Source organism: Procambarus clarkii, chromosome 36 (genome assembly GCF_040958095.1).
Source record: "Procambarus clarkii isolate CNS0578487 chromosome 36, FALCON_Pclarkii_2.0, whole genome shotgun sequence".
NCBI classification, from domain to species: domain Eukaryota; kingdom Metazoa; phylum Arthropoda; class Malacostraca; order Decapoda; family Cambaridae; genus Procambarus; species Procambarus clarkii.
Genome location: NC_091185.1, coordinates 28,783,528 through 28,855,616, shown reverse-complemented (window position 1 = coordinate 28,855,616; position 72,089 = coordinate 28,783,528). Strand labels below are relative to the sequence as shown.

General features: G+C 47.3%; 2 protein-coding genes across 2 annotated transcripts; both read right to left on the bottom strand.

Annotated features, from left to right (window-relative positions):
- Positions 1-40,253: 40,253 nt before the first annotated feature.
- On the bottom strand, positions 40,254-52,723 carry LOC123756247 (skin secretory protein xP2-like). Its single transcript, XM_069336724.1, has 5 exons — positions 52,531-52,723; positions 50,271-50,342; positions 42,015-42,374; positions 40,711-41,130; positions 40,254-40,678 (listed from the first exon to the last, which is right to left on the bottom strand). Exons 1-5 carry the CDS (start codon positions 52,721-52,723, stop codon positions 40,254-40,256), a joined length of 1,470 nt encoding a protein of 489 aa, XP_069192825.1.
- Positions 52,724-52,735: 12 nt separating this feature from the next.
- On the bottom strand, positions 52,736-53,275 carry LOC138371707 (probable GH family 25 lysozyme 3). The gene has a single exon (XM_069336723.1). It carries the CDS (start codon positions 53,273-53,275, stop codon positions 52,736-52,738), a length of 540 nt encoding a protein of 179 aa, XP_069192824.1.
- Positions 53,276-72,089: the final 18,814 nt, after the last annotated feature.

Below are 72,089 nucleotides of genomic sequence, written 5' to 3'. Positions count from 1 at the left end.
GTGAGTGGACACACCGCCATAGTGACAGTATTGGGCAGCACCACTCATCTTGTGAGTGGACACACCACCATAGTGACAGTATTGGGCAGCGCCACTCATCCTGTGAGTGGACACACCGCCATAGTGACAGTATTGGGCAGCGCCACTCATTCTGTGAGTGGACACACCACCATAGTGACAGTATTGGGCAGCGCCACTCATCCTGTGAGTGGACACACCGCCATAGTGACAGTATTGGGCAGCGCCACTCATCCTGTGAGTGGACACACCGCCATAGTGACAGTATTGGGCAGCACCACTCATCTTGTGAGTGGACACACCACCATAGTGACAGTATTGGGCAGCGCCACTCATCCTGTGAGTGGACACACCGCCATAGTGACAGTATTGGGCAGCGCCACTCATTCTGTGACTGGACACACCACCATAGTGACAGTATTGGGCAGCGCCACTCATCCTGTGAGTGGACACACCGCCATAGTGACAGTATTGGGCAGCGCCACTCATCCTGTGAGTGGACACACCGCCATAGTGACAGTATTGGGCAGCACCACTCATCTTGTGAGTGGACACACCACCATAGTGACAGTATTGGGCAGCGCCACTCATCCTGTGAGTGGACACACCGCCATAGTGACAGTATTGGGCAGCGCCACTCATTCTGTGAGTGGACACACCACCATAGTGACAGTATTGGGCAGCGCCACTCATCCTGTGAGTGGACACACCGCCATAGTGACAGTATTGGGCAGCGCCACTCATCCTGTGAGTGGACACACCGCCATAGTGACAGTATTGGGCAGCACCACTCATCTTGTGAGTGGACACACCGCCATAGTGACAGTATTGGGCAGCACCACTCATCTTGTGAGTGGACACACCGCCATAGTGACAGTATTGGGCAGCGCCACTCATCCTGTGAGTGGACACACCGCCATAGTGACAATATTTGGCAGCGCCACTCATCCTGTGAGTGGACGTACCGCCATAGTGACAGTATTGGGCAGCGCCACTCATCTTGTGAGTGGACATACCGTGACATGAGAGAAGAGATGAACACTATGAGGCGTTATGAGAGCATGAGGCATGTCATTTATGAGTCACGGCAACATATGGGGACATGCTGGAAATGCTGATCGCATCTGGAATAGGGAACAACTGAATACTTGCAAAAGAGGGAGAGGCGCTGTTGGGGCGCCGGGAGAGGTGGGAGGGATGGAGGTGAAGTGAGAGGGAGATGGACGACAGGATAATAGAGTAAAGGAAAAATGAGACGTCGGGAGACTAGAGAGGCCGGTGATGGGGCTACCGGAAGTGGTTAGGCACTAGCATGACGCAGGAAGAGGTCGGGCGCTGGCATGACGCAGGAAGAGGTCGGGCGCTGGCATGACGCAGGAAGAGATCAGTCGCTGGCATGACGCAGGAAGAGTATCGGGCGCTGGCATGACGCAGGAAGAGGTCAGTCGCTGGCATGACGCAGAAAGAGTTCGGGCGCTGGCATGACGCAGGAAGAGGTCAGTCGCTGGCATGACGCAGGAAGAGGTCGGGCGCTGGCATGACGCAGGAAGAGGTCGGGCGCTGGCATGACGCAGGAAGAGGTCTGTTGCTGGCATGACGCAGGAAGAGGTCAGGCGCTGGCATGACGCAGGAAGAAGTCGGGCGCTGGCATGACGCAGGAAGAAGTCGGGCGTCGGCATGACGCAGGAAGACGTCGGGCGTCGCCATGACGCAGGAAGAACTTGCCGGTAAAGAAAAAAGCGGACGAGATATGACTATTCACTGGAGAGGAGGAAGGCGCGCCACAGACAAGAATAGTGAAAGATAATGGGAGAAATATAATAGATAAATTGGGGGAATAAATGATACAGAAACTACAGGGGCACCAAAGATAATTTAGTAGTTATGACAACGCATAAGGAGCTGGGACGGAGAGATTGTGACAGGTGTGTTAGAGAGAGCTTCCCTGGTGTTAGGGAGGGCTTCCCTGGCGTTAGGGAGGGCTTCCCTGGCGTTAGGGAGGGCTTATCTGGCGTTAGAGAGGGCTTCCCTGGCGTTAGAGAGGGCTTCCCTGGCGTTAGGAAGGGCTTTCCTGGCGTTAGGAAGGGCTTTCCTGGCGTTATTAAATTTCCCATAGCCCAGGAAATTTTTAGGGGGCAAGGAGAACCAGAGAGATTAACAGACAGGCAGAAACGTTGCAGGAGTACGGATGGAGAGGGAGAAATGCTCAAGACTGGACTACGGTTCGTCATCAAGCCCACGCATACTACACCCCCCCCTACACAGAGACTACCACACTCTCCAGTCCCACTTCCAGAACTGGACAAACTATTGCCTAAACAACACACCATAGGTCGGAGGTGGAGAGGAGGGAGAACTACCAAAACCTTCCAGAAGTGACACACAATATGGAAAATCATTCATATTTGCAAACATACAAGGCCTAAAGTCAAATCAAGAAATATAGTTAAAGTCATAAATGGCCTCCTAATAGAGTCAAACAATATTTGGGGCATTCACGAAAACTCATACGAAAGATTATATGGAAAGTGAAATCTGGATTCCAAATTATAATTTATATAGATGTGATAAACTAGGTCAAATAGAGGAGTAGGTCTGTGATGTTATCTTGAGATGATTTCTTGGCTTTTAGTGTCCCCGCGGCCCGGTCCTCGACCAGGCATCCACCCCCAGGAAGCAGCCCGTGACAGCTGACTAACACCCAGGTACCTATTTTACTGCTAGGTAACAGGGGCATAGGGTGAAAGAAATTCTGCCCATTGTTTCTCGCCGGCGCCCGGGATCGAACCCGGGACCACAGGATCACAAGTCCAGCGTGCTATCCGCTCGGCCGACCGGCTCCCATGTCAAGGATTTGGGAATGTCAAGGATTTGGGAATGTCAAGGATTTGGGAATAATGATGTCTGACGACCTAACGTTTAGGGAGCTTAACCAAGCAAATATTGCGGCAGTCAGAAAATGATAAGATGGATTACGAGAACTTTCAAATCCAGGGATCCCATCACAATGGTTGTACTCTTCAAGTCAATTGTGTTGTCCCGTCTTGAGTACTGCTCAGTACTCACTTCCCCCTTCAGAGCAGGAGAGATTGCTGAAATAGAGGGAGTACAGAGAACAAATACGGCACGCATAGACGAGATAAAGAACCAAATAATATTCACGTGGAAAATACTGGAGGGCCAGGTTCCAAATCTACACATTAAAATAGCAACATACTGGAGTGAACGATAATGAAGAAAATGCAGAATGGAACCAGTGAAGAGCAGAGGTGCCATAGGCACAATCAGAGAAAACTATAAACATCAGAGGTCCGCGGTTGTTCAACGTCCTCCCAGCGACTATAAGAAATATAGCCGGAACAACCGTGGACATCTTCAAGAGAAAACTAGACTGTTTTCTAAAAAAAAGAGCCGGACCAACCGGGCTGTGGTGAGAATGTGGGCCTGCGGGCCGCTCCAAGCAACAGCCTAGTGGACCAAACTCTCACAAGTCAAGCCTGGCCTCGGGCCGGGCTTGGGGAGTAGAAGAACTCCCAGAACCCAATCAACCAGGTATCAGTCAGGTTAGGGAGGGCTTCCCTGGCGTTTGGGAGGGCTTTCCTGGCGTGAGGAAGGGCTTCCCTGGCGTTAGGAAGGGCTTTCCTGGCGTGAGGAAGGGCTTCCCTAGCTTTAGGAAGGGCTTCCCTGGAGTTAGAGGAGGGCTTCCCTGGCCTAGACGGTCCCTGCGGGAGGCTGCAAGGGGGTAACGGGGCCATAATTTACAACCATGTCGGTCAATGTCCGACAAGGTCAGAAAGTGGGAAGGGAGGAGGAGGCCGGGCGTGAGAGGAGAGACACGAACAAACATTAGCAGGATTAGCCGTTGCAAATGAGAGAGAGGGAAAAGGAAGGAAGGAGAGAGAGAGAGAGAGAGAGAGAGAGAGAGAGAGAGAGCGAGAGCGAGAGCGAGAGCGAGAGCGAGAGCGAGAGCGAGAGCGAGAGAGAGAGAGAGAGAGAGAGAGAGAGAGAGAGAGAGAGAGAGAGAGAGAGAGAGAGGGAGGGAAGAGGAGATGAAAGACTCTATGACAAGCGGTAGGGAATCAAGGGAACGAAGATGGTAATAAAATGAAACCTCTTGACTTTAACATCTTAACAAAGGGACAGACTAGCAAATTAACATCCATGTTCAGCCCTTTAATGTTCATGCCTTGAACCCCGGGGCCCCGGAACGTGAAGAACACAAGACATCCACTGAAGAACTAACTACCCAACATCCTCGGCTCATCTATTTCCACTTTGACAATTCCCCGGAGTATTTTATACGTTCCTATCAAATCCCCTCTTTCCCATTTTTTTCTAGTGTCATAAGGATCGGCCGAAAGAGCTAAGCTCAACCCTCGCAAACACAACTAGGTGAATACAACTAGGTAAATACACACACACACATACACACACACAGGGTGGACAACGATGGATTATTTAACACGGGGGGCACACGCATAAGGGGACACAGGTGGAAGCTGAGTACCCAAATGGGCCACAGAGACATTAGAAAGAACTTTTCAGTGTTAGAGTAGTTAATAAATGGAATGCATTAGGCAGTGATGTGGTGGAGGCTGACTCCATACACAGTTTCAAATGTAGATATGACAGAGCTCATTAGGTTCAGGAATCTGTACATCAGTAAATTGACGGTTGAGAGGCGGGACCAAAGAGCCAGAGCTCAACCCCCGCAAGCACAATTAGGTGAGTACACACACACACACACACACACACACACACACACACACACACACACACACACACACACAACCCAATCGCTCCTGACATGCATGTGACCAATAAGCAAAACACATTCACACAACCCACACACTCCATTTTAGCACGCAATGCTCTCAAACCACACGCAAATGTGAAGCTTGGCGCACTCATTCTCCCTCTCTCCCAGTTCCTGCCCTCCTCCCTCACCCTTCCTCCTGTCATCAAATCCAGCTCCTCATACTCTCTCATCTCTCTCATTACCCTACACACTCCAGCCACCTGATCAAGTCCAGCTTCCACTCTCCCTAATCTCACACGTTTTCTCCTCATAAAATCTAGCTAACCCGCCTTACATGGATGTCAGTCTGTGGTATAGGGTGAGGGATTAATCTTGCCAGTAAATCTCTACCTTGTTTACATATCCCAGCTGATGCTGTCGAGGGTGAACATTTTTCGCGGCTTCTCGCCCACGCTGTGAGCGGCCAGTATGTGGGCCCACGCTGGCCTGTGGCCCACGCTGGCCTGCGGGCCCACAGAAATGTCATTGTACAAACTCGAAGGAGTGTTGTAGAAGCAAACTGGTATTGTAAAAGAGGCCGCTGGTGCTCTAGAGACCAGTAGAGGGGACCTGAGGGAGTTATCACTACATACACCGCCAGTCGGACCCTATAAGAGATGTGTGACACGGAACAATCCGTGTCACATTCCGTTCCTGTCCGGAACGAAACAATCTCTGTAACTAGCTGACTTATAATTATAAGGTGTGAAGGATTGATGAAATTGTGAATGTATAAATCTCCTTTGTGGTCTGATAAAGACTTTTTGTGCACTTTTACTTTTTGTAAAGACTGCAACCTTTTTTGCGCTACCGCTCACAGGATGAGTAGTGGATTGACAAAAAAAAGAGATTGTACAACAATCAAAATCATCCAAGAACGGTTGTGGGACGGTAGTGGGACGGTAGTGGGACGGCAGTGGGACGGCAGTGGGACGGCAGTGGGACGGTAGTGGGACGGCAGTGGGACGGTAGTGGGACGGAAACCCATCAGTAAATATACTCGTTTTTCAACAGTAATAAAGTCGGGTCTGTGAAGCGAGTACATGTAAGGTGTCATCCAAGCCAAGATCTGGGAGTACAGCTCTCTCTCTCCATGGTTTGGGAGTGCCCCAGACCATCAGCTGCTGGCTTGGGTGTCCTCCGACTAGCAGCTGCTGGCTTGGGTGTCCTCCAGACCAGCAGCGGCTGGCTTGGGAGTGCTCCAGTAGCACCCAAGACCAGCCGACAGTGTTGCTGTGGGCTCCCCGGCACTGTGACGATCCTGTGACGAAATAATCCTGCGGTTTTACGAGTCACTCCTTCACTCTGTCTTTATTTTGTGTTCTCTACTGGAGGTTAGTTTCTCCTGTGGCCTCTGATGACTTAGATAATGGTAGCACGATGACTACCGTGACGGTAGTGAAGTATTGTTTTGTGCTACAGCCAGACGTGTACCCTAGTGCTACACCCAGCTGTGTACCCTAGTGCTACACCCAGCTGTGTACCCTAGTGCTACACCCAGACGTGTACCCTAGTGCTACACCCAGCTGCGTATCGTAGTGCTACACCCAGACGTGTACCCTAGTGCTACACCCAGACGTGTATCCTAGTGCTACACCTAGTCGTGTACCCTAGTGCTACACCCAGCTGTGTACCCTAGTGCTACACCCAGCTGTGTACCCTAGTGCTACACCCAGCTGTGTACCCTAGTGCTACACCCAGCTGTGTACCCTAGTGCTACACCCAGCTGTGTACCCTAGTGCTACACCCAGACGTGTACCCTAGTGCTACACCCAGATGTGTACCCTAGTGCTACACCCAGACGTGTACCCTAGTGCTACGCCCAGCTGTGTACCCTAGTGCTACGCCCAGCTGTGTACCCTAGTGCTACACCCCAGACTCCTACCATACCACTGGTCTCACTCGCGTGGTGCTGCAGGTACTCGGCCACTGGTCTCACTCGCGTGGTGCTGCAGGTACTCGGCCACTGGTCTCACTCACCTGGTGCTCCAGGTACTCGGCCACTGGTCTCACTCGCCTGGTGCTCCAGGTACTCGGTCACTGGTCTCACTCGCCTGGTGCTCCAGGTACTCGGCCACTGGTCTCACTCACCTGGTGCTCCAGGTACTCGGCCACTGGTCTCACTCGCCTGGTGCTCCAGGTACTCGGTCACTCGCGGACTCCAGCTGGGCGAGGCGGAGTCAGTGCAACACTGAAGGAGTTTTTCTCCCTCGATCATATATCTTAAAGCGGGTTTTCCTGGCCGATAATTCGAGCCTAAATGAATTCCTCGAGAGGTCCATTAGTTACCTTGAGATGTACTCACCTAATTGTGCTTGCGGAGGTTGAGCTTCGGCTCTTGGTCCCGAGAGTTGTAGGAGACAACTTACAACTTTGTAGGGAGAAGTCCACACGCTCATTCACACGCGTACGCACGCACGCACACCTGTAACTGGGGTACCACCAATGGTTGTGTAACCTGGGACCCCAAGCTTCGAAGAAGATGATATGCAGCACCCAGGGGAGCCTTGTTGGGCACCCACGTCTAATCGCATATAATGTTCTCTTTACTTTTACTTTTTATTTTATTTAAAACTTGATTGCAACAGGTGGATATTACATTATTAGTTACATTTGATGGAACCGGTCGGCCGAGCGGACAGCACACTGGACTTGTGATCCTGTGGTCCCGGGTTCGATCCAGGACGCCGGCGAAAAACAATGGGCAGAGTTTCTTTCACCCTATGCCCCTGTTACCTAGCAGTAAAATAGGTACCTGGGTGTTAGTCAGCTGTCACGGGCTGCTTCCTGGGGGGTGGAGGCCTGGTCGAGGACCGGGCCGCGGGGACACTAAAGCCCCGAAATCATCTCAAGATAACCTCAAGATAACATCAAAGGGCACGTTGTCACAGACTGTCGTGTTCCTCGAGCTCATTGGATAATGTACGTTAACCAAGAATGCATTGTGAGGTTCCCTTATGTGTGGCCACGCTGAGTTGCTGGAAAAAAAGGTAGCTTTTGAGTCTCTTGTTGTTTCGATAAGCTTAGAGCCCAGACCCTTTAGAACACTAGTGGCACTAATACCTCAGACACCAAATGTCTCTGAAGCAATGGAGACTGAATAGGGTAATGGTAATGGGGAAAGGGTAATGGAATGGGAGGGTAGTGGAAGGGGAAGATTTTTTAGTTTTTATAAATTTGTATTTATGTATTATTTTCTACCAAAGACGTGGCCACACATTTACAATAGTTACCAATATGTGTACCTTTCCTTCTGTCCTCCATGGACTGCGTTAGAGATTTGTTAAACATATAAGTCAGTGTTCATTGAGCAATCACCCACAGAAGGTGACTGTAGTGCTTTTATAGTGCTAATATAACCTACATACATATATACATAGATATACGTCTGTCCTACATAAACAGTGTTCCAGGTATTTTACTTTTACATAACGTGATTAATGTGCATTTACAAAGGTGTTTTTGTGATGGGAGGTTAACAAAGGTGGAGGGAAGGAGGGCAGTGTAGTGGTTAAGGAGGGAAGGTGAAGGGTAGTGCAACGGTGGTGGAGGGTAGTGGAGGAGAGTAGTGGAGGGGGGGAGGGTAGTGGAGGAGAGTAGTGGAGGAGGAGAGTAGTGGAGGGGGAGGGTAGTGGAGGAGAGTAGTGGAGGAGGAGAGTAGTGGAGGAGGAGAGTAGTGGAGGAGGGTAGAGGAGGGGGAGGGTAGTGGAGGGGGAGGGTAGTGGAGGAGAGTAGTGGAGGGGAAGGGTAGTGGAGGAGGGTAGTGGAGGGGGAGGGTAGTGGAGGAGGAGGGTAGTGGAGGAGGAGGGGGAGGCATGTGTGGGAGTCTCACCCCAGGTAGTCAAGAGTAATTGTTTATCATCTTAAGACTGGCTGTTGGATTAATAATTGTTTGGTGTTGCTGGGTTTTAATTGGCCATCTGGGTGGCCAGCCTCCGTGTAGCTGTGGAGGCTCCAGAGTACTTGTGGCCAGCCTCCAGGTGGGAGGATGGGTCGTATGGAGGATGGAGATTATAGTCGTGATTCTGGGTTCCAGGAGCTCCTTCAAGCTGCATGATTCCTCTTCCCATCGTTATTAAGTTCCAATGGTCAGGGGCCAGATTCACGAAACAGTTACGCGAGTACTTACGAACGTGTACAGCTTTCCTCAATCTTTGACGGCTTTGGTTACATTTATTAAACAGTTTACAAGCATGAAAACTTCCCATTCAACTGTTGTTATTGTTATAAACAGCCTCCTGGTGCTTCGGAGCTCAATATCTGTTTAATAATTGGAAACAAAGCCGCCAAAGATTGAGAAAAGATGTACAGATTCGTAAGTGCTTGGGTAACTTCTTCGTGAATCTGGCCCTAGGTGTTTGCCCGCACATGTAGATTTCTTAAGAAGTTTTCGATAACCTTGATTTTACTAACCTTGACCATCTGTCGAAAGCCGTGTGTATTATTTAACGTTCCCTTTAGTGTCATTTACGTAGTGTGGGACCTTGGACTCACCTTTGAGAACCACAGAACATTAAATCTAACGCCATCCACCTTCATTTGTGACGCTGTTTAAGAGTAGATATTCTCTTACCAAGGTAAGTGCTGTATTGGTCATCTCTTGCTGCCCCTCCGGCTTATTTACTAACCACGTGTGAATAGCTGTGCCAACAACGTTTTGGAAGTCTAGGAATTTGCAGCTGATCCATCTTTTCTTGTCTTTCGTCATCCTTCTTATCACAAAATTCCTTTAAGTAAGTCAGGTGTGTGATCTATTTCTCCTGAAGTTCTAATGTTGTCCTGGTCATTGTAAGTGTTCAACTTGTCTGTGGTCATTACTCTCGGCCGGTTTCTCTCGTTTCCAAACCGCGTTCGTAATTTATTAGGCGATATAAATACGATATAAAGAGCTGACTGGCAGCTCTTCTTTCTCAAGTTATGGATGACGGATGTTCGTAAGAAGTTTACTGACGCCTTCGGTAGTTCCCATTATTATTATTATTCGTTTTGAGCTTGTCTGATAGCGTTGCATATGCTATATGCACTTATTTTTTAGTATCGTAGCCTTATCTTCCGTCACAAGCACGATACTCTAGATCTAAGGGTGGGGGGGGGGGGGAGGGGGTAGAAATAGCCTAAGCTATTCTATCCCTTTGAGATGTATTTTCTTGTCTCAAAAAAACAATCTTGAACTTGAACTTCAGATCTAAGAACCTCTTGATACCATTTAGGTTGAGGTCCACCAAAACAAATATATTAAGGGTGTTAATGTAAGTGTTGTTTAATATTGTTCTACCTTTATGTGTGGTTTAAGTACATGTGTGAGAACATTTGTGTGTGTGTAGATGTACGTTCATGTGTGGGAAAAAAGAGCAACCAGATTCGTGTGTTTTTGTTAGAACCGGTTTGCATTAAAATGGAAACTTTCATTCCAATATATGAAAACTCCAGTTTTCCAAGATGTAAAATCTGCTTACTAGTTAATCACGACACAAGTCGAAAACTATTTTTAATATTAACCTAACCTACAGAGGTGGATTTGGGAAACTAAGAGCAGTAATCGAGAAAGTTTTTAGGAAAACCCGAATGAACTTTGAATTGAAATTACCCAGTGTTACAACATATATACACAGACTGATTTGCATATTGGTTATATTAGTTATAATTAGTACGAAATATATATATTTGTTCCCTTTAAGCTGAGAAAAATAGAAATTGATGGAGAGAAGAGAAAGAGACAGAACCAGAGAGAGATAAAGAAGAGAGAAATGGAGAGAGAGATGGAGAGAGGGAAAGAGCAACACCTGTCTTCCATTAGCTTGAGGGCCTGAAACGGGTAAGTTCAGGGCCACACCTCCTGTTGCTGCACCAGCTGATGAGAAAGCCTGCCGTTATATACACAGAAGAATCCAGGAACAGAACGTTCCTGTACTCTTGCTATAAGAGACTTAGAACTTTCCATTCCTACAGCCTTGATCAACCAGTTTTCCTTGAAATACGAGCCGCTAATTGGTTTACAAGCAGGTGCCCAATTACTCTTGAATGGACAGGAACGAGCAGTTGAGGATTGGTGTCCAGGCATCATTCCCTGCACAGGGATCAAACCTTAACTATATAAATTACTGAGCCTTTTGGGGCTTTACAGCAAGCACCTATAGTGAAAGCCCAAACCGAGTTTCCTCAAACTTGGTAGATGTGTGGATAGTGATTTTTATGATATTTTTCTGAGTTGTGTCATTTTTATGAACTTAAATCATAAATTATGAACTTAGTAATCCCTTATCCATTAAGGGATAAGGGATTATTACGAGAATGTCTTTATTTTTATTTTTTATTTTATTGGGAAAACTTGACAATGCAAAACTTAATACTGATTTATCTAAATGCTGATCCACCTTAATGTTAATCTACCTTAATGCTGATCTTTCCTAACTCTGAACTAAGTGCTTTCGGCAATAGAACAGAAGACCATTAGTATAGATCAGCAATAGGATAAATTAGCATTAAAATAGATCAGCATTAGAGCATCTGCCTTAAAGTAGATCAGCATTAAAATATATCAACATTAAGGTAGATAACCATTAAAACAGTCCGGTTTTAAGATGAAATAACATTGATCAGATATACTTCAAGTTCCTTCACTTGTATTATAGATTAACATTAAAACAGAATTTATTTAGTTGCAAGTTTGAACGTTCAGCATTAATGTTAAGCACTAATATTGCTCAACATAATAATAAGCATTAAGAACAGCATTAAAGCAGCTTAGCATTAATGGAGTTGAACACCAAGACAAATCAGAGTGAAGTGCTACGAGAGCAAATAAATACCGATGGTTCCGTCAGACATGAAGGTAATTAAAGATATTACAATTATTAATTATAATACTTAAGATAAGGTAATTAAGATGTGAACACGTTCAAGACTCTGGTCCTGATCTTCCTGTCTCCGTGTTCTCCCGTGTCGCCAGTTTCTCCCACTGGACGGTAGAGCGACGGTCTCGCTTCATGCAGGTCGGCGTTCAATCCCCGACCGTCCAAGTGGTTGAGTCACCATTCCTTCCCTCCGTCCCATCCGAAATCCTTATCCTGATTGATTGATTGATGAAGATTAAGCCACCCAAGAGGTGGCACGGGCACGAATAGCCCGTAAGTGGTGGCCCTTTTGAACCATTACCAGTATCAAGAGCTGATACTGGAGATCTGTGGAGGTGTGACTGCACCCTGCGTGACGGGAGATGTCTCCCGTGCTTATCCTGACCCCTTCCCTGCGCTATATAGTCGCAATGGCTTGGCACTTTCAGCCTGATAATTCCCTTCCCTCCCCTCCCCCCCGTCCCACGTTAAGGGATGGTAGCAACAACCACTCCGGCCAATTGTCTCCTTACGGCAGAGACCGTTGCACAGCTTCACTACCAAGTCACAGCCCCGCTCCTGTGCCAGGTAAGTCCGCTACGGGCTCACCATACCCCGTGCTACTTGGAACTTTTTGTTCCCAGTGGCTGAATCTTAAACAACAACAACTTCACTACCGCCACAAATTGCATTCTTGTGCTGGTGTTGACCGTTAGTTCGTGGCCAGGTGGAGGCTGTGTGGCGGTGCCCAGTCCCCCGCTGGTAACGCAGACGACAGGAGAGATGAATTGGTTTATACAAATTTGGACAAAATTGTGCGTTTGTCCCCGGTCAACAGATGCTCAATTTGGACAAAATTGTGCGTTTGTCCCCGGTCAACAGATGCTCACCTTGTGCTTGCGGGGGTTGAGCTCTGGCTCTATGGTCCCGCCTCTCAACTGTCAATCAACTGATGTACAGGTTCCTGAGCCTATGGTCGTGTGGGTGAGTGGAGATGCATTCTCTTGACCGGTGAGTCAAGAGATGAGTGAATCAGTGAATGAGTATCAGTGATATATCAGATATATCATATATCAAATATATCACCTTCCACTACAGGTTATAATACTCGGTTGTTGTTGTTTAAGATTCGCTACCTGGAACAAAAAGTTCCAAGTAGCACGAGCTATGGTGAGCCCGTAATTCGGGTCATGAGGATGCTTATCGACCCCAATCTTGAGGTTATCTTGAGATGATTTCGGGGCTTTAGTGTCCCCGCGGCCCGGTCCTCGACCAGGCCTCCACCCCCAGGAAGCAGCCCGTGACAGCTGACTAACACCCAGGTACCTATTTTACGGCTAGGTAACAGAGGCATAGGGTGAAAGAAACTTTGCCCATTGTTTCTCGCCGGCGCCTGGGATCGAACCCAGGACCACAGGATCACGAGTGCAGTGTGCTGTCCGCTCGGCCGACCGGCTCATCCCAAGACTATCGTTAGGATACACAAGGGTTAAAATCCTCAACTTATAAGTAGCATTTTCGAAGAAGGGAGAGGATCGGCGGGAAAATCTATGACTGCGGGTTAATGAGCTCAGGTAACGAGAGGTGGAGGCGGAAGTAGTTAGCGAGATGAGGTAACGAGAAGAGCGGAGCGTAGTGAAGGCGGAAGTGAGGTTGCCGACTTGCCTCCGGCACTTCAGGATTCCTGTAATACCGGGTTGGGTGTTGGTCTCACCCGTTGCTTGTGTTGGGACGCAAGAGGCGCGTCACGGCTCATACTGCTTGCGTTGTGACGCAAGAGATGCGTCGAGGCTGATACTGCTTGCGTTGTGACGCAAGAGACTCATCACGACTCATACTGCTTGCGTTGTGACGCAAGAGACGCGTCACGGCTCATACTGCTTGCGTTGTGACGCAAAAGACGCATACGCAACGCACACTTTACTCGAGGTCAAGGCGCTTATATAAGACGCTTGATAAAGAATTTTGACAATTCTTCTGTGTAACAGGAAAAGTTATTTTTTCCTTCCCTGAACATTCACCAGTTCCAGCCTTGATCCTCCGTTGCCTTACGATAAGGGATAAAGGTGAGACGAATATGGTGGTGATAACCGGAGTAAATAAGGATAGGCCGCTCGGAGCCATCCGGCGGGTTCCTCGCCCTAACAACACTGCGATTCATCTCAGTCAACCTAAATGGAAATTGTGTTGCAGGTGAGAGGGTGTTGTGGGGCCCAGGAGTCATTGTCCCTAGCGAAGGTGGCGGGCCGGGAGAGGTAGGGAGATGGGAAGGAGGGAGGAGCTCGGACGGGGCGGTGAGAGGAGAGGGTGAGACGGAACGGGGAAGAAAGAGAGAGAGACAGAGAGAGGGAGAGGGAGGGGGGGGCGAGACGAGGACCAAGGGTTGAGAGAGTGGGGGAGAGGAGTGAGGAGGAGAGAGAGCAGCACAGGTGGGCCAACAGAGGCAGACAATAGATTAATCAACTCAGGTTGATTAACCATAGCAAACAACACGAGATAAAGTCAACAGTAAACAAATTCTCTCATCTAGTTTATATTCCACTCACGTTTATGTAACGTAGTCGCTTGGTGCTTCACACTCACGGTCCTTCTGACGAGTAGGTAGCAGATGCTCTGAAAAACTGGACTGAAAATGCTCACTTCACTGAACACTGAAAAATTAGATTCAGTGTTTTGATTCCGTTGGCAATTAGTATGTATTTAGTAACTTATGTGTCTCCCTCGAGGAGTACGAACTGAACACATCTCGCCTCTGAACAAATGAATAAAAGTTCCGTGTATAGCGTAGGTCGCCGGAGCACTCTGAGGCGCCCAGGAAAATGTGCAGCTCAAAACTTTCTGGAAAATGGTTTCTTGAGCTCCAGTGTTGCTGGAACACTCTCAGCAACATAGGTGTTTCGTCGTGAGTTTCGCCAAGCACACGACGAAACTACGACGTTTCTACAACGTTCGAACAAGGTTCAACACAACACACAGAAATCACAATAGCGTGATGCATCAATGAACAAATCCACAAGGGGCCGTGACGAGGGTTCGAATCCTCGTCACGGCCCTTGTGGATTTGTTCAAAGTTCAACAGCTAACAATAGTAACAACCAATATAGCAAGTTGTAACCTCCTTCTAATACTTCGTAAAAGCGTTATAACAAGATGTAACAACTTTATTACAAGTTGTAACAAGAGAATTATAGGGACCGTTACGGTGTGTGTCTGCTGGGAGTGTCATTACAGGGAATCTTGACGGTTCATTGAAGATGAACAACTTGTCATAAACTTAAGATTATCTCACATTTCTTGCTCAGAGTCTTTTAACCGAATTATTATTTATTAGCAGGCGATGAGTCACAATAACGTGGCTGAATTATGTTGACCAGACCACACACTAGAAGTTGAAGGGACGACGACGTTTCGGTCCGACCTGGACCATTCTCAAGTCGATTGAGAATGGTCCAGGTCTAAATAATATAAAATCTATATTATTTATTAGCCGAGGCTGTAGTTGTAATAAATGTAATTGCTTTATTTACATTTTTATCACAGATAATGGACCCAAAAACATCAATTAACAAAACGATATGGCGAATCGAAGCGAAAACTCACAGTTGGGAGCGATCAGGTTTTGAGTCGTGCATGGAGGAAGCACTTAAGTTCATGCTCAAGTATTCAAGCACTCAAGTTTCTTGCTTTTATGATTATGCATGAGACGGGTGCTGGCTCGAGGCAACACAAGCTTAACCCTCCAAGCCCGTTAAGGAAGAAATACAGATGGGATAGTGGGGATTTTCACACGTACAACAACTCCACGTAAGTCGTGTATCCAGAAAAGCCTCAGTATTTACATACTAACATCAACATGCCTCATCCTCAGACAAAGATGGATTTAAAAGCATTGTTTTAATTGTAACCTGTAGCCATTGTACACAGCTACAGCTGTAGCTCATGTTAGGCACGTACCCGACAGCAATTACTAGGAAAAATATAATAAAACTAGCACCAATCGTCTAACATCCAACCTCGGACAGACAGATATTTCCACTTAAAAATATAGATATATTAATTCATTAATCGAACACTGTCAATAATTATGATTGCTTGGGTGCACATCTATTACTGTAATTATCAAAACAAACCACAAGTATCTCAGCCGCTCCTGACAACGGGTTTTTAACCGCCTCAGAAGAGTCAGTTCTCCAGCTTCAACGTCACGTGGGATTAATTCCTTGATGCGAACCTTGAGAGAAATATTCTTTCGCTCATCATGCTAGAGTTTCTTCAGCCTAGACATGGTAACACTGAGACGTTACCTCGGTGCTGAACACGTTAACCAGACGCCGGACACGTCTGCCAGACGCCGGACACGTCTGCCAGACGCCGGACACGTCTGCCAGACGCCGGACACGTCTGCCAGACGCCGGACACGTCTGCCAGACGCCGGACGCGTCCAACAGGCGCTGAACACATCAACCAGATGCTGAACACAACAACCAGACGCCTCACACGTCAACCAGACGCTGAACACGTCACCCAGACACCTCACTCGTCACCCAGACGCCTCACACGTCACCCAGACGCCGGACACGTCACCCAGACGCCGGACACGTCACCCAGACGCCTCACACGTCACCCAGACGCCGGACACGTCACCCAGACGCCTCATACGTCACCCAGACGCCTCACACGTCACCCAGACGCCGGACACGTCACCCAGACGCCTCACACGTCACCCAGACGCCTCACACGTCACCCAGACGTTGCACACATCAACCAGACGCCGGACACGTCAACCAGACGCTACAATATATAATAACAGCAGCTTTTCTCGTACCATGGAGAGCTAAGGTGGGCGGGGCCCCCGGACGCCGCCTTTCTAAAGTGGTTGTAAACTAGAGTGCAGGTCCTGCAGGCCCCGACGCTAGCAACAGACACACGGGATTCCATTAATGGCCGCTTCTGTCTTATCATTCTTAATAATGAGGTTCGCTGCTGTAAGTGCAGGTTAGCGCTAAATTTCATTCTCACTTCTGAATTATTATTTTTTTAAATAAAGTTGGATTTCTTGAGACTATTTACAAGCGTATCTGAACACGATTTGGCGCCTTTATAGAGTTGTTTCCTTAAGAGACGCTCATATAACATGCCTCCCTTAGACATTATCAGACGGTCAATAACACATGTGCTTTCGTACACAATTTAACAGACTCAGGATGAGAGACGTCTCTCTGCCCTCAGACATTAACAGACGCACAATAATACGTGGTCCTCAGTCTTCCGCAAGTCATCGCCAAGACCCCGAGACCATCCCGAGCAATTTTCAGAATTATTCCTCAATTATAACTCCCAATAATAAAACTGAAATTACTTATATGAGGCAGGTTTTGTGGTTGGTTGCTTCGTGTTGTCCAGGGTGGCTCTTACAGGTGGTGGCTGGTCTTATAGCTGGTGGCTCTTACAGGTGGTGGCTCTTACAGGTGGTGGCTCTTACAGGTGGCGGCTCTTACAGGTGGCGTCTCTTACCCGACCCCAAGTTAGTAGTGGCTTTCAAGGAGTGAGCTTGGTAATGCAAGTAAAACACAATGGGGGAGTTGAAAGGAATACGACACTTCATCCTTTATCAATATATTCACATATCACTTTCCCGTCACCTTAAATAGAATCATAAACGAAGTATTACTACACTGATATATACACAAGTGTCACTCTCATAGGACACTAAGCGCTCCTCGATGCTCATGTAATGCAGCCTCGTCAGCTTCCGTGTTTCTTCAACACACAGTACCGTCCTCAACCAGTACTGGGAAACACCAACGAGTCTACCCTAGCCACGGGCCAGTCTACCCCTAGCCACGGGCCAGCCTATCTAACAGTCTCACTAGGTGCTCCTTGTGAACGTCCACAATCACTCTCCAGCCTGGTGCTGGCAGAGAACATCAGCCTCGCGCTACTGGGCCTCTACACGAACAAATACAAGGGTAGCGAACCCCTGGCAGGAGCTTCTTGCAACTAGCTAGTTACACTCCACCATAGCACCTCACTGTCGGTCGTCTCTTCCTGTAGCCAGTCCCGGGATACGCAGAATTCTGTCACTGCCATTTCACCGGCAGACAGTAGAACACTACACAGTTCCTTTCCGGCGGCGACTCACTGCTCACGTAAAGCAGAATGAAGTAGAGAGATAATAAGCTGCCCTGGGTAGACTGACTGTCCTCGTACAACAGCAGCCCTACGTCGCCTCTGTGGATACAGACACGTTATCAGTAAACTGGTCAGTACTGGGGACACTAGGAAATACTACTTACGGGCCCTGGCATTGACATACAACTCCTCCCACAATAGATGGCGCTGATTTTCTAGGCGCCACCTCACCAGAGGTCAGCACCAGCGACCCATCGAGCTGACCAAGACAGGAATCTAGCGTCTCTTGCTGGTATCATCCTGCCACCACCAGATGGCGTCGTCCATCCTGTGGGAGTTTCGGGAGCGGACTCACAGATGGCATTGACGTCGCTGCTCCAAGCTCCGACGATGGAGTCGGGTTCGTAACAATCACTAACGTCTTGTTCACATCTTGAAGCAACGTACTTTATGTAAATTCACGTTTAGATGCGGCTATAAACTAACTCATTGTTTCAATGTTGTTTGTAAGACAAGAGCAGTACACTGTTGTCCTGATAACTTTATTGGTACCATTGTCCACAAAATGTTGATGTCAGTCTCGATACATTAGGAAATGAGGTTCTGAGAGAATGTCAAAGAGAGAGGGACAAAATTAATGTCATTGAAAGTAGTTCTCTACCAACACAGAAAATAAATGTGCCAATACCAGAATTTAAAACCGAGTATTGAACTCTGCTCTTGAGAACGCTCTAAAGTCTACATATAAAGTAGTGATCCCTGAAGTGTTTAGAAGTCTGCTCTTAAAATGGCTCATTCTTCTGAGATTACTACTGGACTCCGTAATATATATTAGTCGTACTTGTTTGCCAAAGAGTCATTTTACTTTCCTGGTTTAATGTCTGATAGAGCCAAGGACGCAACGTTCCGTGCGCACCGTCAGCGGTGGAAAGGGAATACCCATGTCCAAGCTCTTCTGATATTCATGAATTTCCATAATAGTCATAAAATAATGTTTTGGTGCTGGTTGATCACTTGTCGAGATTCACTTCACCCAGAAACAGCAGCCGAGGCGTTTGACTGTCCATGGTCGCTTTTGAGGTTCTTCTAACATAACGTGGAACGAAAATTGTAAACAATTTAGTATCAAAAGTGTGCCAACGTAAGTCAGACTATTTCGGCTTTAACTACCAGTCATCACATTCGGATAACAATGTTCTGTAAAAAAATCAATCATGGATACCTTAGCTATCCTCGGCAAAGGGAGTCTCGTTGGGATTGGGTATACGACTGTCCAATCATCCCTCGACACTACCGTTCATAGAGGCGTCAATACCCAACGAATGTTCTTGCTTACGGAACATGTTTGCATAATTTTTGGGGGGAACTTTGAATATTTGTATTTGGAAAACTAAAGATGTTTTGGAAACTCCATAAGTTACGAACCTTTATTATATGCTAATGTGTCAGAAAAGTGTCATAGAATGATTATATCTGAAAGGTGTGTTTTTTTATTCACACTTGAAAATGTGTAAAAAAATTGAAAAAAAAACAAAAAAAATATATCTCCCATTCTATTTACGCTGCAGTACTGAAACTTGGAACAATTGCAGCCCTTTTCATATACAACTAGTCAAAAAATATTGGTTGACATTGAACAACTTTTCCGAAACCGAGGTCATGCCTCCTTACGGAACATATTTGCACTCTCACTTCTGGGTTAACATTCAAACATTAAGTTCCTTATGGGCGAATATTTTCCAACTGAGATAGTTAAAAATCAACGTGACCTTCTACCGCTGGTGCATGTAAATAAGTTAGACAATAATGCGGTCACTATTATAGTAAGAAAGCAAGACCATTGAAGATACAATAAGCTTCCTTGATTCTGTTGTCGGAAGATAATATGTTGTGCCAAGTAGGGTCGCATGTGAAAGGTGGAAAGGTCCTTTTAGAGCGGAAAGAAAAATGGGTCCCTTGATTTTCCTAATCACCCGCGTTTATCATGGAGGAAAAGTTGTATATACTGATAACCTTAAACTATTCCTAAGTTTATTTTTTTAAACTTAGGAATAGTTTTATTCGTGAGGAATAAATATTTTATTCCTAAAAGGAATAAAATATTAGTAGGGCGCCTGACAGCTGAGTGGACAGCGCTTCGGATTCGTAGTCCTGAGCTTTCGGGTTCGGTCCCCGTTAGAGGCGGGGGACAAATAGGCAAAAAAGTTTCTCTCACCCCGATGCCCCTGTTACCCAGCAGTAAATAGGTACCTGGGAGTTAGGCAGCTGCTACGCACTGCTTCCTGGGGGATGTGTAACAAAAAAGGAGGCCTGGTCGAGGACCGGGCCTCGGGGACACTTAGCCCCGAAATCATCTCAAGATAACCTCAAGATAAGATTTTTATTACTATTTGATTTCTACGATATAAATATTACACCCCGAGGAAATAGGCACCTAGTCAGTCATGGATTATGTTATATAAATAAGTTTGGAAATGAAAACAATAAATTTTCGTATAGAATTGTTTTTTAGTTTAATCATATAAGTTATATCTGCCTCCTCTGGAAAATACCTTTAACAGTTCACAATCGACTTGATAATGCTCCAGGACGGACCGAAACGTCGTTGTCTCTTCATTTTCTAGTGTGTGGTCTGGTCAACAGTCCACTACCATGTGTTCGAGCACATGCTTGCTAAAGCACTTGTGACACACTCCAACTTAGGCACTTGTGACACACTCGCCAAATATGACACTTGGGAGAAGTAGCCAATATATCAGTCTCCGTGGTGTAGTGGTAAGACACTCGCCTGGCGTTCCGCGAGCGCTATGTCATGGGTTCGTATCCTGGCCGGGGAGGATTTACTGGGCGCAATTCCTTAACTGTAGCCTCTGTTTAACGCAACAGTAAAATGTGTACTTGGATGAAAAAACGATTATTCGCGGCAGGGGATCGTATTCCAGGGACCATAGGATTAAGGACTTGCCCGAAACGCTACGCGTACTAGTGGCTGTACAAGAATGTAACAACTCTTGTATATATCTCAAAAAAAAAAAAAAAAAAAAAAAAATATCATTCTGATCAGCATTATTTCACCCTGACTATGAATGTTAGTGTTAGAATTATATCCTCTCCCAGATCACTTTCTCTCTCGGGCTCCTGTAGTGGCCTTCCGTTTATGGGGTAGACACAATCGGGTTTTTCTTTCTCCCTTCTCCATCCTCCTTACCTTACACGTATTGGGATTGAACTCCAGCAACCATTTGTTTGCCCACTCCTGGATTTTGTCAAGGGATTCCTGTAATTTTCTGCAGTCGTGTGTGGGTGGAGGGTGGGAGAGGGAGGGTGGGGAGAGGGGGTGGGAGAGGGGGTGGGAGAGGGAGGGTGAGAGAGGGAGGGTGGGAGAGGGAGGGTGGGAGAGGGGGTGGGAGCAGGGTGTCTGTTGCATGCAACAGACTGAGGTGGGTGTGTAATCCTCCTGCCGACTCTCGTCTTATACCACATATTATGTGGGAGAAATCCTGCACTCTCCTATGTCATCCTGGTGGAAAGTGGACTGGTCGCGGAGCCTTGTTGGAACACCAGCTGAGCTACGAGTCCTACAGGTATTTAAGTATCGAACTCTTCTTGAACAGTGCTTCGGTCACTTCCTGTGTTCGAATCTCGTCTCTCTTACCTCTGACTATACCCAAAACAAAAGGACGTACGATTCACGACGCATAATTAAAATATTAGCTCATTAAAGTCTACACAACTTATGTTTGAAGGTATTGACTTTTAATAGGCCTCGGACGCTTTCAGACTCTATTGTAAAACTCAGTATATTACCACAATATAAATATCTTCCTTTTCTTATCTAGTTCAAACTATACATTAGCTAAAAATATATAAGATGATTAAAAAAATTAGTTGCTTGTTGGGTGTAAAAGTCAAACACTGATTTACTTAAATCTACGTAAGTCAACCAATCCTCGGGCAATGCTCATTCAAGGTGGGACCGGCCGCACAAAGACGCACTCGTCAAGGTTAACTCAGTATAACCTAAAACGGTATTTTCTAAAGTATTAATTAATGTGCTTGTATATAATTTTGCCTATAGTTAGGACTAGGTTAGGTTAGGTTGGGACAGATGTTTTGCTTTTCTTGGCTATTGTGGGTGTCTGTGAGAACTGTTTTACGAGTACTGCTTTATGGCTGTTTTGTGATCTTGAGGTTATCTTGAGATGATTTCGGGGCTTTAGTATCCCCGCGGCCCGGTCCTCGACCAGGCCTCCACCCCCAGGAAGCAGCCCGTGACAGCTGACTAACACCCAGGTACCTATTTTACTGCTAGGTAACAGGGGCATAGGGTGAAAGAAACTCTGCCCATTGTTTCTCGCCGGCGCCTGTGATCGAACCCGGGACCACAGGATCACAAATCTAGCATGCTGTCCGCTCGGCCGACCGGCTCCCAAGAAGAAAGAATAAAGATGATAAATATCTGAATAAAAATCTCATAAAGACAACAAATACCTGTGTTCGGAAAAAAGTTATTTAATAAGAATATCTGACCGAATACCAGTAAACTTCTTCAGTCAAAAATCTATGATAATCTTGTGCACTCTAAATATTATTTACTCCGTTCAATATCGCAGTGATATATGTAGGATTATTTTTCAGACGATGGGGCATAATATTATGAAATATTATCCAATTACTTTGAATATGTGAGGGTAATATAATTCCCATTATCAGGAATTACCGCTTGTCCAACTATTGATCTTCCCTAGGATGCAACCAACAAAACTCGGTGAACAGAAACATCAGGTAAAGGGAAACACGAAAATCCGTTTCTGTGTTAGCTTTGACTTAAACCTGAGTCCCTTGATTGTGAGTGGAGAACGTAGACCACTGTGCCAGGCACCTGTCGACCAGCACCCCGTTCACTTCCTTACGCAAGTGAGGGCTGTATCTCCGCGACACGTGTGCGCATGCGCCGCCTCCGACGTGATTGACTCCCATCCAACTCCTCGGGTTTCTAAACAGCGACACAAGACGTGCCGGCGACCACACCCATGAACTCAGATTTCCTGCCACCCTCACACACGTGGCTACCTGCTACACTGACACCCCAGGTGCCACCCTCACACACGTGGCTACCTGCTACACTGACACCCCAGGTGCCTGTAGTCACACACGTGGCTACCTGCTACACTAACACCCCAGGTGCCACCCTCACACACGTGGCTACCTGCTACACTGACACCCCAGGTGCCTGTAGTCACACACACCTGGCTGACAACCTGCTGTCATCTGTGTCTCCAGGTCAACACACACACACACACACACACACACACACACACACACACACACACACACACACACACACACACACACACACACACACACACACACACACACACACACACACACACAATAGGCTCAGGAACCTGTACACCAGTTGATTGATAGTTGAGAGGCGGGACCAAAGAGCCAGAGCTCAACCCCCGCAAGCACAACTAGGTTGTGCTTGCAACACACACAAAGGTTCATAAAATCATTATCTCCCTTAGAAACTGGAAGCACATTTGCAACTAATGTCCGCTGCTCGATCATAATTATTAACAAAAAACAGCACTAATTACCATAAAAGCATTTGCATGTCCCAATACAGCCACAAGAGAAGACAAAACAATCCCCTCCATGTCCACATGTCCACAGAGCCTGGCACTAACAACCATCTGGGTGTCCCCCGATGTCCACACACACAACAATAACAACCACCACATGTCCACCATAACAGCTGCACCAGCCATCACAATAACAGGGAAGGTGGACATGGCAGTTGGACACGCCATGGCAATAAAACGTGTGAATGTGCTCGTAATACCTGTGTGTCCATCTCGGCCGGTGAGGCCAGCCGACCGGCCCCAGGGGACAATAAATGCTATCATATACTCAACCATTTTTTTTACACCAAAAGAATAAATCTGGTTAACGATACACGCGAGCACCTCAAATATTGCCAATAAATCTGCGTGAAATCACTTGGTTGATCAACGGTTCGCATTACACGGTGGACTGAGTAAGTGAGTCATGTTTGCATATTGTTTTATGCACTGTTTACATATAAATAAACGTCAAATTAGAACGTTTACACAAATTACTTGGTAAGAACGTGTTCTCAAATATATTTTTTTCAAATATATATTTGTATTGTGGTCATTCTGCACATTGAAAAAAGTATTTTCGATGACTGTTGCATATATATATGTGTGTGTAATACATATATATATGCATATATATATATATATATATATATATATATATATATATATATATATATATATATATATATATATATATATATATATATATATATATGTATATATAACATGTGTGTACCCTTAGTGTGTCTCCCTGTGTTATTAGTTTTCCATTCAACACTACCATTTGGGACTAATCAAAACTCCAGTATTATAGACCTGCCTTGTCAGTCACAGCGCTGCCCCCTCGCGGGAGGGAGGCACTGTCGGCCACGTCAGCGGACCACCATCAACCACAGCACCCTGGAGGAGGGAGAGGAGGGGGGGGAGGGTACTGATACGACTGATGAAGATTAAGCCCCCCACAAGAGGTGGCACAGGCATGAGTAGCCCCGTAGATGGTGTAGATGTTTAGAGTGAATGTGATCTTGATGTGTGTCTGGGCCTGGCCACTGATATCACAGGAAGCAGGGTAATCAGAGGAAGGATGGAGGCAAGAGAGCCACAGATGAGAGAGGAAGATGTGGAGCTTACCTTACATTGAGGTTACCTTGAGGTACTTCTGGAGATCAGTGTCCTAGCTCATGGGTCTCTGACCCATCATCTTGGTTTGGAGTCTGATGAACTAGGCTGTTAGACCCCGATGCTCGATGAATCACAGCCCGGTTGAGCTGGTATTGTTTGAATGTGCTTATCAAGTTACCTTTTTAACTCCGATAGGTCGGCTAGTGCGTCCCTTATGTTCAGGGGAAGAGTGTTGAAAAGTCTCAGGCACTTAATGTGGACTGAAGTGTCACTCTGCTGAATTGTATTAAAGCAGATTCATTATTGTTTCCATTGAAAATTAATTTCTTTACTCCCGGCCGCGACTCCTCGTCTCTGCAGAGTTACTTCTTTGGTAGAGTTGGAACCAGTCCATCCATTATTTTCCTAATGCATATTATTGGGTGTCGCACACCCAATAATATACTTCTAAGTATATTATTGAGTGTGAGTTATTATTAGGAGTTATTATTAGGAATTATTATTCCTAAGTCTCTCTTATTCCTAAGAAAGAGTTAGGAAAATTTATACACCTTTTGCTAGGCGAGACTCTTATTTTTGTTGCTATAAAGTTTATATAAATTGATTGCTTTATATTAGTTTTAAAAGGTATAATATATAATGGGAAGGTCCTGTTAGGTCCAGCATCGCATGGCTGACCTCCAGCAAGCAGCCCTTAACACGTGACCCTTGACATCACCAACCAGTCAAGAAACAAGACCGTAACGAGCATGAGTAATGTAGTTGGGCAGTTGAGTCGTTAAGCTTCAAAGCCAGAGAGGGCGAGAGGCCATTTGCATCTATATTATCTGTTAGGCTTTTCACCGGGATGAATAGGTAATTAAGTAGGGAGAGAGAGGGGGGGGGGAAAGAGGGAAAAGGAGAGGAAAGGAGAAGGAGGGAGGGGACAGACAGACACAGACAGACAGACACAAGAGACATAAATCTGACAGATTAACAGACAGGTGAATGAACAAACAGGAATAAAATAAAGATAAATTCCCAGACAGACAGACGTGGAGCGTGAGATGAGACAGCCAGGATAGACTAAGTAAGATGAAGGATAGTCTTGGGATGCTGAGTTGGTAGGGTTCTTGGAAGTCGAAATGTGTGAGGAGACGGCCTGGGGGAGCCTCGAACCATATAAGCACCGGGAGACAAGGGAAGAGGTCCGTCGTCTCACTCTTAAGTGTGAGAGATGTCAGCGCACGACCTCTCATTCTTCAACCAGCGTGTCTGTATGTATTGTACTGAAGGTTAGGAGACTGTGTGAATATGGATGTGAGGAGACTAGACGGAGGAATGAGGCTGTGAGGAGATTGGATGTATTGAAAAAGTGAGGCTCCTGGTTGTAATTAGGAAGTGAGGAGATTGGCTACAGTAAGAATGAGGATGTGAGAGTAGTAGAGACAGGAGAGAAAGTGGCAGCGAGACATGAACCTGGATGGTGTATTTGCGTGATATGGAGCCATTAATGAAGCCAACAACAAAGGTTTTGACGTGGAAATATTAAACAAATACAACGAATGAAATGAGTAGGTGTAAGACATGGAAGCGATGGAGGAGCGGAGGAGGCTGATAATGACTAGAACCGGGAAAGTGAAGGAAATATGAATGATTTGAGGAAGTGAAGGAAGGAAGGAAGGAAGGAAGGCGTTGAGTGTCACTGAGGGTGGTGACCAGGACAAGTCACGGTGGGGGAAGTTAGGTCACTAAGACAAACATCTGAGACGAGAGATACTGTCCACAGGAAGCATGGTGGAGGAGACAGGAGGGCCACTTGGTGGAAGAGACAGGAGGGCCACTTGGTGGAGAAGACAGGAGGGCTACTTGGTGGAGGAGACAGGAGGGCCACTTGGTGGAGGAGACAGTAGGGCCACTTGGTGGAGGAGACAGTAGGGCCACTTGGTGGAGGAGACAGGAGGGCCACTTGCTGGAGGAGACAGGAGGGCCACTTGCTGGAGGAGACAGGAGGGCCACTTGGTGGAGGAGACAGGAGGGCCACTTGGTGGAGGAGACAGGAGGGCCACAGGAGGGCCACTTGCTGGAGGAGACAGGAGGGCCACTTGCTGGAGGAGACAGGAGGGCCACTTGCTGGATGAGACAGGAGGGCCACTTGGTGGAGGAGACAGGAGGGCCACTTGGTGGAGAAGACAGGAGGGCCACTTGGTGGAGGAGACAGGAGGGCCACTTGGTGGAGAAGACAGGAGGGCCACTTGGTGGAGAAGACAGGAGGGCCACTTGGTGGAGAAGACAGGAGGGCCACTTGGTGGAGGAGACAGGAGGGCCACAGGAGGGCCACTTGCTGGAGGAGACAGGAGGGCCACTTGCTGGAGGAGACAGGAGGGCCACTTGCTGGAGGAGACAGGAGGGCCACTTGCTGGAGGAGACAGGAAGGCCACTTGCTGGAGGAGACAGGAAGGCCACTTGCTGGAGGAGACAGGGGGGCCACTTGCTGGAGGAGACAGGGGGGCCACTTGCTGGAGGAGACAGGAAGGCCACTTGCTGGAGGAGACAGGAGGGCCACTTGCTGGAGGAGACAGGGGGGCCACTTGCTGGAGGAGACAGGAAGGCCACTTGCTGGAGGAGACAGGAGGGCCACTTACAGCTCGTCACTGCCGGTGTCCAATGCATCAAGATTCCACAAAGGCAAAGAAATGACCAAAGCTTCAAGAGAACTGTATTAATCTTACAAACAGTGATTATTGAACACACTGCTCTAAAGTTGGTCTCCTGCTCTCATCTTATATCCATTGTACCTCTTTCCGCCGCCTCCATATCCTCTAGAGGTCTCTCCTCTATTATCACTACCATTAGGTCGTCTTTGGTACGTTCTGAACCTGCAGACCCACCAGACGTTCTCGCACGTTCAACAATACAATCTAGAATTTCTTATAAGTTTACAGGTATTTGAACTTGTAAACTTACATTCGGAAATATAAAATAAGTTTACAAGTATTTAATATTTCCGAGTACAATCCATCACTATCATTTTCAGCCTCATTACTGCTCATTTTCAGACGTTTTCCTCCTTTTGTATTGGTTTTTGTCCCTTTGCTTTCCAAGTTATTTCATTTTCTGTTCTGTTCACGTTTTTGTTTTTAATTTTATATACAAGAGTTCTTACAATCTTGTACAGCCACCAGTACGTGTAGCGTTACAGGCAGGTCCTTAATACTATGTTCCCTGGAATACGACCTGCCAAATCGTTTAACAACCAGGTACCCATTTTACTGGTGGGTAAACATAGGCTACGGTTAAGGATTGGCGCCCAGTCAATCCTCCACGGCCAGGATACGAACCCAGGCCAAAGCGCTCGTGGAACGCCAGGCGAGTGTCTTACCACTACACCACGGGGGACATTAATGTCCTTAACTCTTTCGTAGTTACTGTGGCATTAATTTGTCCTCTTTTATTTCTATTTCTAAAAAATTCTCCTGAACATTCCTTTTGGTTCTGTCTAATGTTTTCGTGAACTGTTTATTGGAAATTTAAGGAACTCAAAATCACTATTTTTAACTCTCCAATCACTATTTTCTCCAATTATTAACCTTGTCATTTGCGAAGTATTATTTATCTAATACCCCTGGAAAAAATTTTTTTTTATGAAGATAATTCATGTATTTATTATCTAAATTCTGAATTTCTTCTTTTGCGTCAATCATTTTTGTAAGCGGTATCGAGCCCTCTGGAGAGATCCTGTTGTAGTCACGTTGACCTCGGTTATGTTGCTCAGTCTTTTCCTCGAAGCAGGGAAGTTAATTTCTGAGCCTTCACTGCAGGCTGTTAATGAGGCGTGATGTGAGACGACCGGACCGGTCCATGGTGAGTTTTGTTCCTCGCGGTCATACCGCCAGTGTGAAGTGGAGCTATGTCTGGAAACCTTTATGTGCCTCATGGGGGGGGTTTCATCATGGTACACTGAGCGCTTGTACTAGTGGTGTAGTACACTGAGCGCTTGTACTAGTGGTGTAGTACACTGAGCGCTTGTACTAGTGGTGTAGTACACTGAGCGCTTGTACTAGTGGTGTAGTACACTGAGCGCTTGTACTAGTGGTGTAGTACACTGAGCGCTTGTACTAGTGGTGTAGTACACTGAGCGCCTGTTCCATACGTTAACTGACTAATAGTGGTGTAGTACATTGAGCATCTGTATTAGAGGTGCTGCACATTTGACGTCTGAGCAAGAAGTATTTAACATGGAAAAGTAGAGCAAGAGGACACAAGTGGAAGCTGGAAGCGCCAATGAGTCGTAGAAACATATATAAATACTCGTACCATGTACGGGCGGTCAACAACTGGAATGTATTGACAGAAGTTGTAGAAGCCCCACCATCCATAACTTTAGGCTAGATTTCAATAAGAATTCAAACGTTGGAATAGTTAAATTATAACTGTAGCGAGTAGATTATCCCAATAATATACTCGCTCCAAACTCATTAGCCTAATGAGAGCTTTGCTTCTCGCATTAGGATAATGACTTTGGAGCGAGTATATTATTGGGATAATCTACTCGCTACATATATGTAGTCTCTCACTCTCTCTCTTTCTCTCTCTCTCCCCCCCCCCTTCTCTCTGGTTGGTTGGTTGATCTCTCTGTCTGTCTCTCTGTCTCTCTCTCTCTCTCTCTCTCTCTCTCTCTCTCTCTCTCTCTCTCTCTCTCTCTCTCCTCTCTCTCTCTCTGTCTCTCTGTCTCTCTGTCTCTCTGTCTCTCTGTCTCTCTTTCTCTCTGTCTCTCTGTCTCTCTGTCTCTCTCTCTCTCTCTCTCTCTCTCTCTCTCTCTCTCTCTCTCTCTCTCTCTCTCTCTCTCTCTCTCTCTCTCTCTCTCTCTCTCTCTCTCTCTCTCTCTCTCTCTCTCTCTCTCTCTCTCTCTCTGTCCTCTGTCTCTGTCTCTGTCTGTCTCTCTCTCTCTATCTCTATCTCTATCTCTATCTCTCTCTCTCTCTCTCTCTCTCTCTCTCTCTCTCTCTCTCTCTCTCTCTCTCTCTCTCTCTCTCTCTCTCTCTCTCTCTCTCTCTCTCTCTCTCTCTCTCTCTCTCTCTCTCTCTCTGTCTCTCTGTCTCTCTGTCTCTCTGTCTCTCTGTCTCTCTGTCTCTCTGTCTCTCTGTCTCTCTGTCTCTCTTTCTCTCTCTCTCTCTCTCTCTCTCTCTCTCTCTCTCTCTCTCTCTCTCTCTCTCTCTCTCTCTCTCTCTCTCTCTCTCTCTCTCTCTCTCTCTCTCTCTCTCTCTCTCTCTCTCTCTCTCTCTCTCTCTCTCTCTCTCTCTCTCTCTCTCTGTCTCTGTCTCTGTCTCTGTCTGTCTCTCTCTCTCTATCTCTATCTCTATCTCTCTCTCTCTCTCTCTCTCTCTCTCTCTCTCTCTCTCTCTCTCTCTCTCTCTCTCTCTCTCTCTCTCTCTCTCTCTCTCTCTCTCTCTCTCTCTCTCTCTCTCTATCTCTATCTCTATCTCAATCTCAATCTCTCTCTCTCTCTCTCTCTCTCTCTCTCTCTCTCTCTCTCTCTCTCTCTCTCTCTCTCTCTCTCTCTCTTCTCTCTCTCCTCTCTCTCTCTCTCTCTCTCTCTCTCTCTCTCTCTCTCTCTCTCTCTCTCTCTCTCTCTCTATCTCTCTCTCTCTCTCTCTCTCTCTCTCTCTCTCTCTCTCTCTCTCTCTCTCTCTCTCTCTCTCTCTCTCTCTCTCTCTCTCTCTCTCTCTCTCTCTCTCTCTCTCTCTCTCTCTCTCTCTCTCTCTCTCTCTCTCTCTCTCTCTCAGAATGGCTTGAGCTGTGAGGAAAGATTAAGAGAACTGGCCCATCCCACACTGGAGGAAAAAGAGATAGAAGGGAGACACGATAACAACATACAAGATCCCAAGGGTAATTAACAAAATAGAAAGAGCAGCATTGTTTAAAGCTAGGAACACCAGAACGAGGGGTAGTTGATGGACAGTAACGACAAAAATGATTCACAGAGAAGCCAGAAAGATCTTTTCAATGTTACAGTTGTTAATAAATGGAACAGGTTAGACGTTAGAAATAGTTGAAGCTAATTCGTGAGAAAATATCCATGGCATTAATCTAAGGACATTCGGAAGGCGGGGGCCAGCAGCCTAGCTCAACCCTGCAAGCACATCTAGGTGAGGATGTAGGTGAGTATTCAAACCATTTATTTTCTTGCGTGATGAGACGTTCTTGGAGCTTCGGCAGCGATCACGCCCAACCTGTGTAGGATACAACATGTTCCCTCTCCACCTTCAGTGATCAGCTTCACCGAGAAAGAAAGCTGGGACACTACAACGACATTTACTACAATGTGTTTAATATAGTGAAGCCAATAACTGCTTTGCAGTACAAGTCCCATGATATTGTTTCTCTTCAGCTGTTGTTGTTGGCATTTGTTGTTGTTGGTGTCTCTTGTTGTTGTTGGTGTCTCTTGTTGTTGTTGGTGTCTCCTGTTGTTGTTGGTGTCTCCTGTTGTTGTTGTTTCTTACTGTTGTTGGTGAGTGATTAAGGAGGGTGCTGGAGCAGTTACACCATCACCGCCACTATCCTTCAACAGCTCAGTTTCTGGCCTGCCTGAAAGCAGTGATCGGAACATAGGCCTGAGAACACGAGCACCGTCGACGGCCAGTGAACCAAAATGACCGGAATACGAGAGTAGGCCTATAATAGGCCTATAATACGAGAGTAGGCCCCAGATTATAGATCTGGTGTAGGCCTGATCTACAGGCCTTCATTGTAGGCCTGTAGATTGTAGATCATAGTAGACCTAGTGTGGGTCTGGAGTTGGCCACAGTGGGCCTAGTGTGGGTCTGGAGTTGACCACAGTGGGCATAGTGTGGGTCTGGAGTTGACCACAGTGGGCATAGTGTGGGTCTGGAGTTGACCACAGTGGGCATAGTGTGGGTCTGGAGTTGACCACAGTGGGCATAGTGTGGGTCTGGAGTTGGCCACAGTGGGCGTAGTGTGGGTCTGGAGTTGACCACAGTGGGCATAGTGTGGGTCTGGAGTTGGCCACAGTGGGCATAGTGTGGGTCTGGAGTTGACCACAGTGGGCATAGTGTGGGTCTGGAGTTGACCACAGTGGGCATAGTGTGGGTCTGGAGTTGGCCACAGTGGGCATAGTGTGGGTCTGGAGTTGGCCACAGTGGGCATAGTGTGGGTCTGGAGTTGGCCACAGTGGGCATAGTGTGGGTCTGGAGTTGACCACAGTGGGCCTAGTGTGGGTCTGGAGTTGGCCACAGTGGGCATAGTGTGGGTCTGGAGTTGACCACAGTGGGCATAGTGTGGGTCTGGAGTTGACCACAGTGGGCATAGTGTGGGTCTGGAGTTGACCACAGTGGGCATAGTGTGGGTCTGGAGTTGACCACAGTGGGCCTAGTGTGGGGCACCGACACAGCAATAGCGAGGAACGATTGACTCAAACCAGAGCCAAATCTAAGTAAGGAGATGCTGTGTGCGTGTGTGTGTACGCGAGAGTGTGTTCGCGCGAGTGTGTGTGTGCGTGCGAGTGCGTGTGCTAGGGAGAAAGTGAGAGGGTGCGCGCGGCAGGGGCGGCAAGAGTGTGCAACACTGGAAAAGGGTCCTAGTGGGATTAAAACGCTCTCTGACGCAAGGCGACCCACTTTCTCGCGCCCCGCTGTTTTATTCCAGGGCTCCTACGATGGTTCCAGCCCTCTGGTCCCCGGGACTCGCCACCAGCCCCAGTTTATGCGCGATGCTAGGTGCAGTACCCGGCATTGTCCGGGTCTCTCTCTCTCCTGCCTCTTCCTCTTTTTCCCTTCTCTCTATTTTTATCATTTCCTCTCAGTTTCCTTTTTTTCTCCCTCTCTGTTATCTTTACTCTTTCTCTTTGGTTATTCGCCTTCCTCTCCTTTTCCCTCGTCTCTCTTTCTGCACCCTCTCTCTCTCCCTTCCTTATTCTCTCTCTCCGTCTGTCTGTCTGTCTGTCTGACTGTCTGTCTGTCTGTCTGTCTGTCTGTCTGTCTGTCTGTCTGTCTGTCTGTCTGTCTGTCTGTCTGTCTGTCTGTCTGTCTGTCTGTCTGTCTGTCTGTCTGTCTGTCTGTCTGTCTTCTCTCTCTCTCTCTCTCTCTCCTCTCTCTCTCTCTCTCTCTCTCTCTCTCTCTCTCTCTCTCTCTCTCTCTCTCTCTCTCTCTCTCTCTCTCTCTCTCTCTCTCTCTCTCTCTCTCTCTCTCTCTCTCTCTCTCTCTCTCTCTCTCTCTCGTCTCTCTCTCTCTCTCTCTCTCTCTCTCTCTCTCTTTCTCCCTCTTTTTCCCTCTTTCTCCCCCTCCCTCTCACACTCAATGCTTCCAGTTCATAATTAACCTTAACTTATAGAATCAAAGTGGAAATCATCTTACTACTCGAATCTCTTCCTCAAGAATGTTCACACGTAATAAGCGCAACAAAGGGACAAAGGCACTTACTGTAATATTAAAAATACTCGAGTATTCTGTGTGTGTATAAATGTGCAACGATCAACTCGCTTATTCTACTGAGACAATACACGTCCTTGACTGAACGTCACCATTATGAGTCCTGTCTCGCTTGCTTTACTGAATGTATCATCACGTCTTATTAACTCTAAACCTCCCAAAACTCCCAAATTGAATTTGGATGTTGCTTTACTGAAATTGTCCTTGGGTTTTCTTTAAGGGTTTCTGAAATGTTCCCTCTTCTGGTGTTTTTAAAGAAAGCGTTTCACGTTTGGGGTTTCCGTATAATTTTATTGAAACTGAATCTGACGTGACGTGGATATGTGGGTTCAGTGTAACTAAACCCACCTTGGGTTTAATGGGTATACTGAAGCTATTTCGATTTTGTTTCACTCTTGTGTCTGTAGAACACTGGTTTTTGTTCTACTTTTACTGAATTTTTCCCAACTTGGGTTTGGCTCTACCTTTACTGAAATTTTCCCCGTTCAGATGAAGCTCTGACTTTACTGCATCTGTCTTTAATTAAAATCCGGCTTTGATATTATGGAAATTGTCATTGTGTTTGAGCAAAAACTGCTCCAGCTTGAGTTTGGTTTTAATTTTATTGAAGCTATTCTCATATGTATTTGACCAAAGCTTGACAGATAAAGTTGAATTAGATCTTGGTATCCCCATCTCTACTGTCAAAATTATTTTGTTCCAAACACTCAGGTCTGATAGGAAAGAAATTACTGACTCCCAACGACCTGAAAGCAACAGTAGAAATTTTTTTGATTTGTTCAGATCTGAAACCTATGTTCATGGGCAGCACAAAACGTCCACCCAGACTGCGACACAGTGGCTGCCAGGATCAGGTTAGGTTACCGTTACCTGTGGCAGGTGGCTACAGGTGACGGATCTCCCAATCCTGAGCACTCCAGGTGCAAACTCTGTGAGCAGGAACTGCGGCATGATCTCCCACACTACATCACCGAATGCCCAGTTATTAGACCACTCAGGCCAGTTGGCATGAGGTACCTGGAGCTTTGCAATTACTTTATTCACTCTCGTATTCTTGAAGATATCCTCATATTGCACCCAAAATTTCCCAGTACAGGCTACTAAACACATGGCTCTGTATGACTAACCATCCTGCGAGATGGGGACTTTTAGTATCACTGCTACCTTATTCAATCGTGTGTTGATGATATCCTCATAATGCACCCAGAGTCTGTCAATGCAGACTGCTCATCATATGACTGTATGACTAACCATCCTGTGTGATGAGGATTTTTTAGCATCACGTAGTTAGCTTTTTGACACACTGTACTCCCCTTCATATAGTGTAGTGCAGCTGCACAAATGCAGATGAACCTAATGTATTAATACAAAAATTAAGTTAAGCTTAATGGAAACTCCCCTAAACCGTTTTTAACGGTTTAGGGGATCTGTCCTTGTCTGAGTTTGAGTTTTTTATAATAATAAAAAAAATAATGTTATTATTATTATTATTATTGTTAATTAATAACAACAATGATCATATATTCATATAATATTCCTAGGTAATGTTACAGTGATTACTTATTAGGTACTGTAATTGTACATTATATACAAGCACTAATTATACACAACGTTCGGTTATATTACTGAAACTGTTCATGTCTGAGTTTGTCTTTGGCTTTAGTGAAAGTTTCCTTGTCTCACATCTTACTTAAGCTCTTCAAGTTTGAATTTAACTCGCGTCAGACTTTGTTTTCTTTACAATTTTCTCACCATGAGTTTTGGTGGTGCTTCAGCTCTGTCTACATCTGTCTTGAAACTGTCTCCACACTGAGTTTGGTTTTCTGCGAAGGGAAGGGAAGGGAACTATGAGGAGAAAGCGCCAAGCCATTACGACTATATAGCACTTGGAATGGGTCAGGATAAAGAGTTTGGGATGGGACGGGAGGAAAGAATGATGCCCAACCACTTGGACGGTCGGGGGATTGAACGCCAACGTGTACGAAGCGAGACCGTCGCTCTACCGTCCAGACCAAGAGGTTGGGACAACGAAGCTGTCTCCTGTTTTTGGTTCCAGCCGTGTTAAGAATTCCTCCACTTGTGTCCTGTTCTAAGGCTGTTGAAACTGTTCCCCGCCTGTGCTGGGTTTATGCATTGTTAAAGGTGTCATAGGTTTGTTAAATGAAGGTTTGGCACTAACTGTAACTGTTCTCATTTGGCTGGTTCATTTGCTTTCCCGAAGCTGTCCTTGCTTGTGCTTGATACAAGCTTCAAACTCTCCTCGCTTCGATTTGTTTCAAGGTTTTACCTGATCTGTCTCCACTTTGGTTATGCTGTAGCGGTATTGACAATATCCACATTTTACTTTGGTTCTAGATATATTAAAACAGCTCTAATCGCTTCCTGGCTGTAGCTGGACTTGTGATCCTGTGGCCCTGGGTTCGATCCCAGGCGCCGGCGAGAAACAATGGGCAGAGTTTCTTTCACAATATGCCCCTGTTACCTAGCAGTAAAATAGGTACCTGGGTGTTAGTCAGCTGTCACGGGCTGCTTCCTAGGGGTGGAGGCCTGGTCGAGGACCGGGCCGCGGGGACACTAAAGCCCCGAAATCATCTCAAGATAACCTCAAGAAGATCCCTGCCAGCCTTGTTGTGAGTCTTACCTCAAGGGAACCATCCCAGCTGACTACTACTCCTAGCGATCCCGCTACGTCGATACTTGACAGGGTCCAAAATTAGGCTGACCAATTCTCGGACACATGGATGAACTATCACTTCCCTATCTCCTATGTGCTGCTGTAAACCTTCTCGAAATCACTACTCTTGCCTCTTCCCACTAGCCTATTCAGACAAAGAGTATTCCATACCTTGGGATAATTCCTCTGGTCCAATTTGTCCAAAGAGCCTTTGGTCCAGACCAGATATCAGAGAGCCTATTCCCCTCCGGTTTGGTCTCTTCCTTTTGAGAAGTCTGGTAGGAATTATACACCAAACACAAAAGTTAGATGAACGCATTTGCTAATACAATGCAAGCGTCTTCATTGTCTCTAGCAGTAACTTCAGCGCCTCCTCCTAAGGTTTCTAAACGTCAAGAAACTGTCGCAATAAAGTCCCCTGTCCTAACCTACCAGAGGACCCACAACAGAAAACGGGACAGCCAGTGTTGAGAAGACAGGGACGTTACGGAACACAGGAGACAGACGTGCTCGCGTGAGGCTGCTTCCTTGTACATCCAATAATTCTTACCGAGGTGTCTGTCTGTCAGTCCAATTAACACAACTCACCTGATATATGTTCTTCTCTGAGGCTCGTTTGGTGGTTGGTCCGCTGGTGGCCTGCGACTCTTGCTTAATGTGTGTTTACACATCTTTTTTTTATATTTAGATTATAAATCTAAATTTGCTGTTTAAGGAGGGAGGGAGGGAATTATCAGGAGAAAGCAGAAAGCCATTACGACTATATAGCACTGGGAAGGGGTCAGGATAAGGATTGGGATGGGACGGAGGGGAAAGGAATGGTGCCCAACTACTTGGACGGTCGGGGATTGAACGCCGACCTGCATGAAGCGAGACCGTCGTTCTACCGTCCAGCCCAAGTGGTTGGACTGCTGTTTAGGGAATGAATCTTGATTTGTTAGTTTTAATCCATAGTTTAGACCTTCTTTGTTATGGTTTTCGCCTGTTTGTATACATTAATACTGTACCATCCTCTGCCCACGTGACCTATCGTCATCACCACGTGGTCGCCAAACTAATTAATCTTTAGCTTGTTTAGCAAAATGAATTGTTAGCATCAGTTCGTGAACCCATTGTGGTAACCCTTTCCACCACCGTTCATGGATAGGTATCGGGTGCATAATAAATGGCTAAACTTACTAACCATGTGTTCCACAGCCAACATGTCAACCATTCATTTCTGTCTAAGACTCCTAATATAATTCTCATTTCCTTACTAGTAATCTCTCCCAATTAGCTCATCTAAAAAGTAGTATTTTTTAAACTAAGACTAGCTAATTCACTCCAAGTTTTAGACAGAATAGGCAACATCCCCTACATTGTATTTCGTCTTAACTATCGAGTACTCACTTTCAACTCCAGCTACCATCCAAACATCATTCTACTTAGCCACTCTCTACCTAACCCCCCCCCCCCCCCACTTCCCCACTACAATATCTATCCCTCACCTCTACTTAGGCAAGTCTAACCTATATCTTGCCTATTCCTGCCAGTCCTAACCCAAATTACCCCCCATCATTTTTTAACTTTCACTTAGTTAAATCTCCAACTATCTTCATCTAGCCATTACCGGCCAGCCATCAAACTCTGCCTAGCTCGATCCAACTACCAAATCCGCTAACCAGTTACCACCTGCACACTGCCAATTCCCAAGCAACAAAACCCTGTTAAACCGGTTTCCACTCCCATTCGCGTAACCACTCTCCGTTCTACCTAATTCCATCTAGCCAATCTCTATATCTAGATCTAGCCAACCCACACCTGATTACTACCGCTCCTCAGCCGCACTTGGCCAGTCGCCTTTAAGTTCACGATACTAACTACCACCTAACCTATCCCACAGCTCAAGGAGCCTCGGCTCTCATGCAACCAGCAACCGACTCTGTACCTTATACCCACCAACCAACTCTATACCCAGCAACTAACTCTATACCCAGCAACCAACTCTATACCCAGCAACTAACTCTATACCCAGCAACCAACTCTATACCCAGCAACCAACTCTATACCCAGCAACCAACTCTATACCCAGCAACCAACTCTATACCCAGCAACCAACCTTATACCCAGCAACCAACTCTATACCCAGCAACCAACCTTATACCCAGCAACCAACTCTATACCCAGCCCCCAACCCAGTACCCAGAACCCCCTCCCACTTACCTAACCTGAACTCTATCCAACCACCTACCTAACATACCCAACTCCCGACCCTAAAACAACTATAGCCCCTAGCCCCTCCCCCCATCTTCACCTAGCCCCCACACACCTACACCTATCCCCCACACCTACACCTAGCCCCCACACCTACACCTAGCCCCCCCTCACCTGCTCTCTATAAGCTAACCATCACAGTTCATCCACCCGCTGACCCAAGGATCCCAAGACACCTTCAACTTTCCCCTTAACCGCACCCCTTCCACCCCTCCCGCCCCTCCCGTCCAAATGTTGCTGACTTCACCCCTTCCTCCTCCTGCGGGTTTCCCACGTCCATCGACATTTCCCTGTGAGTGAATGGCGAGACCGCTCTGAGTTTTTCTGTCTCGTTATAGTTTTACTGGCGTCGGGGTTGTTCTTTTAAGCTTAAGGACATGAGTATGCCACTCTTTAGGACGTCATGCCACTGTGCTCTGTTGGCTTAGTGGGGACCGAGGAACTTATGCTTGAAGTGCACACACGCCACACTCACTCAGGCACACACACACACACACACACACACGCACACACACACACACACACACACACACACACACACACACACACACACACACACACACACACACACACACACACACACACACACACACACACACACACACACACACACACACACACACACACACACACACACACACACACACACACACACACACACACACACACACACACACAGGAAGTGATGTGGTGGAGGCTGACTCCATACACAGTTTCAAGTGTAGATATGATAGAGCCCAGTAGGCTCAGGAATCTGTACATCAGTTGAGTGACGGTTGAGAGGCGGGACCAAAGAGCCAGAGCTGAACCCTCGCAAGCACAATTAGGTGAGTACAATTAGGTAGGTGAGTACACACACACAGAGTGAGTGTGTGTGTGTGTGTGTGTGTGTGTGTGTGTGTGTGTGTGTGTGTGTGTGTGTGTGTGTGTGTGTGTGTGTGTGTGTGTGTGTGTGTGTGTGTGTGTGTGTGTGTGTGTGTGTGTATGTGTATGGTGTGTGTGAATAATTGATTAATTTATTGATTGATTACAGTCCCTGTTGGGACAATGGTAACACACCGGCTCAGGTTCGTATCCTGGCCGGGGAGGATTGATTAGGCGCTACTCCCTAACCGTACGCCTCTGTTCACCAGCAGTGATTGGATGCCAGGTTGTTAAACGATTGGCGGGTCGTATTCCAGTGGAACTAGTGGGTAAGGCTTACCACGAGCTGAGGGAGGGGACTGCTCTAAGTCTGCTAGTAATGTTATCAGTAGTGAGGACAAGATGGTGACGTAATCTGAGAGGACAAGATGGTGACACTATTAGGAAGGACAAGGTACTCACCTCAGTAGAGTGGATAGAATGTTGATATTAATAAGTAAGACAAGGTGTTGACATCAGGACAGGATCCTGACATCAGTTGAGAGGACAGGGAGGTATGACATTGATATCCTCAGTTCCTGTTATCTCTAGTACAGGCTACTGCAATGTTGATATCCCCAGTGCAGAATAGTGTCTTTTTCATATACCCAGTTCAGTGTAGTGTGTTGTGACATCCCCCCGGTAACAGGTACTGTAGACATCCCAGTACCAGTGGTGAGGTTTGGGCATCCCCCAGTACCTGTGGTGAGGTCTGGGCATTCCCCAGTACCGGTGGTGACGTCTGGGCATCCCCCAGTACCGGTGGTGAGGTCTGGGCATCCCCCATTACCGGTGGTGAGGTCTGGGCATCCCCCAGTACAGGTAGTGAGGTCTGGGCATCCCCCAGTACCGGTAGTGAGGTCTGGGCATCCCCCAGTACCGGTGGTGACGTCTGGGCATCCCCCAATACCGGTGGTGAGGTCTGGGCATCCCCCAGTACCGGTGGTGACGTCTGGGCATCCCCCAGTACCGGTAGTGAGGTCTGGGCATCCCCCAGTACCGGTGGTGACGTCTGGGCATCCCCCAATACCGGTGGTGAGGTCTGGGCATCCCCCAGTACCGGTGGTGAGGTCTGGGCATCCCCCAGTACCGGTAGTGAGGTCTGGGCATCCCCCAGTACCGGTGGTGAGGTCTGGGCATCCCCCAGTACCGGTGGTGACGTCTGGGCATCCCCCAATACCGGTGGTGAGGTCTGGGCATCCCCCAGTACCGGTGGTGAGGTCTGGGCATCCCCCAGTACCGGTAGTGAGGTCTGGGCATCCCCCAGTAGCGGTGGTGACGTCTGGGCATCCCCCAATACCGGTGGTGAGGTCTGGGCATCCCCCAGTACCAAATGAAAACCACATTTACCAGCAAAAAAATATTGCAAAATAACTAGCAGAGTGATAAATTAGGTGGTAAATTACTTAGTTTTTTTGGTAAACAGAATAACAATGAAAGTGGAAGAATTGGAGTGTTGGAAACTCATTATTGGAGACCTAGAACGGTCAATGATCCTTCACTTGGTGGGAGAGGCTTCCAAGTAGCCGTCACTTCGTGGGGAGGCTTCCAAGTGGCCGTCACTTCGTGGGGAGGCTTCCAAGTGGCCGTCACTTCGTGGGGAGGCTTCCAAGTGGCCGTCACTTGGTGGGAGGCTTCCAAGTGGGCGTCAGTTGGTGGGGAGGCTTCCAAGTGGCCGTCACTTGGTGGGGAGGCTTCCAAGTGGCCGTCACTTGGTGGGGAGGCTTCCAAGTGGGCGTCACTTGGTGGGGAGGCTTCCAAGTGGCCGTCACTTGGTGGGGAGGCTTCCAAGTGGCCGTCACTTGGTGGGGAAGCTTCCAAGTGGGCGTCACTTGGTGGGGAGGCTTCCAAGTTGCCGTCACTTGGTGTGGGAGGCTTCCAAGTGGCCGTCACTTGGTGGGGGAGGCTTCCAAGTGGCCGTCACTTGGTGGGGAGGCTTCCAAGTGGGCGTCACTTGGTGGGGAGGCTTCCAAGTGGCCGTCACTTGGTGGGGAGGCTTCCAAGTGGCCGTCACTTGGTCGGGAGGCTTCCAAGTGGCCGTCACTTGGTGGGGAGGCTTCCAAGTGGACGTCACTTGGTGGGGAGGCTTCCAAGTGGCCGTCACTTGGTCGGGAGGCTTCCAAGTGGCCGCCACTTGGTGGGGAGGCTTCCAAGTGGCCGTAACTTGGTGGGGAGGCTTCCAAGTGGCCGTCACTTGGTGGGGAGGCTTCCAAGTGGCCGTCACTTGGTGGGGAGGCTTCCAAGTGGACGTCACTTGGTGGGGAGGCTTCCAAGTGGCCGTCACTTGGTCGGGAGGCTTCCAAGTGGGCGTCACTTGGTGGGGGAGGCTTCCAAGTGGGCGTCACTTGGTGTGGGAGGTTTCCAAGTGGCCGTCACTTGGTGGGGGAGGTTTCCAAGTGGTCGTCACTTGGTGGGGAGGCTTCCAAGCGGACATCACTTGGTGGGGGAGGCTTCCAAGTGAGCGTCACTTGGTGGGGAGGCTTCCAAGTGGGCGTCACTTCGTGGGGAGGCTTCCAAGTGGCCGTCACTTGGTGGGGGAGGCTTCCAAGTGGGCGTCACTTGGTGGGGAGGCTTCCAAGTGGGCGTCACTTAGTGGGGAGGCTTCCAAGTGGCCGTCACTTGGTGGGGAGGCTTCCAAGTGGGCGTCACTTGGTGGGGAGGCTTCCAAGTGGCCGTCACTTGGTGGGGGAGGTTTCCAAGTGGCCGTCACTTGGTGGGGGAGGCTTCCAAGTGGGCGTCACTTGGTGGGGAGGCTTCCAAGTGGGCGGCCCTTAGTGGGGAGGCTTCCAAGTGGCCATCACTTGGTGGGGAGGCTTCCAAGTGGCCGTCACTTGGTGGGGAGGCTTCCAAGTGGCCATCACTTGGTGTAGGAGGTTTCCAAGTGGCCGTCACTTGGTGGGGAAGGCTTCCAAGTGGCCGTCACTTGGTGGGGGAGGCTTCCAAGTGGCCGTCACTTGGTGGGGAGGCTTCCAAGTGGGCGTCACTTGGTGGGGGAGGCTTCCAAGTGGGCGTCACTTGGTGGGGAGGCTTCCAAGTGGGCGTCACTTGGTGGGGGAGGCTTCCAAGTGGCCGTCACTTGGTGGGGAAGCTTCCAAGTGGGCGTCAATTGGTGGGGAGGCTTCCAAGTGGGCGTCACTTGGTGGGGGAGGCTTCCAAGTGGGCGTCACTTGGTGGGGAGGCTTCCAAGTGGGTGTCACCTGGTGGGGGAGGCTTCCAAGTGGCCGTCACTTGGTGGGGAAGCTTCCAAGTGGGCGTCACTTGGTGGGGAGGCTTCCAAGTGGCCGTCACTTGGTGGGGAGGCTTCCAAGTGGCTATCACTTGGTGGGGAAGCTTCCAAGTGGCCGTCACTTGGTGGGGAGGCTTCCAAGTGGCCGTCACTTGGTGGGGAGGCTTCCAAGTGGCCGTCACTTGGTGGGGGAGGCTTCCAAGTGGCCGTCACTTCGTGGGGAGGCTTCCAAGTGGCCGTCACTTGGTGGGGAGGTTTCCAAGTGGCCGTCACTTGGTGGGGAGGCTTCCAAGTGGCCGTCACTTGGTGGGGAGGTTTCCAAGTGGCCGTCACTTGGTGGGGAGGCTTCCAAGTGGCCGTCACTTAGTAAAGATACATACACATACATGCATGTATGCGTGCCAACATGTATACACTTAGCTACTGTTGTAGCAGTGACGGTATGTTTAAAAAAATCCCTGGCTAGGGTGCTGGCAAATGTGGGTTCTAGTTTTTATTGTAATAATTACCTGGAGCGCTTGAGGTGTTCCGCTCCACTGTTGTGTCGAGCCTGGAGCAGCTCCTGAGGCTACGGCTACCCTCCGCGACCCTTGATGCCCTCATATCTCAGCTGGAATAAATTGCTCCGGTACCCCTACTATACACACCCCCACAATGCCCCAATACCCCCCCACCCCACCATGCCCAAACAGACCCTCTTCCCCCCCATCCCCGGTCGCATCATGGCTCGACCTTCCCCCCCATACCCCATCTAGGGCACAACAACCCTGCCTCAGGACTCACGCTGCAAGAACCATTACTCGAATTTGCAACACACATGCAGTGCACCGCGTGGTATCCTCACACACAAATATAAGAACTTAGCACAAAAGCATCTGAATTAAGAGCGCTGAACTCTGAGCACAATGTTATGATATCTCAGGGGTACAATCTTAGATAGGGAAAGGACTACCACCTCTGGCTGGAAGAAGGGGGACCCATAGCCTCGGAGGAAACCACACATAACGCATTGGAGGGAATGTAGGTCCCCTCCAATACAGTTTCTGTGTGTTACGTATCTTAGATAGGTAACAGATAGGAGATGATCACTACATGCAAAATACTGACGAGGACAGAGATTGGTGGAAGCTGGAATCACAAATGGGTTGACGAAACGTATTGAAATACCCTGTAAGGTGGTCAACAAGTTCAAGGCATGGAAAGAAGTTGTGAAAGCCTCCTCCATCTACAGCATCAAGACCAGATATCATAAAGATCTCGGAGATCAAGGTGAAGAAACCACTCATTAGGATCTTTGGGCTAGAAGGCCTAATTAACAGGACCTGACTCCTCTTTAAACATTTGCAGGCAACCAATGTTTGAGAAGTTCGGCTTCCCGGACACACTCGCCTTGCCTGGTAACCCATCACCCTGCTTCGAATCTCATCTACAGCACCCTTTCTGGTGGCTCCTATACATCACCCTGAACGGTACCCCCCCCCCCCCCTTTACATCGTTCTGCCCGGTAACTCCTTCCCCACACACTACATCACTGGTCGGCACCACCCTCAACATCACCCTGCCCGGTCTCCTCCCCCAACATCAACCTGACAACAGCCCTTCTGAACATAACCTTGTCTGGAACCTACCCCCCCTAAAGTCACCCTGCTCGACCGTCTTGCTCTCCATCACCCTCTAAAGATACTCTCAGCGTTCCCCTCGACCTCATCATTACCAACAGGTTGCCTTGCATTGTTTAACAGGTCTTCTGCAGATTACTTTATTGATATATTATTATGTTCTTATATTTCCTCCATACTTAGCACCCTGACCCTGGGCCGACATAACGTCTTGCCTCGGACACAACCTTCAATAGCCATCCCAGTCTTGCTCCAGAACTTTCAGCATATCTTGATATTTCGTAGCACTTTCCACCCATATAATCCAGACACCGTGACACCGTGGGCTTCACCCGAGCCAATCAAGCTATCCAAATAAGTAAGTCTGACAGACCACCATCTTGTCTGGACACCACTTCCTACCCCAGCCAACCTGTTTGACCAAATACGCAGCATATTACTGCTGTTTATTGCCTATCACGCAGACAAATATTTTGTCCGCCTCCTGGCATTGGAACGACCTCGCTGAGCTAAAAGTATGACAGTGAGATTTTACCATTTGCAGAAGTGAATTTCTCCAAGTGTAAACTACGTCAGAAAAACTATTCGTAAAACCTAGGTGACAGAAGGTAGGAAAAAATATACAAATTTAGAGGAAACAATAAAAATTATTCAAGATACGTTCATAAACTCAAGGCAGCTATATTTGCATATAGCGCCAAACATGTCAGTTGGCGTACAGTAGGTAGTGTTCCCTGGCGGCTGTAACCTTCCCACCGCCGCTATGGGTATAGGGGTACATGACAGGCAAATTACAGCTGTGTGTGACCAGTTCACCACAGATGTTTAGCTTGAAGTACAATGACCACAAGTCCCATAAAGCATTATATGACTCTGACCTCTCCCTCGGGGTAGCTACAACTCCATAATAAACTAGCTGCCCGCAGGTTCGCTATGCTCGCTGTGTCTGCAGGCAACAGGTGTTCCCTGCTACCTACTATTTCCTTGTTCTCGGCGTGTCCCCAGCCAGCCAGTCAGTGTCCTGGCGTGACCTCAGCCCATGCCTGGTGGGGGCATGCCAGAGAGAGCACAGTTAGCTGTGACTGGCGGCTCTGCCTGAGATCACGAAATTATCCCCTGAGGAGGCGGTCGCGGTTCGCTCCTGCCCGCCGATGTCACGTCGTCTTCCGGGACGTCGGCTCTGAGCTCCGGGAAAGAGCGTCTACTGCAGGGGCTCTTAACACTTAGCTCCGGGAGGGAGCGTCTACTGAGCCCTCCTGGACGTCTACTGCAGGGGCCCTGAGCTCCGGGAGGCTGCGTCTACTGCAGGGGCTCTTTACAAAGGTTTCTAAGACTGGGCACCTTATATCGGGTTCTTATAAGATCTCCCGGGCCCTGAATTGGCTTGTATTCCCTACCTCAATACTCATCTCGATCTATTCCGTTCGCACAACTTACTGCTCAAGGCTCGTTGATACATGTGTCCTAAGTTCATGTCCTCATTATTTAGTAGAAATAATTGTGTATCATTATCATTGCGAATTCAGAAAATGGTGATGTCTTGTAATATACTCCTCGCAGCCTCTCTCTCTCTCTCTCTCTCTCTCTCTCTCTCTCTCTCTCTCTCTCTCTCTCTCTCTCTCTCTCTCTCTCTCTCTCTCTCTCTCTCTCTCTCTCTCTCTCTCTCTCTCTCTCTCTCTCTCTCTCTCTCTCTCTCTCTCTCTCTCTCTCTCTCTCTCTCTCTCTCTCTCTCTCTCTCTCTCTCTCTCTCTCTCTCTCTCTCTCTGTCTCTCTGTCTCTCTCTCTCTCTCTCTCTCTCTCTCTCTCTCTCTCTCTCTCTCTCTCTCTCTGTCTCTCTCTGTCTCTCTCTGTCTCTCTCTGTCTCTCTCTGTCTCTCTCTCTCTCTCTCTCTCTCTCTCTCTCTCTCTCTGTCTCTCTCTGTCTCTCTCTGTCTCTCTCTGTCTCTCTCTGTCTCTCTCTGTCTCTCTCTGTCTCTCTCTGTCTCTCTCTCTCTCTCTCTCTCTCTCTCTCTCTCTCTCTCTCTCTCTCTCTCTCTCTCTCTCTCTCTCTCTCTCTCTCTCTCTCTCTCTCTCTCTCTCTCTCTCTCTCTCTCTCTCTCTCTCTCTCTCTCTCTCTCTCTCTCTCTCTCTCTCTCTCTCTCTCTCTCTCTCTCTCTCTCTCTCTCCCTCTCTCTCTCTCCCTCTCTCTCTCTCCCTCTCTAGAGGCTTCCAGTCGATCTACTGTGTGTGCGTCTCCCTGATCATACTACTGCTGCTGCTGCCTCTACTGCTGCTGCCCCTGCTGCCTCTACTGCCGCTGTTGCTGCTAACTCTGTTGCTACCACTGCTAGTACAACTGCTACTGCCCCTGCTACTGTTGCTGTTGATCCTGAAGCTATTTCTGCTGTTCCTGTCGTTACTGCCTCGAGTCTTTGTCTCCACTATGACGGGGTTCTCAGGGCTCCGGGAAGAGCCGCCTGTAAGGGAACATGCTTCCCTGATTCTCCTCTCTTGATGTCACCTTTCGAGTTCAATCACCTAGACTGAACAATTGTGGCCTAGTTCAACCGAAGCACTTTCAGGCGCGTAAGACCTTCCTCTGGCTACATGATTCAGGCTTCCTCTTTACTAATTCACTGATAATTGCTTTTCATTCCAATCCAATTTAAAATGATGATCTAATCAATTATTTCTGCTTCAAGCACGATATTATTTTTTTTTAGTTGTTAATAGTTTTACAATGATATATAATGGAAAAGGAACCCTTCATATCTTGTTAACGATACTCTGATCAAAACTTTTTTTCTCGTCAAGCCTGGAGGCGCCAGGCACTGAAGTAGAGATCCTGGACATCCTACAAGGATGCCGCCTTGGCAAATGTAGACCGCAGGGCCGTCAGCCTGCAGTGACCTGGCCCCGGCAAGTAGTGGGTCCGGCCCTCGCTGATTGCAGGTTGCAGGATGGAGAATCCCTGGCCCCCAGGTGGTTGCCGCGGTGGGTACACTAACCTGCCAACATCCTGGTACCGGTGGCAGGGACCTGCCACAACCGTCCCCGTAGACGGCCTCTGTTCTCACCATGTTCCACATTCTTCCTCTCGCATTTTACACATAATTTTTTTCAATTATAATTTTTTTTTTGGATACGGAGTTTACAACTTATTTTACCGAATTTACTTTGCCTAACCTGAATGATGCGTGTTTTCTAAGATTTTAAAACCTGAAACTGGCTGTTTAGAGTTGTAAATCATTACGCTTCTCGTGCTTTGTTTTGCTTGTTTTTGGAATGACTAGGGAAATAACTTTTATGACTCTCCCCGCTAAGACAAAGACCGAGAATAAGACTTTTGCCTCAGAGAGATGTAAAGACTATTTCTAGTGGTCACTTTCGAAGACATATTAAGGGATGAATGACGTGTGTGACGTGTTGCTTGAAGTCGTGTTTTAGTGGTAGTTAATGTTGGTGGTCGTGTTCTTGTAACCTCAGCCGCCATGACCACTTTTGGGACGGTCTTCAGGAGTCAACCTCGAGGAAAAATCCGGAGTTGGAATCCCAAAGACAGTTTGTTGTTGACCTCAACCTCGTTCTGGCAGCTCCTACGACGGCGCAGGAACCAATCGTATTGGCGTTTGCCTTTCCATTAGAAAATTTCAACAACTTGGAGAGGGAAGGGCGGGGGGGATCTGCTGCATGGGTAACAGCTTCTCCAGATCTATTTACTTTGGGTTTGCGCCCTGGAGAGGAGACTCCAGCCTCGACAGCCAGAGCACAACTCCACAGGCTCCCGAGACTGCTGGATGCCTACTACTAATCGTGTTCGAGGGGGGGGGGGGGGTAGTTATTGCTGATCGTGTAGTCGTGTTCAGGTAGTAGTCAAAGCTGAGGGTTGTGTTCTACTGGTTGTTATAACTTGTGATCACGTTGTGGCAATAGAGCTGGAAGGCGTGTTCTGCTGGTAGTTAGTGGTGATGGTCGTGTTCTGCTGGTAGTTAGTGGTGATGGTCGTGTTCTGCTGGTAGTTAGGGCTGATGGTCGTGTTCTGATGGTAGTTAGTGGTGATGGTCGTGTTCTGATGGTAGTTAGTGGTGATGGTCGTGTTCTGATGGTAGTTAGTGGTGAGGGTCGTGTTCTGATGGTAGTTAGTGGTGATGGTCGTGTTCTGCTGGTAGTTAGTGGTGAGGGTCGTGTTCTGCTGGTAGTTAGTGGTGATGGTCGTGTTCTGATGGTAGTTAGTGGTGATGGTCGTGTTCTGATGGTAGTTAGTGGTGAGGGTCGTGTTCTGATGGTAGTTAGTGGTGATGGTCGTGTTCTGATGGTAGTTAGTGGTGATGGTCGTGTTCTGCTGGTAGTTAGGGCTGATGGTCGTGTTCTGATGGTAGTTAGTGGTGATGGTCGTGTTCTGCTGGTAGTTAGTGGTGATGGTCGTGTTCTGATGGTAGTTAGTGGTGATGGTCGTGTTCTGATGGTAGTTAGTGGTGATGGTCGTGTTCTGATGGTTGTTAGGGCTGGTGGTCGTGTTCTGCTGGTAGTTAGTGGTGATGGTCGTGTTCTGATGGTAGTTAGGGCTGGTGGTCGTGTTCTGATGGTAGTTAGGGCTGGTGGTCGTGTTCTGCTGGTTGTTAGGGCTGGTGGTCGTGTTCTGCTGGTTGTTAGGGCTGGTGGTCGTGTTCTGATGGTAGTTAGTGGTGATGGTCGTGTTCTGCTGGTAGTTAGTGGTGATGGTCGTGTTCTGATGGTAGTTAGTGGTGATGGTCGTGTTCTGCTGGTAGTTAGTGGTGATGGTCGTGTTCTGATGGTAGTTAGTGGTGATGGTCGTGTTCTGATGGTAGTTAGTGGTGATGGTCGTGTTCTGATGGTAGTTAGTGGTGATGGTCGTGTTCTGATGGTAGTTAGTGGTGATGGTCGTGTTCTGCTGGTAGTTAGTGGTGATGGTCGTGTTCTGATGGTAGTTAGTGGTGATGGTCGTGTTCTGATGGTAGTTAGGGCTGGTGGTCGTGTTCTGATGGTAGTCACGGCTGGTGGTCGTGTTCTGATGGTAGTTAGGGCTGGTGGTCGTGTTCTGCTGGTTGTTAGGGCTGGTGGTCGTGTTCTGCTGGTAGTTAGTGGTGATGGTCGTGTTCTGCTGGTTGTTAGGGCTGGTGGTTCCGGACGACCCCAAATAGCTTGTGATCATATAAACAAGTCAATTAGTCAATTAAAGGTTGTTATTGTTGTTGTTGTTTTAGATTTAGCTACTCAGAACGTGGAAGTAGCCCGTGCTACATGGAAGTGTCCATGTAGCACGGGCTATGGTGAGCCCGTGATAAAGGTTGTGTAGGGGAACTGAATTACTGTCCATCCGCTCAGGCACAGTTCATTGAGTGCACAGTCAGCACGCATCACTCTTCTTACGGTAATAGTGAGAGAAGATTATTACTGGTTCTAATCCCTGATAACAGGCACTTCCAGCACGACTATAATCCCCCCCCCCACCCAACACCTGAACTCTGAGACACGTATTAACCAAACACCTGCAATATCTGAATATTTTCTTCGGCGGAGTTTTAAAGAAATTTGTCGAGTTGTCACCTTTTATGTTATAGAAATTATTCTGTCCACGTTATCTTGAGGTGATTTCGGGGCTTTTTAGTGTCCCCGCGGCCCGGTCCTCGACCAGGCCTCCACCCCCAGGAAGCAGCCCGTGACAGCTGACTAACACCCAGGTACCTATTTTACTGCTAGGTAACAAGGGCATAGGGTGAAAGAAACTCTGCCCATTGTTTCTCGCCGGCGCCTGGGATCGAACCCAGGACCACAGGATCACATGTCCAGCGTGCTGTCCGCTCGGCCGACCGGCTCCCATGTGAAAAAGAAAAGCATGTGCCTACGTTTTGGCTGGTCGTGAACCCTTATCAAATGTCCATGGGCCAGATTCACGAAAGCACTTACGCAAGCATTTACGAACGTGTACATCTTTCCTCAATCATTGGCGGCTTTGGTTACATTTATTAAACAGTTTACAAGTATGAAAACTTGCCAATCAACTGTTGTTATTGTTATAAACAGCCTCCTGGTGCTTCGGAGCTCATTAACTGTTTAATAATTGGAAACAAAGCCGCCAAAGATTGAGAAAAGATGTACAGGTTCGTAAGTCCTTGCGTAAGTGTTTTTGTGAATCTGGCCCCAGAACTGGGCGAAACATCGTCGCATTCCACCATTTACAATTATGTGGGTTAGGTGTTTATTTTTAACCCACAAACCCAGCCACGAACATCATCATTCCTCGGCTCTCTAGCTCATGACACCCAAAATAAAAGAATGTGAGGAATAAAATTATATCTAAAAGAACCCCGTGAACCACTCTGAAGTAACACACACAAATCCCTCTCACCTCTTACACATGTGTGACACATTTGACTTAGTCTTGCAAAAACTAGAACCAACAGGAAAGGAAAACACACTGGACGTAATTTCATAATCACTGATGTTACGTCGAAAAAGTTACAACCCCGCTCCTGTGCCAGGTAAGTCCATAACGGGCTCACCATAGCCTGTGCTACTTGAAACTTTTTGTTCCAAGTAGCGAATCTTAAGCAACATAATCTCTGATGTTGTTCAGATGACAACCAACTCGAAGATCACACTTAGTATGAGCACTTGTTCATTAGCATTGCACACTTACCTTTCTTACCGTCCACGACTGACTGCACACTTTGCACACTTCCATACAACACTTCTCCAGAACACTTGCAGTCTGTGATTAATTTGCACACACATATTGTGCACTTGTCCTGCACATGTGCCCTGGACGCTGACCTGACTTCTCTTGTGTACATGTGCTCACTCACAGGTGGCATCCAGGTGATGGGTCAATATATCACCAACATCCAGGTGACGGGTCAGTATATCACCAACATCCAGGTGATAGGTCAATATATCCCCAACATCCAGGTGATCGGTCAATATAACACGAACATTTAGTAAGTCACTGATTCAGTCAAGGAAGACTTCCTCCCCATGACAAGGCAGAGAGCCAAGCTGGTGCAAGTTATAGCCAAGTATTGCAACTCACTTCCCAGTAGAAAACATTACTTTATTACTTAAACATTACTTTAGTACTCATCACAAACATGGATTTTTGAAGGTATTAGACCAAAGATCTTCACTGTTTTAGATACACTATGATCATAACAGACTTACGTGTGAAGTGCTATGTTGTTTTGGAATCGAAGGACATGCTGAGTAGTGCTTCTCCTGACACCTGACGCAACTTACCTTTTTGAAGGAATGTTGACATCAGCATTGTTCCTCAACCCGCCACCAGGGGCACAAGCAGCTGATGCCTCAACAGCTGACCGGCGTCCGATTCATCCCGCTGGTAATGGAGGAAAATGTGTCCTCCTCGGCCATTTTGGAGCACACATTAAGACACGAGTGTTGCGTGGAGGCAGTGTTGACAAGATGGTGACCGTTCTTCACCGAATGTCAACACTGGGGGGAAGTTGGACGCACTCAGCCACCTGGGCTACACTCAGCCACCTGGGCCACACTCAGCCACCTGGGCCACACTCAGCCACCTGGGCCACACTCAGCCACCTGGGCCACACTCAGCCACCTGGGCCACACTCAGCCACCTGGGCCACACTCAGCCACCTGGGCCACACTCAGCCACCTGAGCCACACTCAGTCACCTGGGCCACACTCAGCCACCTGGGCCACACTCAGCCACCTGAGGCACACTCAGCCACCTGGGCCACACTCAGCCACCTGGGCCACACTCAGCCACCTGAGGCACACTCAGCCAGCTGGGATACACTCAGCCACCTAAGCCACACTCAGCCACCTGGGCCACACTCAGCCACCTGAGCCACACTCAGCCACCTGAGCCACACTCAGTCACCTGGGCCACACTCAGCCACCTGGGCCACACTCAGCCACCTGGGCCACACTCAGCCACCTGGGCCACACTCAGCCACCTGGGCCACACTCAGTCACCTGGGCCACACTCAGCCACCTGGGCCACACTCAGCCACCTGGGCCACACTCAGCCACCTGGGCCACACTCAGCCACCTGGGCCACACTCAGCTACCTGGGCCACACTCAGCCACCTGGGCCACACTCAGCCACCTGGGCCACACTCAGCCACCTGGGCCACACTCAGCCACCTGAGCCACACTCAGTCACCTGGGCCACACTCAGCCACCTGGGCCACACTCAGCCACCTGGGCCACACTCAGCCACCTGAGCCACACTCAGTCACCTGGGCCACACTCAACCACCTGGGCCACACTTAGCCACCTGGGCCACACTCAGCCACCTGGGCCACACTCAGTCAACTGGGCCACACTCAGCCACCTGGGCCACACTCAGCCACCTGAGCCACACTCAGCCACCTGGGCCACACTCAGCCACACACATTACTTGCGGGGCATCAACAAGTACGGGGAAAAATTTCAGCATGAAAATAATGACAAATATAAATGAAACTTTGCTAATTATTACGAACGCTGTGTGCTTAAAGGTATGTTTGTGTTTATCTAGATATACTGACTTACTAGTCTGTCTGTCTTATAAAATGTCGAGCGTAAGCTCACAAGCCCGCCTCTTGAAGTCGTTCAGTGGTGAGATTATTCTAAAGAAATGATTGGAGCAAATTAACATTTGATATTATGTATAATTTTCAGGCTCTTCTTCAACTAAGTCGTTCTCTATCTCATCATTTGTCAACTTAGAACAATTCCACTACGATCTTATATGTCGTGATCATATTTCCCTTGAGCGTGCGGGTCACAGGAATGTCCAACACTTTTAGGCACTCGCTGGCTGCGGTGTTGTAGTACTGAGTGGCCAGCTGTACAGTACCATGGCAGCCTGGGTTCGAATCCTTGAGAGATCATAGAGTTTTATAACTCTTACATCGGTGTTTAAGCACCGCTGTTACCATGACCCGCTGCTGCTGCTGCTGCTGCTGCTGCTGCTGCTGCTGCTGCTGCCTGAAGCACTATGACTGCCACAGCTTGGGTGAGACGAGGTAAAGCTGCTGCTGCTGCTGCTGCTGCTGCTGCTGCTGCTGCTGCTGCATGAAGCACCAGTATTACCATGACCCGCTGCTGCTGCTGCTGCTGCTGCTGCATGAAGCACCAGTATTACCATGACCCGCTGCTGCTGCTGCCTGAAGCACCATGACTGCCGCAGCTTGGGTGAGACGAGGTAAAGCTGCTGCTGCTGCTGCTGCTGCTGCTGCTGCCTGAAGCACTATGACTGCCGCAGCTTGGGTGAGACGAGGTAAAGCTGCTGCTGCTGCTGCTGCTGCTGCTGCTGCCTGAAGCACTATGACTGCCGCAGCTTGGGTGAGACGAGGTAAAGCTGCTGCTGCTGCTGCTGCCTGAAGCACCATGACTGCCGCAGCTTGGGTGAGACGAGGTAAAGCTGCTGCTGCTGCTGCTGCTGCTGCTGCTGCTGCTGCTGCTGCTGCTGCTGCTGCTGCTGCTGCTGCTGCTGCTGCTGCTGCTGGTACCTGAAGCACCATGACTGCCGCAGCTTGGGTGAGACGAGGTAAAGCTGCTGCTGCTGCTGCTGCTGCTGCTGCTGCTGCCTGAAGCACTATGACTGCCGCAGCTTGGGTGAGACGAGGTAAAGCTGCTGCTGTTGTTGTCAGCGCCTGAGGTCAACGGCCGCCTCAGCATCCTCCCAGAACACACCAGTAACCGACGCTTCAACTCCTTTATGGCGTCCTAAACCAAATTCTAAGTACCGACTTGACCGGCTCCCCGGCCACGTCTCCCAAGATATCGTAAGCCAAGAAGTCCATGATAGCCAGACCACATTGTTGTGTCGACCACGAACTGCTATTTTGTATTTCTTTTAGCGAGTAGCTAAAGGCTATGGCGGTAAATTAAGAGTAATAATGGAAGTACGATAAAAAGATAGTTAATGTCGCAATTGATTCCTTAAAATATTGAGCAAATTAGCCAGAGGGATGACAAGCGATTATGGTCCATTTTTAGTGTTTGATTTAACCTGAGGTGGGGTGTGGAGGGTGTGTTTTATAGTGGAAGTTGAGCCCACACCTGCAGCTAGGGTAGTACTGGGAGCCCACACCTGCAGCTAGGGTGGTACTGGGAGCACACACCTACAGCTAGGGTGGTACTGGGAGCCCACACCTGCAGCTAGGGTGGTTCTGGCAGCCCACACCTGCAGCCTGGGTGGTACTGGGGGCCCACACCTGCAGCCAGGGTGGCTCTGGCAGCCCACACCTGCAGCCACGGTGTTACTGGCAGCCCACACCTGTAGCCAGGGTGGTACTGGGAGCCACCTCAGCTACAGTCATCTTGAAAAGTTTGGTTCAGCATCGGGCCTCCAGTTTTGGACATTATCTTCTGTAGATATGGATTATTACAAGTGATTAGTTTTGTGTAAATTAGGGCTAGCTTAAGTTAGGTTTGGGTTTTGGGTTGAGTTGGCAAGTATATGTATTTATTGACCGTAGGTGAAGCAGTTAGAGAAAGTCGCGATTCGAAAATAGGAAATGAGCGAAGCATTGTCGGGTCAAAGTTCGAATGTAATCAGTCATCTAAATAAGACAATGTCCAAATTTTGGATAATACAGCCGCTATATTTCTTATTTTCTAACTTAAAACACTTTACACACGACTTTCAACCTATAATGTTCGACTGTTCCCGAAATGTGCTTCGTTGGCGTCTTGTGTTCAAATCGTAACTCTGTAAATGTTTCACCCACGTAAAGCAAAAACAAATAATTTCCTAGATAACCAAAACACCTAACCTGGCCTAACCTAACCTAACCTAACCTAACCTAACCTAACCTAACCTAACCTAACCTAGCCTAACCTAACCTAACCTAACCTAACCTAACCTAACCTAACCTAACCTAACCTAACCTAGCCTAACCTAACCTAACCTAACCTAACCTAACCTAGCCTAACCTAACCTAACATAGGCCCGATTAAACATCAAACTCTATAATATGGTGCATTTAATTCATTAATGATAAGTGGAAATACGAAATACGTGTCAACTGATGAATGCTTTTTGGCCGACCGTAGCATGTCCAGTGTGGCCCAGTGTGGCCCAGTGTGGCCCAGTGTGGCCCAGTATGGCCCAGTGTGGCCCAGTATGGCCCAGTGTGGCCCAGTATGGCCCAGTATGGTCCGAGGACTGGAGGGTGTAAACATATTTTTATTGATAAACAGTTCTGGCATCATTAACGAGGCCAGTTGACTGAAGGATGGTATGTTTGATAGGTTGAAGACTTGGTTTGAGGATGGGAAGGAGGATGGACAGGAGTACTGGTTCAAGGAAGGCCTGAAGGATGGAATGGAGGATGAACTTGAGGATAGAGTGGGGGGGGGGACGCGACCTCTACTGGGGCGCTGAGCGAAGCATTTGGGTATGGGCACGGGGCACTTTGCTGAGCCCTCGCCACACTCAGCGGTATACACCTGTCAGGACCATGCCTCCTATACCTGCCTCCTACACCTGCCTCCTATACCTGCCTCCTACACCTGCCTCCTATACCTGCCTCCTACACCTGCCTCCTACACGTGCCTCCTACACGTGCCTCCTATACCTGCCTCCCACACCTGCCTCCTATACCTGTCTCCTACACCTGATTCCTACACCTGCCTCCTACACCTGCCTCCTATACCTGTCTCCTATACCTGCCTCCTATACCTGATTCCTACACCTGCCTCCTACACCTGCCTCCTACACCTGATTCCTACACCTGCCTCCTATACCTGCCTCCTACACTTGCCTCCTACACCTGCTTCCTATACCTGCCTCTTACACCTGCCTCGTATACCTGCCTCCTATACCTGTCTCCTATACCTGCCTCCAGCACCTGCCTCCTACACCTGTGGAGGGTGACACGACCACAGCAGACAGTCGTGGAGGGTGCCACGACCACAGCAGACAGTCGTGGAGGGTGCCACGACCACAGCAGACAGCCGTGGAGGGTGCCACGACCACAGCAGACAGTCGTGGAGGGTATCACGACCACAGCAGACTGTCGTGGAGGGTGCCACGACCACAGCAGACACTCGTGGAGGGTGCCTCGACCACAGCAGACACTCGTGGAGGGTGTCACGACCACAGCAGACAGTCGTGGAGGGTGTCACGACCACAGCAGACACTCGTGGAGGGTGCCTCGACCACAGCAGACACTCGTGGAGGGTGCCACGACCACAGCAGACAGCCGTGGAGGGTGCCACGACCACAGCAGACAGCCGTGGAGGGTGCCACGACCACAGTAGACAGCCGTGGAGGGTGCCACGACCACAGCAGACACTCGTGGAGGGTGCCACGAGCACAGCAGACACTCGTGGAGGGAGCCACGACCACAGCAGACAGCCGTGGAGGGTGCCACGAGCACAGCAGACACTCGTGGAGGGTGCCACGACCACAGCAGACACTCGTGGAGGGTGCCACGAGCACAGCAGACACTCGTGGAGGGTGCCACGAGCACAGCAGACACTCGTGGAGGGTGCCACGACCACAGCAGACAGTGGGAACACAAGAGGCGGACACTACGCTTTAACTTTCTACCGGAAAGTACAGAAAACGTGGCCGGAACAAAGGCTGAAATTTTGAGGGAATTAGACATGTTGGTACAGGAAGCGGCGGATCAACCAGGTTGTGAGGGTCTGCTTCACCGGTCAGGTCACACGCAATAAAACCCTGGCCTTGGGCTAGGCTGCGGGAGTAGAACTCACGAAACCTGCCACAGGTAATCCCAGCTCCCGTATTCGAAAATTCGTGGAAATGGAAAATGAAGCGAGTTATGATCTGTCTGCCCTCTAGGCAGACAACCCGACTGCCCCTTCCATATAGACCCACCACACTGCCCTCCCCGCCCCACCACACACCACCAGACCCACCACACTGTTATTTAGCAGTAAAATAGGTACCTAGGAGCTAGTCAGCTGTCACGGGCTGCTTCCTGGGGGTGGAGGCCTGGCCGAGGATCGGGCCGCGGTGACACTAAAAAGCCCCGAAATGATCTCAAGATAACCTCAACATAGGAGATGGACCCTCCCCAGCTGCGCCTGATAGCTGGGTGGACAGCGCTTCGGATACGTAGTCCTGATGTTCCGGGCTAGAAGTCGGTACATTGAGCAACATGGGGAATGAGAATCATTGCATTAAGTGGCTGAGTAGGTTAAGGCTCGATAGAGTAAATAAATCTATATAAGTACATATTCAGGCACATATATATAAACAAACTCACTGAGATTGATCAGAATTGTAAGAAACAATCTGTCGTAATTATCGATGCAATATTTCTGAACTTTTAGTAAATTCGCAAAATCAACGTCAAGTTGAGAAAGGGTTCAACAAAATGAATCCCAGAATTCTGGATTTAATACTGTAAAAAGTCCATTAAAACGTTGAAATTCTAACTATTCATTGCACCGAAGGAGGGGAATTATCAGGGGAAATCGCCAAGCCATTACGACTATATAGCACTGGGAAGGGGTCAGGATAAGGATTAGGGATGGGACGGGGGATAAGGAATGGTGCACAAGCACTTGGTGGACACTTGGTCGGGGATTGAACGCCAACCTGCATGAAGCGAGACTTGCTCTACCGTCCACGGAATCATGGTGGGACTCTTACAAGACGTAGTATGATGCCGGAATCGTCATAGGCAACCAGCAAGTGCATATAAGGGCTCCTGAAAACTTTCATCCTACACCAGAATAATTGGTTAAATTTTTTAAATTTTGCCCCGAGGGGCGAGTTTATTGGGCAGCGCCACTCATCCTGTGAGTGGACACACCGCCATAGTGACAGTATTGGGCAGCGCCACTCATCTTGTGAGTGGACACACCGCCATAGTGACAGTATTGGGCAGCGCCACTCATCCTGTGAGTGGACACACCGCCATAGCAGCATGTACAACACTCCCCAATAGGAAGAAAACCCGCTGGGTTGTTCATGCTGTGAGAGAATATTTGCTGTTGTTGTATAGGGAGCGCCGCTGAGCTGACTGGTGTAGAGGAGTAACGGCGAAGACGCCCGTCACGTCGCGGCGGTCATGTCCACCAAGACATTCTATGAAACGAATCACGATTCTAATTTTCTTTAAAGTCAGGTGAAGGCGGTGTATCTTCTTCCGGGCGGTCATCATCTGGGCCAATATGGCCGCCGGCTTGATACTAAACATGTCTTCCTGAATTCTTTAATCAATGTTACGGAGCTGTTGAGAACGTTAACAGTTTACCATAACAAGTCGTGTTAGCCTCAGTCGTCTTACAAGTCGTACTGAGAACCTTTAATGACGAAATACTTACCATACTTATAAGTATAAGACATACTTACCACATACAAAATTCTCAGGGGAATTAACGGGGTAGATAAGAACATTGTTTAGCACTGGAGGGACGCGAACAAGGGGACACAGGTGGAGACTGAGTACCCACATGAGCCACAGAGACGTTAGAAAGAACATTTTAAGTGTCAGAGTAGTTAACGGGTGGAATGCATTAGGCAGTGATGTGGTGGAGGCTGACTCTATATACAGTTTCAAGTGTAGATATGATAGAGCCCAATAGGCTCAGGAATCTGTATACCAGTTGATTAACAGTTGAGAGGCGGGACCAAAGAGCCAAAGCTCAACCCCCGCAAGCATAACTAGGTGAGTACACACACACACACACACACACACACACACACACACAGTATGCGGAGTATGCGGCTCCAGCATGGAGTCCATATCTAGTCAAGCATAAGAGTAAACTGGAAAAGGTTCAAAGGTTTGCCACCAGACTAGTACCCGAGCTGAGAGGTATGAGCTACGAGGAGAGACTACGGGAATTGAACCTCACTTCGTTGGAAGACAGAAGAGTCAGGGGGGACATGATCACCACATTCAAGATTCTCAAGGGAATCGACAGGGTTGATAAAAATAGGCTATTTAACACAAGGGGCACACGCACTAGGGGACACAGGTGGAAACTGAGTGCCCAAATGAGCCACAGAGATATTAGGAAGAACTTTTTTAGTGTCAGAGTGGTTGACAAATGGAATGCATTAGGAAGCAATGTGGTGGAGGCTGACTCCATACACAGTTTCAAGTGTAGATATGATAGAGCCCAATAGGCTCAGGAACCTGTACACCTGTTGATTGACGGTTGAGAGGCGGGACCAAAGAGCCAGAGCTCAACCCCCGCAAGCACAACTAGGTGAGTACAACTAGGTGAGTACACACACACACACACACACACACACACACACACACACACACACACACACACACACACACACACACACACACACACACACACACACACACACACACACACACACGCAGGCAGGGAGGGGCTCCGTAATGTAATGACTCAGCAATCTTGTGTTAGAGGTGAGCGTCATCCCAGGAGCCGCAACACCTCGCACCAACACTCACTGCTCTCCGCAACACTCACAATTCCTAACCAAGGGTGTCCCAGTGCTAGCAACACAAAGTATTATCAACACCATCTCACCCAATTAGCTAAATAACCTCTGTTAACTAAAGGTTCACCTAGCAACACTTTCTCCTCTTAGCAACATACCTCCATTCTAGCATTTCTTTATCAAGGAACACACCCAGGGCTTGCAACACCCCCTCCCCCCCATTCTTGCAACTCATCCCCTTCCGAGACAAATTTATACCTGCTAGAAACACTTCAAGCAACGCTCCACCCGTCTAGAAGTACGTCACTCTTCAAGCAACACTCCTCCCGTCTAGAAACACAAGCGCTTGTTGTTAGTGGGTGGTGTGTTGCTTGAAGGGTCAAGCAACTTCAAGCAACACTCCACCCACTAGCACCAAGCGCTTGCAAGCAACACCTGAGAGTGGGGCGCGGCCATTATTTCCTTCGTCTAAGAGCAAATGGTGTTATGTATCATATGTTGCAAGCGTGTCGGAACATTGCAGTGTTGTTGGAGCGGTCATCCTGCACCTTGCCTCACACTAGCTCCCCGCCCCCCTCAGTGTTGCATCTGGTCTGAGTCAACACCTGTTACCCCCCGATCTCACCCCCTTGTGTGCTGCTCCCGTACTCCTGCACACGCGCACACAATTACAGACAGCCACAGATAGACAGACAGACAGACACAGACAGACAGACTCCCTCATATAACTACATGGACTGGACGGTAGAGCAACGGTCTCGCATCATGCAGGTTGGCGCTCAATCCCCGACCGTCCACAAGTGGTTGGGCACCATTCCTTTCCCCCCGTCCCATCCCATTTCCTTATCCTGACCCCTTCCCAGTGCTGTACGGTCGTAATGACTTGGCGCTCTCTCCTGATAGTTCCCCCCCCCCCCTTCCCTCTCCTGCAACTTTCACTGTCAGACAGCCACACGAGGCGGGGAATAATAAGATATGAAGATGGCAACAGGTAGCAAGAACTAGATTATTACTCCATTATTAGTGGGGGGGGGGGGGAGGTGGAGGGCTGGTTGTGGTGGAGGGATGGTTGTGGGAGGGGATTGGTTGTGGTGGAGGAATTGGTTGTTTGGTCCAAGCAACAGCCTGTTGGACCAAGTTATCACAAATCAAGCCAGGCCTCAGGGCGGGTTCACGGTACTTAACCTAACTTAACAGTGTCGACGGAGGGTTAAGGCCCCGCCTACCAGCCTTAACTGTTGTACCAGTTTACAATATAACTATTCTGACGATCAAGGTCTTCGTCAAAGCTGCCTCTAATGTTGTAGATGAAGGCGGCCTCAAAACTTCTTTTTTTCAGTACATTCATTTGCGTTTCCAGCTTCCACCTGTGTCCTCTTATCCTCCTTATTCCCAATGTGAAGAAGCTGTCCTTTCCCACCTTATCTATTCCCCACAGTATCGTGTATGTTGTGATCATAACACCTCTGTTCCTTCTATCTCTAGGGTTACAAAATTTACTTCCATTAGCCTATTTTCGTAGCTTATCACTCTCAGCTCTGACATCAATCTTGTTGCAAACATTTATACTTTTTCATTCTTGGTTTTGGACTTCACAAGGTTCGGATTCCATGCCGGTGCTGCATATTCCAGTTTTGTTCTAACAAATGTTTTGTAGGACTCCTTAAAGGAGTCCTGATGTAGGTTTCTAATCGATGTTGTTATATTTGCCAGCGTCCCATATTCCGCCGATGTTATCATGTTTGTGTGAACCTCCGCTCTTAGTGTTGGAACTATACCCACTCCTAAATTATTATATCTTTCTGATTCCTGTAGTTATCTTCGCACCTTCATTACTTTGCACTTGTTGGTATTGAGGTCCAGCAACCATTTGTTAGACTACTCCTCGAGCTGTTAGGCCACTCCATCGCTCAGGTCAGACCAAGCTTTGCCAGGTCAGTTTATTTAACTACCAATGACCTTTATAACTTAACAGCCAAAGAAACAAATCGTGTTTATATGTTGCTTAAAAGTCATCATTGTGAAAGGTACTGTATGATGATTAGGATGATTTCCAAGCGGAATATTCCAGCATGATGAAGATGATAATGAAATTGTACTACAGGGACTTCAAATAATACATGACCCTCACAGCGACACGGAAAACCCGTTCCCAGATGCTTGATTATTGATTGAAATCGGAGAGGTCCCACCGCGGAGGACCTCAGCCGGGGACGCAACGCCTGAACTCGCCGGGGCAAGAGAAAAAAACAGATGAAAAGCAGAAATGGAAAGCGGGTCAAATAAGAGTATTTCCGTCCCTTGTTGTGAGGGGCTTCTGTTGTGAGGGGCGTCTGTTGTGAGGGGCGTCTGTTGTAAGGGGGCGTCTGTTGTGAGGGGCGTCTGTTGTGAGGGGGCGTCTGTTGTGAGGGGCGTCTGTTGTGAGGGGCGTCTGTTGTGAGGGGCGTCTGTTGTAAGGGGGCGTCTGTTGTGAGGGGCGTCTGTTGTGAGGGGGCGTCTGTTGTGAGGGGCATCTGTTGTGAGCGGGCGTCTGTTGTGAGGGGGCGTCTGTTGTGAGGGGGCGTCTGTTGTGAGGGGCGTCTGTTGTAAGGGGGCGTCTGTTGTGAGGGGCGTCTGTTGTAAGGGGGCGTCTGTTGTGAGGGGCGTCTGTTGTAAGGGGGCGTCTGTTCTGAGGGGCGTCTGTTGTAAGGGGGCGTCTGTTGTAAGGGGGCGTCTGTTGTGAGGGGGCGTCTGTTGTGAGGGGGCGTCTGTTGTGAGGGGCGTCTGTTGTGAGGGGCGTCTGTTGTAAGGGGGCGTCTGTTGTGAGGGGGCGTCTGTTGTGAGGGGGCGTCTGTTGTGAGGGGCGTCTGTTGTGAGGGGGCGTCTGTTGTGAGGGGGCGTCTGTTGTAAGGGGGCGTCTGTTGTGAGGGGGCGTCTGTTGTAAGGGGGCGTCTGTTGTGAGGGGCGTCTGTTGTAAGGGGGCGTCTGTTGTGAGGGGGCGTCTGTTGTAAGGGGGCGTCTGTTGTGAGGGGCGTCTGTTGTAAGGGGGCGTCTGTTGTAAGGGGGCGTCTGTTGTGAGGGGCGTCTGTTGTAACGGGGCGTCTGTTGTAAGGGGGCGTCTGTTGTGAGGGGCGTCTGTTGTGAGGGGCGTCTGTTGTGAGGGGCGGATCTTACGGTGTATCACGGCTCCCTGCTGTTGAAGGCGGAGGGTGGAGGGCTGAATGAAGGGAGTGTTGTTGAAGGAAGGGTGGAGGGTTGAATGAAAGAAGAGATGGTGAATGAAAAGTGGATGACTGGCAAGGTGCCAGAAGTACCGGACCAACCAGGTGTAGAGGATATGTGGGCCTACGGGCAGCTCCAAGCAACAACAGTCTGTTGGACCAAGTTATCACAAATCGAGTCTGGCCTCAGGCCGGACTCGGGAAGTAGAACTCCCGAGAACCTCTCCAGGACGACAAGGGACCAACAGACAACCTGCAGGGTATTATGATAACCGGTGATAACAACTGGTATTGAACTTGTGGCCGTGTCAGAGAAGCATTAGAGTGCTGGACTATGATAACTGGTTCCTGTCTAGTATAGACTGACTCCGGTAATGGCACTGACTAGCCTCAGCCTGCTATTAACTGGAACCAGCCAGACACAGTCAGGAGAAAGTGAGGGGCTGATCCAGACATGAAAGTGCTGGCTACAGCCTGTAACTGCATGATCTCTATCACATTACCAGAGGCTTTTCAACTCTCATTATCTTCACAGAATCATTGAACATCATTATCAGTTTAATTTTCCTGAAGCGTCCCACAGGTCAGTGGTGAGTGATCTACTGCCCCCCACAACAAGCTCACATTCTACCAACTCAAACAGTCTGGTTTACTGTAGGATTCTTCCTTAATCAAGCCAGGTAAAGCCTGACTTGACGCAGACACATTGAAATCGACGCAATTTAATTATATATTCAATTAAAAGTCTACTCAATTAATTTTAGAACATTTACCTTAGGGTAAATCTTATCTATAATTGATATTTATTGGTTTCATAGTTCTATTGTTACTGTTCACCTAGATGTGCTCACCCAGATGTTCTTGTAGTGTATATATTAATTAGCAATAAAGAGGTAAGTTCAAAGATTTACAATATGTTCTTGTATACAAAATGTCGATCTCTACACTCACATACATCAACACAAGATCATCCATGAGTTGCTATACACTTACTGTATACGAGATGAAGACAGTTTAGTATGATAAATATATTTATCTCAACTCTACGTAACACAATAACTGGATATGAATAATTTGTATTTTGAGGAGTGTAGGGCACCAAGTCTTGTTTACTCTAGAGCTTTGTTTTCAGGTTATATTTCTAAAAAAAATTCTCTTTTACCTATATAAACTATTTTGTAATAGTTTATATAGGTAAATGTTTATATATCAAATATATATTATATATTATATAGGTAAATGATTATATATTAAATATATATTATATATTATATAGGTAAATGATTATATATATTATGATTTCCAGTGACTAGTAGTTAATTAATATGAATCTTTTATGCTCGTCGCAAAGAAAACTAAATTAAAAATTTAGTTCACAAACATAATGCATTGCTACATTTTTTGGAGCAGTCGACGAGGACCAAGAAAACCAATTATCCAATTTCATTCAAATCCTCAAATTGTACTTATAAATCTGGGCTTTTTATGGCTTTTTTAGGTATTTTTTGCAAATAAAAAACACATCGACTGGCGCTCTAAGTCTTACTTCCTTCTCTTCAGTCTAACAGACATATGTTCCTTGTGTGTGTTGGCCTGATAAACACTCCGAGGCGGCCTTGGCTCCTCCCCTTAACAGTCGTTACTGAACACTGAAAGTGATGATTTGTTATTCTAATCTAGAAGAAGAATGTCGTGTTAGTTCTCACCGTCGTTAACTGCTTGTTAGGATCACCTTGCCAGAGTAGTGCTGCCCTCTACTCTTGTGCAGGGAAATAAATCCGTTTACTTTAACACTAATTCAATTTCTTTATTATGCACCCCATACCCATCCTGTGGGCGGTGGTGGAAAGTGTTACAGAGGCACATAATGGGTACTGGGTTCCAGGAACTGAACCACATCGTTCGTTTGGCTAAGTAAGTGACAATCTTGTGAAGCTAGTTACACAATTGTTAATGTTACATACACATGTACATATATATATATATGTATATATATGTATATATATATATATATATATATATATATATATATATATATATATATATATATATATATATATATATATATATATATATATATATATATATATATTAAATATGACCGCGTTTAACGTTCTAGGCGTTTAACGATGCATAAGCAACAGGGCTCCATTAAGGAACATATAATCTCTTCCCACAACCAAACCATCGCCAGAGAAATCCTAGTAAACAACACAGAAATCATCGATAGATACAGCGATAGCAGGCGTCTTGACGTTTGCGAGGCACTACACATCAAGAAGTCAACACCAGCAATCAACAGCCAATTATTGCACAACTATATTCTACCCACCTCAAGACTCCGCTCCAATATAGAAGCATCAAGAAATATGGACCAATAGGCTTTCTACAAACACTTCTATTCAATATCCATTGTTTCGTGTTCTGCCTTGTGTTGATGAAATTAATACCCTATTAATGCCACCTCTTGTTCTGTCTTGTGTTAATGCCACATCACCCCTTCCACCTCACTCAAATGTAGATATAAAATCGGAGATGCGTAAGTTCTATTCAGTTGTGTATTTGTGAACTAAAGTCTTTGAAAATGTAATAAGTTTTACGAAACGCGCTCGTGTCGCGTCAGACTAGAAATAAAAATAAATTTTGGAGAATTGATTTTTGATTTACCTCCAACAGTGAAAAGAAATGTACGAAAGATTGAGAAAATTCGTGTTAGAATTATTAATCTTACTTTTTCGGTCATATTTAATAATATATGTCTACAGGAAAGACTGCTACCAAAATATACTAATATATATATATATATATATATATATATATATATATATATATATATATATATATATATATATATATATATATATATATATATATATATATATTTATATTGGTGTATACTGGCAGCAGGTTTTCTTTCAAACATGTTTCATTGAATATGACCGCATATTCTGTATTTATTATTTTCTGGTTTAGGGCTTCTATCCCTCTAACTATTTTCTTAGCATCAGGGCTTAATTGGAATAGGAGTTCTCCAAAACTCATTTTCGTACTTTTAAGGTGAAGAAAAGAAGTGATTTACTATAGAGTGTATTACACTTATTTGTATAATTTGCACGACGTTTCGAACCTCCATGGTTCATTCTCAAGTGAACAATCTTACAATACTAGTTGATTTTATACCCGCATTAGGTCAGGTGATAATACAATGAAGGTGAAAAACATGGGGGGATACATAAGGGATAAACATAGGGGCTGCAGAAGGCTTATTGGCCCATACGAGGCATCTCCTATCTAAACACAAAGATTAATCCAGTGTAATTGGCCTGTTATGTTGGACATTGTCTTCTGTGTTGGCATCGATATGTTCTTGTCTTGTCCTTACTCTCATGGTGGGTAGAGTAAATAGTTCCGTGATTTGGGTGTTCATGGTAGGTCGCTCTATTCTTATGTGAATATATATATATATTTATATATATATATATATATATATATATATATATATATATATATATATATATATATATATATATATATATGTGTGTGTGTGTGTGTGTGTGTATCACGAAAATAAACACGTGATTACAAATGTGACAATGTCAGACCACGGAGGAAAAATTAAACAGGAATTTCCTTAAGTACTTTCGTATATTAATACATCTTCACTCCTTCTGAAGATGTATTAATATACGAAAGTACTTAAGGAAATTCCTGTTTCATTTTTCCTCCGTGGTCTGACATTGTCATGTATATATATGTATATGCCTTCACATGCCCACTTGGAGACTGTTAGCCACAGAGATCTCAGCATATAGGCAAGACAACAACGTCTCTTTATAGGCTATTAACAATGCACAAACAACAGGGCTCCATCAAGGAACATATAATCTCTTCTCACAACCAGATCAGCACCAGAGAAATCTTAACAAGCAACACAGGTATCATCGATAGATACAGCGATAGCAGGAGACTCGATATCAGCGAGGCACTACACATCAAAAAGTCAACACCAGCAATCAACAGTCAATTAACACATAACTGTATTTACCCACTTCTAGATCCCGAACCAACATACAAGCAGCAAGAGAAAATATGGGCCAATAGGCGTTCTATAGTTACTTTCATTCTTGTGTTCTTATATACAATATAAACCCATTGATTCGTGTTCTGGCTTTTGTCACCTCACCCAAAAACATTTGTGTCATATCACCTCACCCAAAAACATTTGTGTCATATCACCTCACCCAAAAACGAACATAAGCATGGAATGATATGTGTAAAAACCAGTCTTTGAAAATGTGACAAGTCCTTACGAAACGCTTTTAGGCGTCAGACCATAAATAAAAAATGAAAAAAATGAACTTTGGAGAATTTTTCAATTTTTTAATTTTTAATTTTTCTTTTACTCCCGTAAGAAATATTGAGAGGATTCGTGTTAGAATCATTAATCATACCCTTTCGGTTATATTCAGCAACATATGTTAACAAGAAACACTGCTACCAATATATATATATATATATATATATATATATATATATATATATATATATATATATATATATATATATATATATATATATATATATATATATATACTCAATTACACAAATACATATCCATAATCATTTTATATCACTACACAGCAAGAAGATTACAGATCGTCGAATTTTAAACTATTAAGTATAACTCAGGATCGTGGACCCCCATATGTAAGTACACGCCATGGTTAGTGATTACATATGCAAGCCCCACCATCGCTAGTTATTCCATATGCTTACAAAGACCAGACCCAAAATATACCTACTCTGCAACACATCCAATCGTCGTCTCCATCCGGGGAAATGTTTTAGAACATTTCTAAATGTTCATTTAGAACATTTCTAAAATTTCATTTAGAACGGTTTCTTAGTCTTGCTTCATGTTGAGCAGTCTCTGGGCTCCTCCTAGAGTCGGGAGGAGCCGGTCGGCCGAGCGGACAGCACGCTGGACTTGTAATCCTGTGGTCTTGGGTTCGATCCCAGGCGCCGGCGAGAAACAATGGACAGAGTTTCTTTCACCCTATGCCCCTGTTACCTAGCAGTAAAATAGGTACCTGGGTGTTAGTCAGCTGTTACGGGCTGCTTCCTGTGGGAGGAGGCCTGGTCGAGGACCGGGCCGCGGGGACACTAAAGCCCCGAAATCATCTCAGGATCTCAAGATAACCTCCTTCCTGATGAACCATCAGTCACCTCCGCCGCTGTGTCAAAGCCTCGCTGATGACTCTCGCACGACACAGTGTACGAGAATAGTAATTACTCTCAATATTACTAATAATATTATAACTAATTATAATAGGGTAATAACTTTGACTCCAGTGGCTCCAGTCCTTCCCTCCGTCCCATCCCATGTCCTTATCCTGATCTCCTTCCAAGTGCTGTATAGTCGTAATGTCTTGGAGCTTTCCCGTCATAGTTCCATTCCAGTGGTAAGATATCCTAAAAGCCAGGGACCGTATTCATGAAGCAGTTACGCAAGCACTTACGAACCAGTACTTCTTTTCTCAATCTTTGGCGGCTTTGTTTACAATTAATAAACAGTTAATGAGCTCCGAAGCACCAGGAGGTTGTTTATAACAATAACAACAGTTGATTGGCAAGTTTTCATGCTTGTAAAGTGTTTAATAAATGTAAACAAAGCATGCAAAGATTAAGGAATGATGTATACGTTCGTAAGTACTTGCGTAACTGCTTCGTGAATCTGGCCTTAAGAACCGTTATATCGTTTCGCCTTAAAATACGAAAGCTGGAAAGTCCTTCCAGTTCGAACTGTCGGAGCTTCGTTCGCTGACCTGAAGCTGTCCCGAACGTGTGATACAACCCGTCCTCGACTCAAGTCCATTACATTCAGCGGTCAACCCCACAGACGCATTCATAAATTTTAACATGCTGTTCATTCAAAACGGGAAATTTTTCAAGTATAAATTAATATTATAATATATTAGCATATTGTGTATATATAGGCATAGGATAGGTTAGGTTAGGTGTTTAGGTTCTGTTGGCGATTATTTGTATTTGTAGTACGTGGGTGAAGCATTTATAGCGTTGTGATTCGAACAAAATTCGTCAGTGAAACACTTGTTCCGGATATGTTCGAACGTCAGCAGTTGTGAGTCGTGTGTAAACCGCTTTTCATTCATAAACAAGGGGGTTTGGCGGGTGCATGGAATCACTTTTGGATCTTTGTTTGGAGGACGGGCTGCACTTCGCACTGTACGAGCTTCGTTCGCTGACCTGAAGCTGTCCCGAACGTGTGATAACTGGCAATGTCTCGAAAACGGTGCCTCTCGCAGTTGTAACTCGGTACATCGAACCACTAACAACGTTGTTTAGCTCTCGCCTGACCGCTGGTGCTCTCCCTCTCTGGTTGAGCCGTCGGCTGTGACCTTCATTGCGTCGAACTACACGACGAATAAGACTGAAACAATCCGCCGTGACTCTGACTTCTGTGATCAAAGGTAAGGTAATAGTTATGACCTGTAAATGATTTTGTCCCGGTATTGACCTGTTCCAGGCACTGATTGACCTCTTCCCGGCACTGATTGACCTCTTCCCGGCACTGATTGACCTCTTCCCAGCACTGATTGACCTCTTCCCGGCTCTGATTGACCTCTTCCCGGCACTGATTGACCTCTTCCCGGCACTGATTGACCTCTTCCCGGCACTGATTGACCTCTTCCCGGCACTGATTGACCTCTTCCCGGCACTGATTGACCTCTTCCCAGCACTGATTGACCTCTTCCCGGCTCTGATTGACCTCTTCCCGGCTCTGATTGACCTCTTCCCGGCACTGATTGACCTCTTCCCGGCACTGATTGACCTCTTCCCGGCACTGATTGACCTCTTCCCGGCACTGATTGACCTCTTCCCGGCACTAATTGACCTCTTCCCAGCACTGATTGACCTCTTCCCAGCACTGATTGACCTCTTCCCGGCACTGATTGACCTCTTCCAGGCACTGATTGAGCTCTTCCAGGCACTGATTGACCTCTTCCAGGCACTGAAGTGCCCCATCATGATATTAATTGTTCCCGGTCAAACACGGACTGGTCCAATCCTTTGGAGCTCCAATCCCCAAAGAGACCAAGAAGCTGCCAATCTTGTTGACATGTTGCAACGCCAAAGTCAATTAGCGACTTATTAGGAAAGTTAAGCTTTCTTCCCCCTTAACTGCAACAATGAGTCACGTCACTCTGCTGCGTGTATCCCTTACGATATTTTGGGAGGCCAGTTTCACGAAAAAGTATTCACGTTTTCTTTGTGAAACTCGTGATATTAATGGGAATATTTTTTGGGTAATTGTTAGTGATGAGTTCTTAGGTGAGCGAGTGATGACGACGTGTGAACACCACCTCCCGCTGGTAGTGACGCGAGAGCAATGTATTCATGGTGATGTTGGGCGTGTGTGTGTGTGTGTGGGGGGGGGTGCGTGTGTGGGGGTGTGTGTGTACGGGTGAGTGTGGGGAGTGTGTGTGGTGGGGGTGGAAGGGGGGAGCGTGTGTGTGTGTGGGGGGGGGGGGGGGAGCGCGCGCGTGTGTGTGTGTGTGTGTGTGGGGCGTGTGAAATGGGGGGGGGGGGAGGGTGTGTGTATGTGTGGGGCGTGTGGGGGGGGGGAGCGCGTGTGTGTGTGTATGTGTGGGACGTGAGTGTGGGGAGTGTGTGTGTGTGTATGTGTGGGGCGTGTGTGTGTGTGTGAGTGTGGAGAGTGTGTGTGTGTGTGTATGTGTGGGGCGTGTGTGTGGGGGGGGGAGGGGGCGTGTGTTTGTGTGAGTGTGGGGAGTGTGTGTGTGTGTGTGTGTATGTGTGTGTGTGTGGGGCGCGTGTGAGTGCGAGTTGCGTGTGGGAACTAGGCGGGCTGGCCGCTGGTGAAGATCAGAGAGCACCAGAAACAAAGATATAACTTAATATCTTTCAGCTATCTCGTGAAAGCAAATTGCGTGTGAAATTCAACTTGTAGATTTTATAGAATTAAAACAAATTGTTTGGGTAACAACAAACTAATGTTTTGCAAGGCACTGTGGTGAGCTAGTTCTTGATCCACGTGTTATAAACGTCTCTTCATATATATATATAAATATATATATATATATATATATATATATATATATATATATATATATATATATATATATATATATATATATAAACTTTAAATAGTATAACTAGCTTAACAACATAGTTACAGTCTTAGCTAAACGAACTTTGGCGTTCAGTTCCTGTGCCTATTATGTGCCTTTGTAACACTTTCCCCTACCACCCATAGGATGAGTATGGGTTGCATAATAAATGCACTAATACACTAATACATTAGATACAAACCAGTGCACTACAAATCACAGTAAAATAATACGCGATTTACATACTGACATTATTGATGAACTAAACTGACTCTAAAAGGATGAACAACCCAGCGGGTTTTCTTCCTATTGGGGAGTGTTGTACATGCTGCTATGGCGGTGTGTCCACTCACAGGATGAGTGGCGCTGCCCAATAAACTCGCCCCTCGGGGCAAAATTTAAATTTAATCTAAAACACTCATTCACAAATGTTTGATGAATGTGAGTGAAGTGAGGGTGAGGGAGGCTGTGAGGACCAGTGTAGACCAAACACCACCAAGCCTTGCATGGCCCCGGCAGCCAAACACTGTCATCAGCGTCCTGACAGCTACACAACACACGCTGCCACAAGACCACACTAAATCTGTACCCCCGCACATTTGGCTTCAGAGTTTACAACGCTTTTTCCAGCTTAACAATCTTTCCTTTCTGCCTAGTCACGTTGCCTCTCATATAAACATGTGTTCGGACCCTTAACACAAGTACGAGGAAGACCATTTTTCCCAATGCGCAGTGAAGGATGAAGCCATCACCAAAGACAATACGAACGACACAAACGCAAACAAAAGTTCACTAATGGAGGTTAGAAGAGGCTAGCAACGAGACAACCAACACGTTAGCTTATCAACGTGCTTGCCCTCTGTCTCTAACGCGGAGGATGAACGGCTCACTTCACCATTACCCACCCACTTAGACCTGTAAACGTTGTAATTGCTCTACACTGGAAGCTCTGCCTTTTACTGCTAATTTATTCCTAAGCTGATAAGAACTGCCGAGCCCCCGAGAGCAGTGTCGTGTGTGTGAGGATATAGTGGAAGTCAGATGTTGTGAGGAGACGGAGGATGGGGGATGTCGTGGTAGTCAGATGTGAGGAGACAGGCGTGGTAGTCAGGTGTGGAGAGACGAAGGAGTGATACTGTGAGTAATTTAATCAGGTATCATCTAAATGGTGTGATGTCTCAGGACTGGCGCTCTTGAAGGAGTCATGTACACATGGCAGTGGATTCACTGGGACGCCACTGGAGCATAGCGTGTACACTGGATTGTTACGGAGCATCGCATGTTCACTGGCACGTCACGGAGCATAGTGAATACACAAACATCACGTAGCATAGAGTATACACCGCAACATACACCAGCTGTGAGTACGAGTTAACAGAGAAGGTTACGAGAATTAATACAGCATTAAGTTCTATTGTCTTGTGTCACCTCGACTCCGACCTTCCACACCGACACACTGTTGTGTCTGAGGTCTCCTGTGTTAGCACGTTGCTGTCCGGAGTATTACGACAGCCAAGCATTCACTTGACAAGGCTTATAGGATGTCATAACCTGAGGTTTTCTATGTCACATGGACGATTACCTTGCGATAATTTCAGGGCTCAACGTCCCCGCGGCCCGGTCGTCGACCAGGCCTCCTGGTTGCAGGACTAGTCAACCAGGTTGTTGAACGCGGCTCCTTGCAGCCTGACCTATGTATCAAAGCCTGGTTGATCAGATAATACTACCTGTCA

Bases quoted from the DNA above. Each gene is read 5' to 3' on its own strand.
- LOC123756247 (XM_069336724.1), bottom strand. From the start codon at position 52,723: ATGCAGCAGCAGCAGCAGCAGCAGCAGCGGGTCATGGTAATACTGGTG. The intron at 42,375-50,270 runs GTAAGTGTGCAA...ATCTTTACTAAG, and splicing joins AGTCGTGGACGGTAAGAAAG to TGACGGCCACTTGGAAGCCT. The intron at 40,679-40,710 runs GTGACGGCCACT...TCCCCCACCAAG, and splicing joins CTTGGAAGCCTCCCCACCAA to TGACGGCCACTTGGAAGCCT.
- LOC138371707 (XM_069336723.1), bottom strand. From the start codon at position 53,275: ATGCTGAGGCGGCCGTTGACCTCAGGCGCTGACAACAACAGCAGCAGC.